The sequence below is a fragment of the Camellia sinensis genome, chromosome 12, assembly GCF_055761805.1.
Source record: "Camellia sinensis isolate YWXY chromosome 12, ASM5576180v1, whole genome shotgun sequence".
NCBI classification, from domain to species: Eukaryota; Viridiplantae; Streptophyta; class Magnoliopsida; order Ericales; family Theaceae; genus Camellia; species Camellia sinensis.
Window position 1 is genome coordinate 73592097 of NC_138972.1, and position 72089 is coordinate 73664185.

Sequence of the window (72089 nt, forward strand, 5' to 3'; positions counted from 1 at the left end):
TTTGTGTAAAAAACAAACCAAAAATGATGCAAGACAAGAGTTGGCGGGTCAAGGCACGCAACCGAAAACCTCGAAAACTAGTCTACGGGCACCAAAAGTGGTCTACGGGAGGGAAAAGTGGTCTACGGCCACAAAAAGTGGTCCACAAGACCTCTGTGTCCCTCTAGACCAAGGCAACAAGGCATGGTCCAAAAATCAAGCCAAGAGGAGAACGTTAAGCAGTCCTGAGACAAGGCGCGCGACCGAGACTTCGAAAATCGAAAACTAGTCTACAAGAGGGAAAAGTGGTCTACGACCACAAAAAGTGGTCTACAGACCCCTCCCTCCCTTCAGGCTAGGTCAACAATGCTTGGTCCATAAACCGAGCCAAAACACAAAGAGTTCAGAGGCCCGGAGGTAAGACACTCAGCCGAAAACTCCGGAAACCCGAAACGAGCACAATCATGCGCGATCATCGAGCGCTCAGTCGATGACGTCTGAGTCTTAAGGTCGGTCAAAAATGGGGTGTCTACAGTTCCAATCATGGAACTATCTGTTTAACCTATATGGTTATCTGTCTGATTATGTATAATCATCTATCTGATTTGAGCAGGTCTTTTAAGACCTTCTGCTCTGTTAGCTAATGGATGTATCATGCATGATTATTTATAAGTCTGAATATGATTCTAATTCTGATATAATCTGAATTTTGATTTCTAAATTTGTTTATGGGACATCATTCATTAAACCCTTTACGTTGTTGTTATTCACTGGGTTTCAGCTCACTGTTATATTTATGTATGTAGGTGATCAAGCGCGTGACCAGGCTTAAAGGCGTCTGCCTGGACTCTGTTTTTGTTAGCCAACCTATGTGTCTCACGTGGAGGTTCCAAAACAATGTTGTGATCAAGACTTTTGTGATCAAGGGTTAAAGTCTTCGTTTTTTTTTTTTTTTTTTTTTTGTTAAGTTTGAACAAGTTTTTATTTTGTAAATAGGGTTAAGTCCCCTTTTTGTTTTATCTGTAATATGTGATGATGTAATAATGATATTATAATATATATATATATATATATAAAGATGAAATTTTCTCTGTTTCATATAAGTTTGCACAGCTTAATGGACGATATATGTTTGTATATTTGCTTCTGCCAGCCCCTAATATTATGATTATGTTTAAGAGGCCTTCGGTAATCTTAGGATAACTGGCCAATCACCTCGCTAATCCCTTGGGGCAGGGGTTGGGCCATGAAAGGTTCAATTCTCTCTTTCTCTTTCTTTTGTTCGAGTAGCCCGAGGTATTCAAAGTCAACCAAGCGATGCTTTTTCTATTCCTTCTTCTTGATACACTTCACCCTAGACGATGGATTAAGAATGTCTTTCATTGGTGTAAGAGGATACTTTTTCAGGTTGTCATGGAGCTTTTGGGCTTCAGCTTGTGTTACAATGTGGACGGATTGATCATCGTAAAGGTCTTGAAGAACCGTCTTCTCACATTCTAGGTCTATCACCAGTTTTGTTAACCGTTGAATTTTTGTATTCTTCCGCTCCATGCAATTCTTTATCTCCATGTCCACATTGGATAGGCCTGATTGGTCGAATAATTTGGCTTCAAGTGCATCGATTACCCTTACCCTCAACTCCCATGATTCTTCCAAGTGCTTGTATTTTTCTTTCCATTGTCGTATGCGGCCCCAAGTTTTTTGGTTTTTTCTCACGAGCATATCTATGACGTATGCTTCGCTGTTTTTGCTACGATGATACCTCTCTCACCAATGGGGCTATTAAAACTAATGTTGATGTTATCGTTAACGTCATTTAGATCAATTGCATCCTCAGAAAATCCATCGCTACTGCCACCTTCTTATCATCTTTGCTTTCATCTTCTTTGGATGGAGCAGTGGCTGAATCCTCATGTTTGGGCTCCACTCTTAATTTGGTATGGTGGTAGGTCTTTGCTTCTGTTGGTGATACCATCAGTTCGCCACCATTTACCTAGAAATGCCAAAGTTATGTTAGTTACATAGATATTTTGGCATTATGTGAATGTTCACAATAATTTTTGGTGTTATCTTACCTCATTGAAACCAAGTTTTGATAGAGAGATGGACTTCATGTTGTTGTGTAAAGCGGTAAGGTTCCACTTCACACACCTAAGAATAGCATTGGGATGGTGGAGTTGTAGAATGGTTGTGTGCCCACACAACCAGTATGTAACAAATAACAAACATCAATGTTAATTGTCACAAAAATAATTTTTGATGTGAATGTTCACATCTGCAAACACTGATGTGAATGTTCACATCAACATACAATGATATGAACATTCACATCAACATACAATAATATGATCATTCACATCTATGCATATAGATGTGGATGTTCACATCTGTTTTGCATACTTGAGGAGACAGAACATGTGAATGTTAATATTACAAATAAAATAAGATGTACGGTATGTACCATTTAACAACATAACGCATCCGGTGACTCGTCCTGATTTTTTCCTAATTTTGGCCCATTGACCCCATGAGGTTTGCCCGGATGCTTTTAGACAGTCAACTCGATCATGTTGTGTAATGGGTTCATGTGTGAACAGAATCCCCATCTAATTGTTTCTCTAGACATGGAGAAGAACAGTTTTACGCATGCATACATGCAAACAAATCTTGCAACCTCTTCATTGTCTTTATTCTTTGTCCCCTTCAATGCTTCATTAAGAGTTTCTTGTATCTTTGTTGCACTTAACCGAGTGACATCCTTGTACATTTGGTGTATAATGCCGGTGGTTGGCTTGGCACCATTAGAGAGACCCATTGGCTTGGTACCGCAGTTCACCCCAAAAATGAATGACACATCACTTCTATAAATTTGGATGTTCTTTTCCACGATGTAAAACTTTCCAGTCGATGGCTTGAATGTTTGTACTATCTGTACAATGACATCATCATATTTCATGCAATAGTTGAGGTCAACTTCAGTGTTGATCAAACATTCAAATAGGGGCCAAAACGGAATTTTCCTTAAGCATTACAGTTGACCCTTTGTGAATTTTGTACCCTCAATAGTTTCACCAACCCAGTGATATTTGATTGGTAGTTGACCTTTTTCATGTTCACTTTTTGGGGCTAGTTATTTGTTTGACTTTGCCTTTGACGTGGAATTCTTCTCTCTTTCATTTGCCAAGACTTTTACGGGCAACATCTGTTGGTTCAATTGCAAACACATTTACTGTCAATGTTCACAAATGATAAATAATAATAAGTGCAAACTATATGTCAAGTGAACAGTTGAATGATTATAGTAAATATGGATGTGAATAGTCAATGTACATGTTCACATAAACAGGTTATAGCACATGGCAAACCATCATTGACATAAGGGGGAGATACAAAATAGTAGCACATGACAACAAAAAAACCAACAACAACAGATGATGTAAATGTTTACAATGGTTAGAGTCATGTGGTGTAAATGTTGTCATCGGTTTTCAATTATTAACAATATTAACAATCTGACGTAAATATTGACATTATCTCTGTTGGAATTCACATTGAACCAAAAAAAGGTTGACAAACATCCAAAATTAGGAGTTGTAATTATTTTATCATCATCAACAAGCAACAACACCAACAAGTCCAACATTGACATAAGGGGAGAGATAGGGAGTTTACTACAAAACAATAGCACCTGATAACAAAAAACTAACAACAACAACAACAACAAATGATGTAAATGTTTACAATGGTTAGGGTCATATGGTGTAAATGTTGCCATCGGTTTTCAGTCATTAACAATATTAACAATATGATGTAAACATTTACATCATGCCTGTAGTATTCACATTGAACCAAAAGAGGGTTAACAAACATAAAAAATTTGGTACTGTAATTATTTTATCACCAGCAACAAGTAAAGCACTAACAAGTCTAACATTGACATAAGATAGAAGATAGGGAGGTTACTACACACATTAGAACATAACAACAAAAAATCATTAACAAACAACACATGATATAAATTTTTAAAATGGTTAGGTTTATGATGTGAATGTTGACATCGGGATCCTACATGGGATCGTTGGAAGGGGCTCGTGGATTGGATCGTAAAATCGGATCGAAAATCGTAAGATTCTATTTTCAATATAATACAAAATAAAAAAATTATTGATAATGATAATGATAATGATAATATATATTATTTAATTTTAAAAAAAATTAAAAAAAATGATAAATTAGATATAATGTATTTTTTTATATTAATATAAATTAAAAAAGACGGTTCAAAAAAGTATTTATAATAAAAATTTTTATATAAATATATACATATATATATATATATATATAACCAAACCAACTAACCAACTAAACTAAGGCTAAGTTTGAGAAATCCCAAATAATCTATCTTTTTATTTTTTTATCTTTTTTTCATCACATCACCTCTCTATTTTTTCTGCACATTTTTTCGTAAAAAGACAAAAAGTACACTTATTTAACTCATCCCAAACAACCCCTAAATCTTAAGTCTCATCAAATGAAATGGACTATATGAATTCTTATTCTCTACGTGACCCTATATATATAAAATAAATAATAACAAAATACATATATATATATAGAGAGAGAGAGAATTTGAATCCTAATAGAATTAGGTTCGTATACAATTTTTTACAATTTTATAAATAAGATCATAATCATTTTAAAATTTTACTACTAAATTTAAAATATTAAATTTTATTTGTCATAATCTAAAAAAGTTAAAAAGTCATTATCTTATTTAAGTCACATGATTTTATTTAAGTTATATCACCTTCCTATTACATTATTTCAAACTTAACTCATACTCAACTGATATTTTATAAAAAGACAAAAATACACTTATTTAAATCATCCTAAACAACGTAATGATACAGATCCAAAACGAAATTCTGATATACCAACAACACGAATAACACAAATATCATAACCAAGTTGAAATGGTACACGCCCAAACATTTCCCAAAATGGTAAGCCTAAATCACAGAGCAATCAATCAAATGGAAAAACGTTCCAGAAAGAAAGACCAAGTAGTCGAAGAAGAAAGACAGGAGGGAGATCTGTTCGAGTGTGCTCACATCCTCCTCCCATATCTGCACCCTACAGAACTAGCTTCCATCTCATCATCCTGCAAAACCCTAAACCACATCTCCAAATCCATCACCGCCTCAAGATCCTCCGACGCTTCCAGAGGCTTCGAGAACCTTCCCATCCCTTTCTTCAACCCCGTCGACCACCAGCCCTACTCCTACTTCATCTACACTCCCACTCAGACCCTATGCCCCGACCCGATTGACCCGTCTCGTTCTCTTCCTCGACCTTGGGGCTCCAACCCGATTATCAGACCCGACCCGTTTTCCTACTGGGTCTCTGATGCTTGTGGGTGCGCGTGCGAAAGGTGTGATGATGGGGACTCGGGATGCCCGTGCTCGGACCTGAACTCGTCCGAGTTGACTCGCGAGTGCGGGCCGAGTTGCCGTTGCGGAGTGGAGTGTGGGAATCGGTTGACTCAGAGAGGGGTCTGTGTTCGACTGAAGATTGTGAAAGATGGGAGGAAAGGATGGGGATTGCGTGCCGGTGAGATCATTGGGAGTGGCCAATTTGTTTGCGAATATGCAGGTATGAACTGTAATGTAACCAATTTGATTTCATGTTTATAATGTAAAAAGAAGCAAAAAGAAAGAAAATTTAAAAATTAAAGAATAATAAGGACCATCATCTGATACATAAGGGACTCTATTACAATCCTGTTTGGATTGGGTGATTTGGGAAGAAAAAAATGTAATTTTCTTGGTTAATGTCACCTGTTTGGATAAATACTGAGGAGAGAAATGGGTCAAAAGGAAAGAAATTGACAGGGATGTAACACTCATTTGGAATCTCTTCAAAAATGGAGAGATTGATAGAGAAATGAAACCAACTAGTTTCTATTTTTTATAACATCAAAATTGTCCCTTTAAATATGGAAGAAATAAAACAAAACAAAAAAAAAAATGGTACTTTTGTTATTTTAGCTATATAATAAGAAATAATTTAACCACACAATATAGGTAAAATCATTAGCACAATTTCTACCCTAAGGTATGTAATCATTTATTTTCCAACTTTCCAAAGAGAGCCAATGTGTGTGATAGGTAATGTTATTGAATCAAAGGTGGAGATATTTGAGGTGTGTGTTGACATGCCTTGGTTAAGAGAAAGGATGTTAGAATGGGTGAAATGCATTGACACCCTTTGGTTTGTAGGACTGAGTTTTTGGCTTCTAGTTGGGTTTACCTTTAGTATCTTTCTAAAGGCGGGTGAATCCAATTTGCTTACATACTTCCCGTTTCTTTTCATTATGACTATGACTATGGTTCGGAGGCTGAATAAACTGATGAGGGATTTCTTGTTGGGAGGGCTAGGAGTCAGTTTAAATATCATGTTGTAGACTGGAAGGAGGTGTGCATGCCAGTCAATTGTGGCCAGGTTGGGGATTATGATTAAGGAAGCTTAATATGTTTGACAAGACTTTCTTGGGTGAGTGAAAGTGAGACTCCTTGGAGCAGAGTGATTGTGGACAGATATAGTAGCATGATGGGTGGTTGGAGGATTGATGATATTAGAGGCTTCTATGGGATGGTTGGCGGATTGATTACAGTTAAGTCCATTAAATTGAAATTTTATTCTGAAGTCTATGTATTAGGAACTAATTTATAAATATAGGCAAAAGATCATTTTGCCCATGCCCATCTCTTCTCCACCATCACCACCACCTCTGCTACGTCCTCTACCATAGCCCCTCCCTCCTTCCGTGAATCCCTGCTACCATCATCGCTCCTCCCCCTCCCTCACCTGAAACAGTTGATGAGTAATGTGTAATGATCTCAGCAAAGGATCTGAATTTTTATGGGAAAGTCCTCCTTTGCCTTGACCAGTATCAAGTTAAAGCAATATTGAAATCTGCTTAAGGCCCATTTCAGATTGATTATGTGGTGTTAGTTTATCATATGCAGAAGATAAGCATATGATAAATTCCTTAGCTCAAAGAGGCCGCCTTCATTGACGAACCGGGCTCCATGGGTCCTTGCTTTGACCCTTTCGTTTTTCATACTCAGCAATTCAATGCCATTGAGAATAACGAGACCACTGGCCTTTTCAAATTCTGTTCGTAATTTTGTTCTTGGAGGCTGCTTTTTCGTCCAACTCTCAGGCACCAAGTATCGACTACTTGCAAACTTGTTTTTTGTTGTTAAAGTGCAATTGTGATTTTTGAGAGTCTACGTATATATATCTGGGGGCTTTGGTGGGGGAGGGAGGAAGCGGTGGCATTTGTGATATACGAGGAATCAGCAGCAGCTGGGCAAGGGATTGGCATGGCAAAAATGACTTTTTGCCTGTGTTATTGACTGATCTATCAATTAGTTTTTATACATAGATTTTAGAAGAACTTCTTCATGTACGGTTCCATGAGAAAGGAGTGGCTACCTACTCGAGCTTCAACCAACCACCAAGGGCAAATTCCACTTTGGGGCCACCGCTTACTTTACCATTTTTATAACGGTATGATATGGCGTTCGAGATGAAAAAAAGCTCAAATAATCCCAAAGTAAAATAATGCGTATTTTATTGTTCTTTACTTGTAATTCATTTTTCTCAAAAAACATTTTTGGTGCACTGTATTCTTGACATCTGAATGGAGACTAGGTGGTCTCTATATTTTGTTCTTAACAATCTTTTTTCTGATAAGCATTTTGTTCTTTACATTCTTGAGCTTCTTTCTTCACACATTATATCTTTTTCTACCCCTATGATTGCTTTTTTAAAGAGTGTCAAATCAAAATTTACAAAGTTAAACTTTGCTTGAGAACTTTATATGGTTCAGAAATATTTGATTCACCCTTTATGAATTATGTTATTAACTTTGTTTGAATCAAATTTATGCGAGTAGGTGAACTTTTGACAACCAAAGAAGCAAGAAGACGGCAACAAAGATATGATGAGCTTTCATTGGGCGGCCAATTTTCTTCTGCTCTTTTGGTTGTGAAGGAGCATCTTCCATCTGGAAAAGCTTGTATGCGGATCAATATTGATGCCACAGTGATTGGAAACGTTGCACGTTTCATTAACCATTCTTGTGATGGTGGGAACCTATCGACAGTATTGGTGAGAAGCACAGGAGCTTTGTTTCCTCGGGTATGCTTCTTTGCTTCCAGAGATATACAGGAAGGTGAAGAGCTTACTTTTAGTTATGGGGAGATTAGGGTTAGGTCGAAAGGCTTGCAGTGTTTCTGCGGCAGTTCTTCTTGTTTTGGAATACTGCCTTCAGAGAGTACTTGATTTTTGCAAGGTAGTGAAGCATTTCTTTTATAATGGAGATTGCCTTCTTATTCTCTCTCCACTGTTTTTAAGCACTCCATTACTGAGATTGTACAACAAAGATATAATCAGAATGACATGAATTTCGCTTGGTTTTTGAATGTCGAATGAATTTATTTTATTTTATTTTACATATATATAACTTGATATCAAATTTGAGTAAAAAATTTAATTTGATACGGATTATTATAGTCTTTTGATCAATTTTTTATCGTAATATTTATAAAAAATATGTATATCTCAAATTTTTTTTTCATGAATTTTTTTTTTAATTTTCAATGTCTCATGTTTTTAAATTTTCATTAAATTCAAATTTGATGAATATTTTGATGAGTTCTCAATTTAATAAATAAATAAATAAATAATTACTCTCTTGATTATTTGATGAAATAATTGGTGATGATTTTTTTTTTTTTTTTTTTTATCAAATTTGAATTTGAAGATTGTAAAAAAGATGCGCTAACTATAGCATCATACTAAAAATAATTTGTTGTTTTAAAAATGCAGCTAAATCGAACCGAATCGAACCAAGCTAAGCCTTAAGTTCCATCAAGTAGGGTAGGTTACATGAATCCTTCATCTCCACGCGGCCTTATCAAAAATCATTTCGTTAGTCAAACTAATTAAGGCCAAGTTTGGCAACTCTAAAATAATCCATCTTTTTATCTTTTTATCTTTTTTCCATCACATCATCTTTCTACTTTTCTGTACATCTTTTCGTAAAAAAGGCAAAAAGTGCACTTATTTAGGTCATCCCAAACAACCCCTAAGTAGATTCATATCTCTACTTACAACGCTAGCCAACGTTAATCTAGGCCTACCCCGGTCTCCTAATCCTTCCACCTACCGTTACTGCATCACATCTCTTCACTGCTGCCTTTGTTGGTTTCCGTTAAATATGACTAAACCATCTTAATCGATTCTCTCTCAACTTATCTTCTATCGGTGCTACTGTTACCCATTCTCGAATACACTCATTCCTAATTATGTCTTGTCTAGTCTTGCCACACATCCACTTTAGTATCCTCATCTCAGCCCCATTCATCTCATCTACATGTTGTTTCTTGGTTGCCCAACACTTCGTCTCATACAACATCGCTGGTCTAATAGCTGTTCTATAGAACTTACCTTTAGTCTAATGGGTATTCGTTTATCGCATAGTACCCTAGACGAACTTCTCCATTTACACCATCCTGCCTTAATCCTATGGGCCACATCCACATTAATCTCCCCCGCTCTTGTGATAATCGACTCTAAATAACGAAAATGTTCATTCTTAGGCAGTTCTTGGTTCTCAATCCTCACTTCTCATCTGCTTTCATTGTTACTGTTACTAAATTTACATTCCATGTACTCTGTCTTAGTTCTGCTTATCCGAAAATCTTTAAATTCAAGAGCTTTTTTCCAAATCTCCAACTTTGTATTAGCTCATTCTCTAGTCTCATCCACTAGCACGATATCATCTGCAAAAAAAACATAAATCATGGCACGTCATCCTGAATATTTCTCGTCAACTCATCCATAACTAAAGCAAAAAGATAAGGATTTAAGGTAGATCCTTGGTGTAACCCTACAGTGGTAGGAAATTCATTTGTCTCTCTAGCAGACGATCTAATAGTGGTCACCACCCCTTCATACATGTCTCTAATCACATCAATGTAACCTTTTATCACCCTCTTCTTCTCTAACACCCACCATATAATATCCCGGGACACTCTATCATATGCTTTCTCAAGGTCGATAAACACCATATGAATGTCTCTTTTCTTTTCTCTATACTTTTCTATTACTCTCCTCAAAAGATAAATCGCTTCCATTGTTGACCTACCAGGCATAAACCCAAATTGATTCTCTGACACCTCTATCATATCTCGCAATCGGCGTTCCATCACACTCTCCCACACTTTCATTATATGACACATTAGCTTGATTCCCCTATTGTTATTGCAATTCTGGACATCTCCTTTATTCTTATAAATTGGCACTAAAATACTCTTCCTCCACACATTTGGCATATTCCTAGTCAATAAAATTTTGCCAGACAACCTAGTCAACCAAGCAACCCCTTTTTTACCCAAACACTTCCAAGCTTTAATAGGGATATCATCAAGTCCTAAAGTCTTATTTGATTTCATCTTCTTAAGTGCAATCTCCACTTCAAAGTTCCTAATCCTGCGATATAACCTATAGTCTTGGTTTATCGTATTACTGACTATTTCTTCCCCTATCGCCGTACCTCCATGTTCCTTATTTAATAGTTTTTCAAAATAATTCTTTCATCTTTCCTTAATCTCTTCATCCTTCACCAATACCTTAGAATCCTCACTCTTGATGCACTTAACTTGATTAAAATCTTTTGTTTTCCTCTCCCATATCCTAGCAAGTTTGCATACTATCTTCTCTCCCTCCTTACTATCTAGTCTAGTGTATAAGTCATCATAAGCTTTCAACTTAGTCTTTGTCACTACTTTCTTGACCTCCTTATTAGCCAATCTATAGCTCTTAAGATTTTCCTCAGTTCTATCTTTTTGCCACTTTTTAAAGCACTCTTTTTTTGCCTTAACTACCATTTGAACCTCTTCTCTCCACCACCAAGTTTCCCTAGAGCTTGGTCCCGTTCCTTTCGACTCTCAAAGCACTTCCCTTGAGATTCTCCTCATATAATTAGCCATAGAGTTCCACATAGTGTTAGCATCATCTTCCAAGTCCCAAGTACCTTCCTTAACCATTCTATTATTAAATATTTCTAGTTTATCCCCTTTTAGGTCCCACCATCTCGTCCTACGATGCCCACCATCTTTCCTAGCTTAGTATTGCCCTCTAAAACATAAATCTAATACCAAAATCCTATGTTGAGAGGCCAAACTCTCTCTAGGAATCACCTTACAATCATTGCATTTTAGGCGGTCCACTTTTCTCACTATGAAGTAATCTATTTGGCTCTTAACTAACCCACTCTTAAAGGTTATCAAATGCTCCTCCCTTTTCTTATACATAGTATTGGCCACTACCCGGTCAGAAGCCAATGCAAAATCTAAGATACTCTCTCCAGCCTCATTTCTGTCACCAAAATCGTATCCACCATGCATCCTTTCATAGCCTAATTTATCTATACCTACATGGCCATTAAAATCTCCACCTATAACCAGGTTCTCTCCTATGAGTATCTCCTGTAAGATCTCATATATTTGCTCCCAAAAATCCCTTTTAGTCTGATCATCTAATCCTACCTGAGGGGCGTATGCACTAATAATGTTTACTATATTCCTTCCAATAACTAGTTCACTAACATAATCCTATCTCCTTTCCTAATGACCGCCACTATATTTTTCACAAGACCCTTGGCAATTATGATTCCTATCCTATTCCTGCGTCTATCCTTATCACTATAATACAATTTAAAACCGGTATCCTCAATTTCCCTAGCTTTCTCACCCGTCCACTTGGTTTCTTGTACGCAAGCTATACTAACTCTCCTCCTAATCATAACATCTACCAATTCCATCGTTTTACCAATTAAGGTTCCTATGTTCCTGTCACGACCCAAACCCGCCCTTATGGGTTTAGCACCGTAACCGGCTAGTAATCCGTGATTATCGAAGGCCTGCTTAACAGTAAAGACAGTAATACAGAGTACAGGGGCTGGCGGAAGCCAAAACAGTAATAAAAGATGTCCAATGAGCTGTGACAGTCTGTATGCAAAAAGACTTTTTCGAACATTTTCACATTCATAAGCAAAACATATATACACCATATGTACAAACATTTAGAGTACAGTACAAGCCTTAAACAGTATTACAAAACAGAGACGGAAGGGTGAAACTGTGACACCCTAAAACAGCCTTAGCTTGAGACGACTTGGAACCTCGCAGTGAGGCACAATGGTTGGCTTGACAAAACGGGAGTTAACCCGATGCTCCTAGCATCGATCCGGTGCCTGAACACCTACATATAAATATAAACAGTGAGCTAAAGCCCAACGAATAACAGATGCGTAAAGGGGTTAAGAATGAATGTCCTTTCAGTCTTTAAGCAGTTATATCAGTTATTTAGAAATCATAGCAGTTATATGTGGTACATCCAATAACAAACAATACAGTAGGTCTTAACAGACCGAACAGTCAGTTAATGGCCATCATATCAGTAAACAGTAGTGGTTCCAACATGGGAACCGACAGAGATTTCTGTGACAGTAGCAGTAACAGTACAGTAACAGTAAATTGCTATGGATGCCACGAATACAGTTTACAAATAGGACAATCATTCATTCATTAAACAATAACGTTTCAGTAAACAGAACAGTTGATCATTCAGAAAATATTCATAATTGAACATAGCTTTACAACATTGTTACTCACAGAACACTGGGCTATAAGCGGCTAATGAGCATCCTCGGATGCCAACCCTACACAGTTATAGAATGAACACACACTAAGTTACACACTTGGGAATCAATGACTTAGTCCCTATCTTGACTCGATGTGGTTCTACATCAATATCCTCATTAAGATGCCTTAAACTAGGCCTAGGAATGCCTAGGATGAAATGAGGATGCAAAGATGCACTTTAAAGCACTTTTCAAAATTTTCAGAAAACAGGGGTCTCGCTCGAGCGTGGCTTTCTACGCTCGAGCGGACATGCAGACAAAGGATCTCTGCTCGAGCGTGACTTCCTTCGCTCGAGTGGACTATAAACTCAAGCAAAAGTACTTGATGCATGCAATTCACGCTCGATGGGCGCTCGACCTCCGCTCGAGCGTGAGACACAAGTCGTCGCTCGAGCGTGCATTCTCTCGCTCGAGCGGACTGTAAACATGTGAAAAGTACTGGATACACGCATTTCACGCTTGAGCGTTACTTTCCCAGCTCGAGCGGACTGCATGAACTCAGAGTGTACGCTCGAGCGTGGAGTTCCTCGCTCGAGCGTGGATCCAAAATCTGGAATTTCCAGATTTGTCTCCAAGCACAAAACTCAATCTTTAAAGCTTCAAATTCGATCCTTTTGGGCCCATTTTCTGGAAAACATATTAAAACCCATAATATGACATGTTTCAAAGATTAATTTGCAAAATCAAAGCCCAAAGGTAGTTCAATTAAACACAAATCCAAACAAAACTTCATGAACATAATGGATATGTAACATGCAATTGTTCAATTGAAATCAAAGCTTCAAATACTTGATCAAATGAGTCAATTCACTCAAAAACATGATGAATTCATGGACCATAGCTAGAATATAGACATGCATGTGAGGATTTCCATGAAATCAATCTCAAAACTCAACAATGTGTACATGCATGCATGCATGATTCAAGTTTCAATTCAACAATTTTAAACAAATTCTAGACTTAGATCACTAATGGCTCATGGACCATGCAAGATACAACTAGAATTCAAGTTCAAGAAGATGATTCTCCTACCTTAGGTCTTCAATTCTAGGTATGGAAGCTCAAATATGTAAATTTCCTTTAATTTCTTCTAAGTCTCCAAGCCAAGTTCTTGATGAGCTAAGTTTTCTCCCACTCTCTCACTCTCTCTCCCACGGCTATGGCCAAGAAGATGGAGAATGATGCAACAAAATGATACAAATTCAGGTCTCAAGAGGTCTTATGAAGTGGCCCAATAATGTGGCAAAAAGGTAAATAATGCAACTAATGTAATTTAACAATATTTAATCTAATTTAATGACTCCAAATCACATTTCAATTAAACATACCATAAAATCACATAAATTCCAATTAGCATAAAATACTAATCAGTTTCGGATTCGGCCGCCGATAAGGCCTTAAATTTACAGTTTAAAACATAAAACATGAACATATTATTTAGCAGTCAAACAGATAGACCTGCATTTAAACTAATACACTCAATCGATCAGTTCAGAATTTCAGTCAGATCAGTTACTTAACATACTCAGTCACAGTTTAGCAGTAAACAGTGGCGGGGGTTGTCACAGTTCCAAGTAGCTACCCTAAACCTATAGTCTTAGACTAGCTGTTTTACCCGCGCTCGTGCAGAGAAACGCGAGGAACCTTTGCCCATTTTTTACCGCACCCAAGCGTTGATACGACGCCCCTTGCTCACTTTTCGAAACAGCCGGAGGCAGGTGCAACACGTCACTTGAGGGGAACAACCTAGCATTTAAACGATTGAAAGTATGATTCATTGTCATAAGGGATCCGAACGACTTTTTTACGTGTTAGCTGTTGGCTACCTAACACATAACCCTCCTTCTTAACCCGGGTTTAGAACCGGCGGAGTTGTTAACAACCCTGGCAGAATTAAAATGCAGTTGTTTGAGTAAAATTTTACTCTTACATAATATATATATATATATATATTTATTATAATGATGTGATATAAATATTTTATAAATAGGGGGAATAACAACAAAGTGTTGGCAGAAAAAAAAATTTATAAATTAGTGATAAAATTTATATGGTTTAATAATTAAAATTGAATGTTTTTCATGATTTTTTAATTTTTTTTACTGCATCGTTGTACAGTTATATCCCTATAAATAATATATATCTTGATGCCACACCTTTATTTTAAAAAGATCACAATTTAATTACATTATTTTTACCCTTTTTTTTTTTTTTTTTTTTTTTAAGATTTAGCTTCTCTCATGCTTACATCTCAACATGAGAGAACTTGCAAGACCCGTGGACTCAACACAGGTGCCGTTTTCGATTATCTGAACTGTCATTTTATAGGACCCTCAATGTAAATTATTAATAAATAAAATTAGGTCAATTCGCTAGTCATAACATTCTCATTTTAGGGGATTTTTTTAGGATCCTTGATATTAAGATTTTATAGCATAAAGGATATCTAATATTTTCATAATGTCTAAAGTCCCTCAACATCAATCGAGAAAATTTCTCTGGACTTCCCAGAGAATTTCTCTCCAAAGAAATTCTGGGAAGGCTAGAGAATTTCTCTGGACTCCAGTCTAGAGATTTTCTCTGGATTTTCAAAGAATTTCTTTGGTTTTCACACGAATTTCTCTGAGTTCAAACAAACAGGGAGTGTGATAATGATTCAAAATCAAAACTTTAAAGGGCTTCTAAAAAAAAGTAGAGTATTTGGAACTTTACTTTCAAGACAGGTATGAAGATGAATTTGGGGCAAGCAGCTAAGTTGGGGGAGACCAAAAAATGTTCGCAAATGTAATGACCCCCGACTTCTAATTAATGTTAATTCGCACTTAATTATGCCTTGTAGAAGATTAGGATGGATTTGAGATTTATTTGCATGTGTATTGCATCATTTACGTGTTTCTATCTGTTTGCCATAAAATAATTTGTTCATGTCTTTGACTTTAAACTGCAAATTGAAAGCTTTATCGGTGTTCGAATCAGAAATTGACTTGTGTTATGTGCTAATTAGGATTTATAGAGTTTTATGGTAGGTTTAATTAAAAATTGATTTGGTATGATTAAATTGGATTAAACAACATTAAATTACACTAGTTTGAATTATTACACTTATGCCACTTAGTGATTTGAATTGAGACCACTCCCCATTACACCTTATTACATTTAGAGGCATCTCTCATCAGCCTTCTCTGGGAGACCAAACCGTAGGAGAGGGAGAGCATAAGAGAACAAAATTGAATCATCTAGAATTTTGCTTGAATTTGGAGGGAGTGAAGGCAACTTGGAAGATTAGGCTACTAAGCTTGGAATTCAAACCTAAGGTAGTGAATTCATCTCCTTAATTATGATATTGAGTTGTAGCTTGCTTGATTCGTGGAAACATTGTAGATTAGAGTCTAGTTTGGCTTAAAATGTGGAATTGAGGCTTAAATCATGCATGCATGTGCATTTCTTCACATTTTGAACATGATTTCAAGAGTTTCTTCCATGCATGTGTTAATTTCACTCACATTGTGGTCATTCAACTTGTTTTCCATCAAATTTTTAAGTTTGGTTATGTTTTAGAAGGTTTGAATTCAAGGGGGGCCCTTGCATGTTGGATTCATAGCATATTCATGGAGTTCGTGTTGATTTTGCACACATTGGGTTGCTCTTGGGCCATGATTTCTTAAATTGAAGCTTTAAACATGTTGTTTTATGGGTTACTAAGTGTTTTCCAAAGATTTGGCCCAGAAAAATGAGTTTTGGGTGGTTAGAGGTCGAGTTTCATGCTTGGAGGTCAATCTGGATTTTCCAAAAATTTGACCCACGCTCGAGCGGCTACTTTCACGCTCGAGCGTGAAGCCTGAGTACATGCACTTCTGCTCGAGCGGCGAGAGTCATGCTCAAGCGTAAAATGCATATACCCAGAAGTTCTTGTGTTTTGTAGTCTGCTCGAGCGAGGGTTTGAGTCTCATGCTCGAGCGGAGATTGAGCGTCCGTCGAGCGTGAAAATCGCATATCCAGCATTTTTGTCATGGTTTACAGTCCGCTCGAGCGAGGAAGTCCACGCTCGAGCAGAGATTCCTTATCTGCATGTCCGCTCGAGTGTGGACCTTATTTTCAGCAAATTTTGAGAAATGTTTTCCAATGCATTTTTGCATTCTCATTCCATCATAGGCATTCCTAGGCCATGTTAGAGACCCCATAATGAGGACAAGAGATTAGAAACACACTAAGAGCCAACGAAATAAGTTTTGTACAATTAGAACGTGCGTTTCAAGTGTGTATCTGTTATGTGTCGTGTAGGTCACGTACCACGTCCTGTCTGATCGATCTGCTCTGTCTGTCTGTCTGTCTCCAAGCCCACTGTGAGTAATAACTCTGTAAAGTTAAGTATTTTCTGATTGGTATTGTATGATCTGTTTTCTGAAATACTATCTTACGAATTATGAATGAATGTCTAATTTTTTGAAAAGTAATTGTGGCACCCTTAGTTCACGTGGCCCTCGCCCGGGGGTAACAATACCGTGGCCAATCTGCATGTGGCCCTCGCCTGTGGGTAACAATACCGTGGCTAATCTGCACGTGGCCCTTGCCTGGGGGTAACAAGACCATGGCTACTTGAGCGCAAGATATGGACCTTTGTGGTCGTTGGTACCAACTATGTATGTGGGTCTCTGGACCAATCTGATCTGATAGCTAATGGGTGTACCACGTATGATCTTATGCAAAATCTGAATATGAAAATGTATATGAATCTGTTTCTGTTTGAAGTCTGATTATGCTCTGATTTAAATGCTGGATTCTAACTTGTGCTGGACATCATTCATATAACCCCTTTACTCTGTTCTTATTCACTGGGCTTTTGCTCACAGTTTATATTATGTATGTAGGTGAGCCGACACATGACCAGGGCTAGAGTTGACGGCCTTCTGTACTGTTTTGTCAGCCAACCTTTGTGCCTCCCAAGGAGGTTCCGATCGAAGTTTAATGCCATGGTTGTTTTTGTATTTCATGCTAGTCTTAGTGTTTGCACTGTATAGTCAGATCTTGGGAAGTTCACTTCTGTAATTATTTTGTAAATATTGGTGTCCTTGACTGGCATGTTTATGTTTGTATAAATAAGTTTTAAAATCTTCTGTCCCATGTATGTTGTCACAGCTCTTTGGACCTTATCTATTTTTGTATTATTGCTTCTGCAGCCCCTTATTACTTGATAATCTGTTCAGAGGCCTTTGGTAATCCACGGACTACTGGCCGGTTACGGTACTAAACCTATAGGGGCAGGTTTGGATCGTGACAGCAAAGCCAGGGTAAAAGACTAATGGCTCAACACTCCCATCTTCCAAGCTGAAAACCCCAGTTTCCCATTGACCATATGCCTTAAGTTTATCATATTGATCATGAAAGTTTTCATCATACAAACTGCAACATTCATCCAAGAAGAAAACACAATTCTTCCCTTTGCATCCATCGAAATCTGTAACAAAAATAGAGTAGGAGCAATATGTACCCACCAACAATACTCTGTCACCCAAATCTATCACTTCAGCTCATCTGTGCTCTTCTTCATTCAGTTTATAAACCTTGAAATGAACAGAGAAATTCTGGGAAGGTCAGAGAATTTCTTTGGATTCCAGTCTAGAGCTTTTCTTTGGATTTCCAGATAATTTCTCTAGATTTTCTTTGAATTTTCTATGAATTTCTGAATTGTGAAATATAAGATATTAGGGGAACAAAAAATTTAAAAGATTTAAAGCATATCAAACGGTAATTGAAAAATCCAACTTTATCTTTCAAATCGATCAAATTTAAAGCAAATATCATCAAAACCAATATCCAATAAAACAATTCACAAAACAAAAATAGAAATTAAGAACATATGAGTGTATATTTGTGTCTGCTAGATGATTATATATATATGACCTTTCGAGAATTCCATGCATCATGACGACCAGATGATCGACTAAGAGAGAGAGATCGCTACAAAACAAATCACCATTATCATCGCAATCAAACCAAATTTGAGCCGCCGTTGCAATCCCTTTCCACCATTGCCCAACCCACCAATGCAAGCAAGAGAGAGAGATTGCTACAAAATGAGATTTGGAAACCAAATCTCTCTAATCTTGTTCAGTGACGAGAGATTCAACCAAGGGCTTGATGATCGAAGTAAATGGAGGTTTCGTGACGTGAGAGAAGAAAGAGGTGGTGGCGGTGATGTAGGCAAAGCGGACGGTGGTGTCGGGGTCACGGAGGCGATAGACTACGACAGATAGGAGTTTGAAGAGAGAGAGAGAGAGAGAGAGAGAGAAATGAGGTTTGATTTGAGAGAGTCAAATTTCTCTATGATATATTGGTGTGGAGTTGAGGGACCTTAGACATCAAAAAATAATATCGTGGATTTCTTCTATTACTAAAAATGGGAGAGAGACCTTAGACTTTTTGGGATGTTCTAAATAAGTGCACTTTTTGACTTTTTACGAAAAGATGTGTAAAAAAATAGAGAGGTGATGTAATCCAAAATAGATAAAAAGATAGATTATTTAGGAGATGCCAAACCACAATTTTCCCTTCATTTTATTATGTTTTTCTCTTAAAGAGATGGATGATCTATTTTAAAATATATTTTATGCCTATTTTTTGGAAGAGAAATATGGTAAAATAAAAAAGTTATAATTATTGGATATACATTAAGGACGCCAAAAAATGAATAGTTCAGATCATTGAAATGGAACCCATGATGAGGCTCCATTGGCCTCTCAAACTTTCTCATATTGAGATACTAGCATAATATCCATGTTATGCACGGTTTTAAATAAATAATATTTAATTAATATTTAATTTTGAAATTAAAATTAAACAGTAAAAAAATAAAATTAATTAAATTTTAATTAGTTTTATCACAATTTCACTTATGTTTTTTCCCCTTATCATTAATGCTATGTTTTAAGTTCTAAATAATAATAACATGAATCATAATGTAATTAGTAAAAATTAAACAAAAATCATGATAGATTATAAAATTGCACTTTTTAATTTTTATTTTTAGGGACAAAAACTATACCTATGATAAAACATAAATACATTATTATTTTCTAATGGTTTCGTAATTTTAGTTTGCCATATATTAGATGATATTGTAAATTATGTGAAACTCAATAATAATAATAATAATTATTTTTTACTAATTAAATTTTTTTAGTTTGCCATATAATAGTAATAATAATAATAATTTTTTTGTCAAACTCAATCTAGCAAAATTTGTTTAAATCAAAAAATTAAATAACAAAATGAAAATGACAAATAATGAATTATCAATGACCTTTATTTCTTATATTTTTTGAAATCAGTATTTACCTACCAAGTACAACTTTAAAATTTTCTCACAATTGCAAGTTTTGGCATCTCATATTGGGCCATTTTCTTATTTTCTCTCTCACTCACCTTTGCTTAACGGATCTTCATAGCAGGGGTGTAATTTTTTAAAATTATTTTATAAACCATAATACCCATGCTATGCATAGGTTTAAATAAATAATTAAAAATTAATTTCAAAATTAAATAATAACATAAAATTTATTTATAAAAAATAAATAAACTATGATATAATGTATTTTTAAAAAAGTGCAATAAAATTATAAAAACTATATTTACAATAAAACATAAATGCATTTTGTCTTATAAGTTTTGTAATTTAATTTATTTTATGTCAGAGATAACCCAATCATATAATAAATTTAATTTGTCAATTTATTAACTACTCATTGTCTATCTTGCAAAAGTTTAAAAATATGTCTGCTTAGGCATAAAATTGTAGTTTCTCCTATGGTATAATTCATGAATACAAAAGAATAAGAGTTGGCTAGAGGATTTATAATTGTGCTAGACTCTAAAAGTGGCATAATCTAATTAACTCAAAATTTATCTCAATTTGACCATGACCTAATTGTCTTAATCTATGCGTAAGCGTGAACCACTTAACTCATTTATTTATTAAATTCATGAATACGAATAGTTAAATATATATATATATATATATATATATATATATATATATATATATGTGTGTGTGTGTGAAAAACTATTCAATGTCAACTTAAAATATGGGTATTGTTGTAAGAATACATTGGACATAATTTAAAATTTTGATTGGTCAATTCATAGAAATAGTTGGTAATAATCAATTTCAATTTTATGTTTAAATTATATTATAATTTCTCGTCTAATAATCTTGAGGTTATGAGTTCAAATCTCGGGGCAATCACTTTGTGTATTATGCAAAAAATTAGGTGTGTATCCAATCTTTTCCCTCCCAAACAATATTAATGTGTACTATTTGAACATTGTTTTTTATTATATTATAATTTCTCAAGTTTTGAATAGTATGAATTAATTTGAAGGATAATACTTGCATTAAACATTAAAAGTGATTTAGAAGTTAGATTAAGATCAATTTTTATGTCAACAATTATATTTTTAGAGAATTATCTTCATTTATACCCAAATCATCATTTGACCTACTTATTTTTTTATTTTTAAAATTGGTAAATATATCATGATTATTTTTTTATGACCAAAATAAGAAAATGTATGTATATTCTTGACATATTTATTTATTGTAAAAAATTTATATGTTTATATTAAAAATTCTTATACAAAATGATTAAGTATATTTATGTATGAAAAACTTATATAATATTAGGTCGACTTAAAATATGGAGCTTGTTCTAATTATACCTTGGGCTTGATTTACAAATTAATCAATCAATTAGTGAAAACAATTAATAAGTAATGTAGAAATGGGGGTTGATTTTTATGCTATATATCAATACAATTTTTAGATAATCGTTTTGGTTCATGCCCAATTATCACATTGCCCACTTATTTATTTTTTAAAATGGTAAAAATATTGTAAAATTTTTTATAACCAAAATAAAAAAATATGAATATATATTAGGCATATTTATTAATATTCTAAATCTTCAATTAAGAAATTATATACTTATTCTTAAAATATGTCTAATATTAAATTATATTTACATTTGAAAAAATTATTTGAGATCAGATGCTAGTTCATATTTTTAGCGTAGAACTTGATCAAAGAAGTGAAATCTCAAAACAAATCATAATTTTCAATTTAAATTTTATTAAATTTTTATTTAATACAAATTTTCAAGTAAAATGTTTTAATATTTTAAAAATAATTAATTATTTGTGAAATGAAGTTACCATTATAAAAAATATTTTTTTTTTAATAGTGTGAAAAATCATTAACTAAAGAATTAAATTGATAAGATATAGAATTTTTATTTTTATTTTTATTTTTTTTAAACAAAATCAATGAGTGAGGCTAATAGGGAGGGTGCTTATAATCATACACACTTAATTTCTTTTCACACCCATCACATGTATTAAAAAAATTAGGGGGATTTGGTGATAGCCTCCTCACTATCTAATTTGTCTTTCAAAAGGACGATAATTATATAAGTACTTTCAAAACCCCCTAATATTTTAAAACTTGTTTCTTTTACTATATTACCCTCATATCTATCAGCTCTCCTATTAAGCCATCTTCATTGTGTATTTCAGAGTAAAATTTTACTCTGAATAAAAGTAAAATTTTTCTCTGAATAAGAGTAAAATGTTACACTCTGAAACTAAAAGTAAAGTGTAAACTAAAAGTAAAATTTTACTCTGTATAAAAGCAAAATTTTACTCTGAAAAACTAGTAAAATATTAGACTCTACACAAAAGTAAAATTTTACTCTGTATAAAAGTAAAATTTTACTCTGAAAAACGAGTAAACTGTGAGACTCTGAAGCTAAAGTAAAATTTTACTCTAAAAAACTAGTAAAATGTTAGACTCTACACAGAAGTAAAATTTTACTCTGTATAAAAGTAAAATTTTACTCTGAAAAATGAGTAAACTGTGAGACTCTTAAGCTAAAATTAAAATGTTACTCTGCACAAAAGTAAAAAAGCGAAGGCAGTGTTTGTGGCGGCTGAAGTGTTTGGCAATGACCACCTCTTGATAGTAAAATTTTACTGTCATTCTAACAACAGAGTAAAATTTTACGTTAATTCTCTCAAACAAAAAACAGAGCAATAGAATAAGAGTAAAATTTTACTCTCATTATCTGAAACAAAAAACAGAGCAATAGAACCAGAGTAAAATTTTACTCTGGTTCTGTCAAATGAAATTAGATCAAAAACAACAAAAATAAATAAAAAAAAAACAAACAAACAAACAAACAAACAAACAAAAACAAAACAAATTAATCAACAAATCAACATATCTAATTGAGAAGAAAAACTTCTAAAACTCGATCAACAATTACAAATCTCAATGAAAAGAATACATGTGTTCAACAACACTCATACACAAATATATATATATATATATATATTCAAAACTAAGCGATCAATTCATTGCTCTTCGGAGTAACAGCGATCAATTCAGAGACGATCTGTTTCTCCTCGTAGACGATCTTCTTCGATTCCGGCGTCGGAGGACAATTTTCCAACCCGTGGTTAATTTCGTTCTCGATGTTCTTGATGAGTTCATCGTAGAGATCGGTTCGGTATTGTTGATCGCCAGAGTTTCGCCTGCTAACTGACCGGACTTGGCTAGGAGAGTGATGACAATGATGCCGGTGGCGTTGGCGAGGTCTGAAGCTTCTAGATCTGAAGCTTGAAGGAGTTAGAGAAGGGAGAGAGGGAAGAGAAAGACAAAGAAGGTGGGGAGAGAGTGGGTGGAGAATGTGGAAAAATTTAGTTGAGGGTATAATAGTCTAATAAAATATTTAAATAATAAATTTTGTCCTTTATGTAAGATTTTATAATTATGAGGGGGTTTAGAAAGTATAATTTTTTTATTAATCCTTTTAACAATGAAAGGAAGGCAAAGGGGGTTTATAGCCAAATTTTTCAAAAATTTATAATTTAGGCGTAAATATATGAGTGTACAAAACAAATCAAAAAGGGGGGAAAAAAAGTGTACAAAAGAAACTAAATGTGTGTAATTAAATCAAAATATTTTGAAAGTTCCTAATTTTTATCATGATTTTTAAAGATGTGAGTGTAGTTATATATGGTATGAATAATAGAATAATATAGTAAGAAACAAGTTTTAATTTTTTTTAAAGAAAATAAAAATTAGTGGGAGTGGACTGTTAGAAAGATATGAAATATTTTTAGTGCTGCTATTAGCACCCATCAATTATTTTGGACCCCCACTTATAAATTGTAAAACCCTTAAAATTTCTTTTCTCTCCTCAAATAATACCAAAATTATCCTTGTAAAAACATTTCACAAATTCAAATGCACACCTCCACACTCCTTACACCCTAAAAAGCCTCTTTCCCAAAACTCTAACAAAACTCACGACAGTGGAACCTCCCAAAATTAGTCGAAAATTTTTGTGATAATTAAGAAATTTTTTTCTCCGATTCATTACAAGGTTCGTCAACTATATGATTTTTTTTTTTTCTATTACATTTTTTCATACACACAACACAATTCACTTTCATGTTTCTCTAGTTGGTTTTCTGTCATTCATTTATGACCTTATTGTACTTGTATGCTCTCTGTATGAGTAAAACTGGGCAGGATTTCACCCGCCGGTCGACTCCTTGGTCAACCGGCCGGATGACCACCTAATGGTGGTCCGACTTCCTTTGTTTGCCTGCTTCTACTACTGCTTCGGTTACCTGTTACAAATAAACAACATTCGGGTTTGTATTCCTGAATTTCGATCATATGTTCGAGGAGTTCAGTCCTGAAAAAATGACGAACAATTTTTATTATTTTTGCCATTTTGTTCAAGAAACTTACCCTTACAAGGTCAATCTCCTTTGAGTTAAGAATACCATCAAAGCTATAAACTTTTTCAGAGCTTTTATTATGGTACTCATATCGTCTCATGGAGTTGTGGTTGCAGAAAAAACTTTCACTCATTGTCATTGTTGGAGAAGTGTATATAATCAAATGGTTGCCACCATTGCCGCCGAAATATTGCCGCCAAAGGGTTTTGAAGGTAGGATTTAGGGAAGATAGATGGGTGGTAATAGAGGTGGTTACTCTCATAAACCCTAACTCATGATGTAGTGGGTGTGTGGCTTGTTTTGGGAACATTAGCTTTTTGGCTTTTTTTTAACTTTTTAACTTTTTTAAGTCACATCATCTCTCTATTTTTTTACACAAAAAGATAAAATTTTAGTTTTTTACCATCTTCCCAAAACACCAATTAATTGCAAGATAGGATGTCCGAAAATTATTAATATCTTTTTTAGTAATTTCATTTGAGATTATTATTGTAATAGAAAAAAGCTAAAAAATGGGAGTCTAAAATAATTAATGAGATATTAATAGCATCACTCATATTTTTTTATCTTTCTTTTTGGAAATTATAAATTATGGAATTATTAACATTTTAAAAATTATTATTTTAATAGATTAGCCAATGTTATTTTTTAATTAATAAGTTCATAAATTTATTATGAAATTTTGGAACTTGTAAAATGCTCCTTATGAGACTCCACATTACTTAAATAATATAAATAAATAGATAAATGAGTATGAAATAAGCCTACATTTTTTGTTTCTCATGTTTCATGCTCCTTATGTAGTTCGGTTATAAAAAAAAAACAAAAAGTGTAATTATATTAAAATTAGGAGATTTGTTATATTTTCTTTAAATATAAAAGAGAATAGTGTAATTTATCATAAAAATAAATAAATAAAAATGTTAGTAGTGTAACCCCTCTCCATTTCTCTCCTCTCTCTCTTTCTCTCTCTCCCCTCTTGCTTTCCCAATCTCTCTTTTCCCATTTAGAGGTATGAGTTCACAACCGCCGGCCAAAGTCACCACCGAGTGGGTCGCCACCGCCGCCACTTCTAGAAGCCATATCATTCAGGTCTCTTTTTCTCTCTCCTGTCGTTTTTATTTTATTGTACACGATTGTTTTTGGTTTATAGAGTTTAGAAAAATTGTGAATCTGTTGATCTATTCTGGTTTGATTGTTGGGGACAAGCATTGGTAGTTCCCTTGCGCAGTTTTGCTGAGTTTTTGGAAACAGTCTCTCATTTTGGGGACAGTTTTGCTGAGATTTTGGGGATCGTTTCAACTGAAAAGCAGACACATTTTTTGAGACTCTTTGTTTTTTCTGTTTGAATTATGTAAGCGAAAACTTGTAACTGAAAGTGTCCTAGAAACCTAAACAATTGTACAACATTGAAATTGAAATACACATTATGTATTCATACTATTCCATGAGTTTCAATCAAAATAATTTGATTCATGCTGTTCAATTTTAAATTGAGTGAATTATGTGATTCAAGTGTGGTTCATTGCAAGCACTACTAGAAAAATCACTTTTTACATCAGACTTTGGTGGATGAAAATAATTACAAGGCGGTCACCAATATTCTTTTGCAAGCAGCATGTGTCGGCAAAGGGGGGGGGGGGGGGGGGGGTCACTAGTCGGTGCAACTTGGGGCTTGGGTTGGGGGTGTGCTCCCTCTGGGTCTCAGGTTCAATACTCACTAGTTGCATAAGCTTGTTAGGGTCAGTCCATACAGGGCAGTTGTTTTGGTTTTAAATGGGGCCCCGCAAGTGAGCAGTGAGATTGGTCTCCTAGGATTAGTCGAGGTGTGCGTAAGTTAGTCTAGACACCCAGTTATCAAAAAAAAGAAAAGAAAAGAAGCTTATGTTTAGAGGGGCTATGCCTCAAGATAATGTTTACTAAGAGTTCCGTACCCTGAGCCCAATTCTTTCCATTCCAGCAACTTGATAAGCTTAACCAAAAACATGGGAATTGAGAATGGGAAATCCATGTTGGCAACCAAATAACAGAATGGGAATGGGTATGGCTATGGGTATATTATTCCATTACAACTTGCACGTCATTCCCTTGTACCAAACATGCAGATCCATCTAAATTCAAAATTCAAAATTCAAAATTTTCAATATATATAATTATATATTTACATTTTGTTTTAAATTCTCTTTTTATTCCATTAATGGTGTTTCCTCCGTGTTTAGTGTTACTCCTTATTTCTTTTGGTACTTATTCGACTTGTTCTATCATATATAATCATATTCATATATTACTCAATTTGGTTATCATAATTTTGCAGCTCAAATTTGCTAAAACTGATTGAATCAGTCAACAGTAGCATCCAAATCTGAACATGGTTCATGGCCATTCTGCTCTACAAATTCGTATCATCTCCACATACTGTTAGTTTCTGAAACTTTCAGTTGCACCTTTAGAGTTATGCTAAAAAGATTGAAACTCTCAGATCTTGGGCTCCAAGATTTACAGTTACTGTGCAAAAACTGTTACGCATTTTGCTCTTCTGGGGTTAAGGCAAGTCATTGTGAGACAGTCCTTAATAACCATGAGCCTGAGTCTGAAACAGAGTGGGAGAGCTTACTCAAACCTTTTGATCTTGAAAAGCTCCGAAAATCGCTCAATTGGATTTCCCCGAATCAACTTCGTAAATTGCTGGAGCTCCCTCTGGATGTGTCGACATCAGTTAAGCTATTCCAATGGGCAGGTACCCAGAAGGGCTATTGCCATTCCTTTGATGTGTGTTGTGCTTTAATCGATAAACTTGGGGCAGCCGGGGAATTTAAGGTCATAGATAGTTTGCTATTGCAGATGAAAGAAGAACAAATAGTTTTTAAAGAATCCCTTTTCATTTTGATCATGAAATATTATGGTAGAGCTGGTTTGCCTGGGCAAGCAACTAGGTTGCTTTTAGATATGAGGAGTCTTTTTTCTTGTGTACCCACTTTTAGGTCATATAATGTTGTCCTGGATATACTGGTAGCTGGAAATTGTCCGAAAGTTGCCCCAAATGTTTTTTATGAAATGTTGAATAAGGGTATTTCTCCTACTGTTTACACTTTTGCTGTGGTAATGAAAGCACTCTGTTCCATAAATGAGGAGGACACTGCATGTTCACTACTTAGGGACATGACCAAACATGGATGTGTACCCAATTCTGTGGTTTACCAGACTCTTATACATGCTCTTTCCAAAGTTAATAGAGTAAATGAAGCATTGAAACTTTTGGAGGAAATGTTTCTGATGGGCTGCACACCAGATGTGAATACCTTCAATGATGTTATCCACTGCCTTTGCAAGGTCAATCGGATACATGAGGCTGCAAAATTGGTTGACCGGATGCTTCTCCGTGGCTTCACTCCCAACTCTATAACTTATGGTGTTTTGATGCATGGGTTGTGCAGAATGAGGCAAGTTGATGAAGCAAAGGCATTGTTGAATAGAGTGCCGGAGCCAAATGTTGTCTTATTTAATACCTTAATTGATGGATATGTTAAAAATGGACAGCTTGATGCAGCAAAAGATATTTTGAATGAAAGCATGTTGAGTATTGGCTGTTACCCAGATGTTTATACATACAACATACTTGTCAATGGACTGTGTAAAACATGGTCTTTGGTTTCAGCACTTGAATTGGTGAAAGAGATGGAATCTAAGGGCTGTGAGCCTAATGTGATCACTTACACGATTTTGATTGATGGATTCTGCAAGGCTGGCCAGCTGAAGGAAGCTCATCATATTTTGGATGAAATGTCAATTAAGGGGATCAGTCTGAATACAGTGGGCTACAATTGCCTAATATGTGCACTATGTAAGGATGGGAGTGTCCATGAGGCTCTACACATGTTCAGTGATATGTTGAGTGAAGGATGTAAACCTGACATATTCACGTATAATTCATTGATATATGGGCTTTGCAAGGTCGATCAGATGGAAGAGGCCTTGGAAAGGTATCATGATATGTTACTGGATGGTGTTATTGCGAATACCGTAACTTACAACACATTGATTCATGCTTTTTTAAGGAAAGGTGCAACCCAAGATGCACTTAAGCTTGTAAATGATATGTTATTTAGAGGCTGCCCCCTTGATGAGATAACTTCTAATGGCATAATTACGGCATTTTGCAATGAAGGGGCTGTTGACAAAGCATTAGGATTCTTTGAGGAAATGATGAGGGAGGGGCTTGATCCCCATATTAAATCCTGTAATATTTTGATAAATCGCCTTTGTAGGACTGGGAAAGTACAGAATGCGCTTGATTTTTTAAGGGATATGATTCATCGAGGATTGACACCAGATATAGTTACCTATAACAGCCTAATTAATGGTCTATGCAAAATGGGTCATGTTCGAGAAGCTCTTGACCTCTTTGACAAGTTACAAGATGAAGGAATTTCTCCTGATGCTATAACTTACAACACTTTGATCAGTTCGCAGTGTAAACAGGGCATGTTAGATGATGCCTGTGTACTTCTAAGCAGAGGTGTGGGAAATGGTTTCATACCTAATGATGTTACGTGGTATATATTGGTCAGAAATTTTGTTAAAGAGGGTGATGAGGAGTGGTAGTTCTTTCCCTAAGCTCAGTTTAGCAGCTGCAAGAAAGCTTTGGGTTTTGAATGGCCCTCCTATGATCTTTCAGTTTCGTGTTATGAAGTTTCTCTCCCAATCAGTCTTATTTATTTCCCAGTTCTATGTTAATTTACATATAAACTGGCATCAATTACCCTTTCATTGTTTTAGATTTTAGCATTCAAAGTTTGCATCAATGGCTGCATTAAGCTTGCCATTTTGATTGTTCATTGGTTGCTGGGAAGGGATCAGATGGGAATTTATGTTCTCTGAAAGAAGCTGTATGATTGGTGATTAAGAAATGGTGTAATCAGGATAATTTGAGCTGAATCCATCAAAAGCGAGCAGTTTAAAGTGTTCATGTTGTAGAGTGCATTTGTTTAAAATTATTATCAGATGCGAACTGGGTTGGAATTGCGGGGAAAACGCTGGCTTGGTAGTTTTTACTGGGCCTATGTATGGTTTGTAGTGGTTGAAAGTGAGGTGAACACTTGTATATTATCATCTATGTGAGAGCAAGAAATGATCATGCCCTTAACTTCAGGTAATATCATCATGTACTCGTCTTACAATCATCTCACTAATTCATTTATTTTTTTAGAGTAGAACTGGCAGCGTATCCGTCATTATTGGAGTTCATCATCTATTTATGTACAATACAGTAATTTTTCTTCATATGAATAATGATTTTTCCAGAGTCTACAACCTGTAAATGGATATGTATATTTGTTTAAATTTCAGATGTTTTTGACTGTACTTCTTAATTAAATAGATTTACTTACCGGTGTGTCTTGCAATGTTAAATACTTCATTGTTGTTCTTCTATAAAACCATGGTTTCTTATCGCACATTATATCTGTGTTTTTTTGCTTTTACTTATTTTTTTGTTGTTTGTTTTTTTCACAAGTTTTTGAATACTCTGCCATTGGACCTAGTATTGCAAAGTTGGTCAGCTTCTAGCAGAATTTCTGCCGTGATGTATATGATTTCTGACCAATTTTTGAAGACTCGGTAGTTGCTAATTTCTTGAAAGGAGTCTCTCTAAATATTTTGTTTTAGGGGCACCATATTTGTAGTAGGATGGTCTTTCATGTTATAGTTGATTGCAGGATATGCAGTGTTGTTGGTTAGTGGATACAGATGCCTTTTTTTTTTTTGGGGAGTTTTTGGGTGGTATTGAGGAATTGAAATGAATTCTGGAGTATCCGTGTAGGAGTGTAAGCGGTTCGGTTCAGTTTGGTTTAGTCATGATCGAGAGAAAATGTAAGAGTGTAAGTGGTTCGGTTTGGTTTAGTTAGGATTTAGAAAAAATTTAGCATCGAACTGAATTTTTCAATTTTGTTAGTTGAGAAATCGAAACCGATCGCTTGTTACAGTTTGATTTTGTGGGTTTAGTGTAGATGAGAAATTGACATGAGTTCAAAGATTTTTATAAAAACTTGTAAAATCTTGCATTGAAAATAAATGAAGAATAATAGTGAAAGTTGTTCTCTTTAACTCATATTACAAAACATGTATTATTAGTCATTTCATAATGCTCACAGAATTTAAAATATGAAAGTACATAGATATATCATTTTGATCGGTTTGATTTGTATTAATGTAATTTTTGTTTTTCAAAATTACAACCAACCTATTTAAACCACACATTCTTTTTCTTTAATATTTTTCTGTGGTTGATTTTTTAAATCTCTAGTATTATTCTGTGATTGATCCTTATATTTAGGAGAATAATTGGAGTAGATGTTGACAGTCGTTGCCTACCATGGAGAATGCTTTTGATGTGATTCAATTTGGAATGCAATGGAGGTGTTGGGTTTTTTGCAGTTCCCTATCCATCTTTGGATGTGTGTGCACATTCATTGTCTCAGCCACATTCTCATTCTTTTTTATCAAATTTTTGTTGTGGGTACTTTTTTTTTTTTTTTTTTTTTTTTGTGTGGGTACTTATTTATTTATTTATTTTAGTTTTTAGGTTTTATGACTATAAAATTCGAAAAATAAAAAAATTGACCAAATTTCTTTATAAAAATTCCAAAAAAGCAATTTCTTTTTTACTCTTTTTCTTTCAGTGGTTTTTTTAGAAGGTTGGACCCTTTAATTTTTTAAGAATTTTCTACTCTAGAATAACTTAAAGTATAATTTTTTTTAGGTACCAAAAACAAAAGAGCTCAGAAAAATATAACATATTTGTATTTGTTCATTTTATACCAAAAGATTTATTAAATTGACTTATTCATTATTATTTTTGAAACAATCTTTCGCATCATTTTGATAAAATTTGTTAAGGTAAAATTATACTTACATTCTTTAAAAATTTTAAAAATACAATAAGTCCATAAATTTTATCTAATTATATTGAGTGTCTATGAGATTTTAATTTACGTAACACTTTTCGTAATACAAATATTTATTTATTTTTATAATACAAATATGATTTAAATATATAATTATCGATTTTCGAGCATCTTATTTTTTTTGCATGAATATTTTACTCAATAAGTACTAAAAAGTGAACGGTTCAAATCACCGAGGTCGGACTCAAAATGGGCCCATCAAGTCCAAATGCTCTCTCAAGTTGAAATGGTTAACTTGAGAGAATCCAAACCCCAAAACAGTTTGGATTCACACTTGTCATTTTTCTTGAAAACAAACACGATAAAATAAAAATATAAATCGACTTAATTTTTTTCATGAATAATATACAAGAATTACTTTACAAAATTAATAATTCGAATATTAAAATGGGATGTAGAACTCAAACATAATGATCATTTGAATTTGACAAAAGCTAAACCCTATAAAATTTATTTATTTTTGTAAATCATCTGTCATGTATGCTTATGCTAGGGTATTGCACAAGGGAGATGGGAGTTGTTCTTATTAATCTTGAATTCATATATATGTTTTGCAATAGCACACACATATATAACGATCGCCAGAGTTATTGATGGAAAAGAGACAAAAAAAGAAATCTGAGGAAGGGGAGAGAAATTAACTGGAACGAAGAATGTGATGAGCAAATGAGACAGCAGGATTATTACGACTATCTTCCTCATCTTCCTCCTGGTCTTGATCTTCATCTTCTTGGGAAGAAGGTGGTCTCGGTGGACATTGCGAAGAAAGTTGAAGAGGCTCGAAGCTGTGGGAAGACGGTGCTGTTGTTTCGCAAGTAAGGGCGTCGAAACTAGAGTTGATGATCAAGTTGTTGTTGTTGTTAAGGAGGTGGTGGTGGTGGTGGTGGTGGTGATTGTTGGAAGTTGAGGATGAGTTGTTGGAGTATGCTGGTCCTGGTCCTGGTTGCAGCAATGCTATGTGTTGTTGTTGTTGTTGTTGATGTGGTTGGAGTTGGTGGGTGTTGTGGAAGGCATTTGCTACTGCAAGCCTACTGTTTATCAGCTGTGTTTGCACCATTGCTAGCTCTGCTTGGAGTGATGCCACCTTCATCAACACATTATATTGCAAGTTAAGTAGTAAACAAGATAAATTATCATTTTATCTACTAATGTAGTCATCTCATTAGCACTCCCTTCGGATGGAGGGTTTTGGTGAAAAAATAAAAGCAATTGAGGAAATCAGATTTCTTATCATTTACTTGGATAATTAATGAGGTGAGTAATTGTAAAAAAGAAGAAAAATTGCGAGAAAGACAAATCACTCAAAACTTGAGTTTTGTTTCTTATCAAAAGTTATGAGATTTGGTGAGAAATTAAAATTACATTTTACAAAAAATTTATATTACCTAAACTACCTCTTTAAATACAAACAAAACAAAATAAAAAGATACATGTATCCTCATTATCGATCCAAATAAAAAAGTGAGAAATCACAATTATTTTTATTCTTTTCTCACCTAGGTAAGAAACTCAAATAATAATTTATTTATTTATTTAGTTTTTTTTTTTCATCTCACGATCTAAAGAGGGTGTAGATGTTTAGGTAACATATTCACAATCACATACTAGAAAAAAAAAAAAAGAAAAAAAAGAAAGGGAATTACAACACAATGGAAATAGGAAAAAAATTTACAAAAACATGTGAAGTGCAAGTGAAATATTGTGGGGATGCAAATGTGACTTGCACCTCTCCATGTTTGTGTTAAAAAAAAAAAAAAAACACTCTGTCCCATTGGGATGTAATTCCCCCCCAAAAAAATTAAGGCAAGTTGCACCCTAGTCCTTATATTTTATTCTATGTCATTGTAGTCTCTGTAATTTTAATTAACTCAATTTTGACACAGGTTTTATGGTTTTGTCTTAATTTGATCTAATTTATTACCATTATTAACATTTTTTTTAATAAAAAAATACACACATAAACGACATGTGTCATACTTTTAAGGGTAGAATTATAAATTTAATAAATTTTATGAGTTAATCTTAACCAACTCAATAATTATTTTTCATGAAAAATCCTAACGACGTTATCAATTGGATAAAATTGACTCAAAATCTAAAATTAAAGGTTAAAAATGAATCAATTGAAAGTGTAAAGATCAAAATTATACAAGAGCTAAAATGTAAAGACTACTGGCGTAATTTATCCAAAAATTTATTTTTGTATGACGATTGTCATTTTTAAATATGATGAGCTGATATACATACAAGGGTGCACACCCAGTGCATGTGCAAATGTATATAACTTAAGAATGAAAAAGATGAATAAAAACAGTTCCTGAAATTTTAATATATGAATAAAAATGCTAGATTGTAAATTTTTTTTATCAAACACTCATGTGAATATGAGATCCACACCCATGTGGGACTCACATCTATATTAGTGTTTAGTAAAAAATTTAATAATTTTTTTTTGTATCCCTAACATTTCTCTATATGAATAAGTTTTCATATGACAATTTCCTCATATTGATATATAGTTTTTTGAATTATTGTGAGCATTTTTTGGAAAAAACAAAAAAAACTGTGACGGAAATTGTTCACACGAATTTGGATATTCTCATTATAATTGTGTGTGAATCCAAATCAATATCAATATCAGGACATATCATTTTCCTTCTAATAAACACCCCATAGTCACCCCATATCATTTTCCTCAGACACCCAGTGACGTGGCACCGCTCCATTCGCTGAAGAAAAAAAAAATTATTTTTTGGGCCAATCACCTTCCTACACACACACGACCCCCAGTAACCCCCACTGGGAGTCTTAGGCATTTTTCGTCACCTAAATGTCCAATTTACAATAGATGAGTTGTTTCATAAAATTTAATCACCATCTAGTATGCCAATACGGTGCATCCTATTATACAAATAGGATATACAAATATGAAATATGGATATAATAGAATTTTGCAAGAAAATATATCTTCTAATTTTTAGTATTGTATTATATATAAGTTCAAAGAGTCATAAGAAACTATTTTTTAAAAATTAAATATTAATTAATTTAAGAGACAGTACTCAATTTGCTTTTAAATTTTCAATAAGTCCTATAATAATACCATTTTAATAACAAGATTATCCTTGTACTTTTTTTCTTTTCTTTTACACTAATGCTAATATTCAAAAGTGTTGTAAGCAATTTTATTTGCATATTTAATTGTTAAAATCTGACTTTAATATTGTGATAATTTCTTGTTAATTGGGAGATAAGTCAATTTAATAAATTTTGAAAAAGCAAGATACTATATTAATTTAACTATTTTATTTTTTTTTATAAAATATAAGCAAAGTATTAAAAATTATGCCTATATTTATTTTAACAATGACATTCTAAAAATTAATGAACTAATTTAATTGACAAAAACTCTTGTATGTCATTAGGATGTGGATGGTAAGCGGATCTTCTATAGCTTCACTCTTCCAGTAGCTTCACTCTTCCAGTTCACTTTTCTTTTCTTACTTTCTGTGCTTTTCCTTTTACCCTAATGTTGTGTTTGATTGGGAGATTTGAAAAAGAAAAAGAAAAAAATGTGTAAAATTAAGTGAAATTTAGGTATATTTTATTCACATTTTACTTAACTTTTCTCTTTCTCTCTCCAAATCCTTCTTCAAATCCCCCAACCAAACACAACGTAAAAGCACAGCAGTGACTGTAGTGCCTCTCTATTTGAGATATATTGTGGTCTTATTTTTATAATTCAAACCGCATTTTGTAAGTTTTGTTGAGTACTTCATGCCTATCAAAAATCATATTAGTCGGATATCAATAACTATATGATCGAATTGTATATTGTTTTTGTTATTTCTAAAAAGAAAAACTTATTATTTATTGTTTTGGTTATCGATCATATAGTTGTTGATATTCGATTAATATGATTTTTTGTAGGAATAAATTACTCAATAAATCCTACAAAATAAACAGTTTAAATCATAAAAATAAAGATACAATACACCTCAAATAGAGGCATCACATTCGCTGCTGTACTACCCCTTTTCCTTTACTGACTGTTTTGGAACAATAATGCTACATACTCACAAAAAAAAAAAAAAAAACACAATTCCCACAACCCTACTTACTTATAATTGGCCCAAGAAGGAAAGAAAAAAAAATTAAAATACATGATTGGTCCACGTCATATTTGAAGGTCATGCGAGCCTCTAATTTTGGGAGTCTTAAACATTTTTAATTTTGGAATTGATTTTTTTTTTTTTTTAACGAAAATAACATCCAAAAAATAGAAAGACTTTTTAATAATGATGTTTTGACTGTTTAACTAAAATAAGTTGTTTCTAAACTTAACCATAATGAGTGTAAAAAGGAAAAAAAAACAAAACAAAACAAAACAAACTGTGAAGGTATTTGTTTGAATCGATTGAATAAGAACCGGCTACAATTCTATGGACTATTAGTCTTAAATAAATAATTCCCAAACTATTTAACTAGAATTTATGTGTATTTGACTATTAATCGGACCTTCACTAAACTAAATCTCACACCTCAATCCCATAAAACAAACCTGTTGCTGCAAAGCAAGTATGGTTGACACACAACCATAAACTGGATCCGACAATCTAGCCTGAGCTTCATAAGATATCGTCACCACAGCATCATGTCTCCGGTTCATCGGAATGTGCAAGAGCAACTTAGACACGTTACTCGCCCCGAACACCTTGTGCACGGCCGCGAACCGCGCCGCTCCCTGGTCGGACCCGAAATGCGGAGCGAATATGCACCCGCTGATGCACTTCCTCCTCAAGAACTTGCACGCCCCGCACGGCGCCGTAGGCAGTGGCACTGCTGCAGCAACACCAGCATCGATGGCAGTTGTAGACCGCTTTCCGCTGGACTTCCGGCGGCCCTCGGAGGTGCCGTCGGATTGTGGCTCGGCCATGGAGGAGGAGGTGTATAGAGAGAGGAATTAAGAGGAGTGTGTATGTATGAGAGAAAAGAAAAAAGAGTTGGAGGGATGGTCTTTATAGTGGTGCGGACTAGGAATTCGGATCTTCTGTAGTGTATTCTCTTCATTTTATAATACTGCCAAATGAAATCAAAGAGAAAAAGGTTTTTATTTTAAATTTTTTTAAAATAATTTCGTCTCAAAATGATGTTGTTTTATACTGTGTTTGGTTGAGGGATTTGGAAAGAGAAATGGAAAAGGTAGGTGAAATGTGAAAAAAATATGCCTACATTTCACATAGTTTTACACACCTTTTCATTTTCCCTTTTCAAATATCTCCTCAAATCTCTCAATCAAATACAAAGTTAGAGTATTACGGATAATGCACTTACAGAATATCCAAATTTATTATTAGGGAGAGTGAGGGAATTCGAATCCTCCATACTGTATTACTTGCATCATATAGTATCGCCAAATAATGTCACAGAGAAAAGGGACAGTTTTTTATTTTTTTTTCTTCATAATTTTGTCATAAAATGATGTTGTTTTGAAGGTAGTACCAGCAACGAGGAGCCAAATTATTGAATAATTTTTTAATATTATATAACATTATTTACGTGATATTTTAAATTATTAAAAATTAAAACATATATTAAATCAATTTTTCTTTGTCTCCTAATTAAATAATAAGATGAATTAATATTATTTATTATAAAATATTTTATTACATTATTAATAAGAATATCGTATAAACAATGACACGAAGTGTGGAAAGAGGCACGTAAGTCTCGTGAAGGGGGGTGGGGGCTGGGAAGGGGAATGTGGCAAGGTTTGGAGAGAGGGGGAGAGAAAGAGACGTTATGGTTGGTTGGTGAGAGAGGGAGCGAATGGGAGGAGCAGTTTTGGTGTGAAGTGTGCACGTGCAAAGGGAGTGTTTATATCTGTTTCTATTCCAGTGTGTCCACAACAACATTTGTGTTAATCTAATATAATACCAGCTAGAATGAGTTGTTACAATTTTTTTTTAGGTTTAGGTTTGTGTCCAGTTCACTGTTTGGATGGACGATGTTATTGGGTTTTGTTATGGGGTTTATTATGACACTTATTTTGATGATTTAAATTATTTATTTTATTAAATTTAGAAAAATCAAATTTATCTGATAATTATATTTATATAATTTTATTATATTTGTCTTAAAAAAAGATTAATGACCTATTTTGAAAACTATAATTATTGTTTAATTTTTTTTTGAAGAAAAATATATAGTTATGATTATCGAATTAATCTTTTTTTTTTTATAAATAATCTACACATAAAACTTGATAAAATGAACAATTTAGATCATTGAAATGGACTCCATAAAGAAACCCCACGACACCCTTCAATGAAGACAAGCCTCACCCTTTTATATCATTTTAGTTTATTATTTTGTGTCAATTAAAATTGACTTTTTTTTAATAATTTTTTAATTTTTATAAAAAGACGTATAAAATAATAAATTATTGATTTGTAATAACTTTTTGGCGAAAAACTAACCTTCCCAAACAAGACTATAATGTGTTATCATTGTATTAGTTTAATTGATTCTATCATTTATATCCATTATTAATATAATCATAATATATGAGATGATAAACTAAATATAATATAAAAATATGATAAATGTATCCGATAAGTCTAGGAACGCATATTTCAAACAAGAAGCTAAACATAGAAAAAGAAAAAGAAAAAAAGGGAGATTGACCAATAAGTTCCATATTTTGGATTTAATCTCATATTTTTTCTTGTAATTAATTTAGTCATTTTGGATGTGTAATGACTCATTTGTCCACTATATTGGAGTGTCATATTTGAAAATAGCACACTATGGAGTTTTTGTTGGAACAATATTCTGTGTAAATAATAAAAATTGAAACAAATGAAATAATTCACTTATAGAAAGTTTTTGTTTCGGAAAATAAATCAGCAAGACTATGATCAAGTCGAGTGCGTGACACTCTGTCCTTAAGATAGATTCGCCACTACACAGGTGCTCACGGACTAATGGCGTCTATCTCTCAAGATACAATGATCGAAAACCACAGGTTGTAATAGCACTACAAACAATCTGTCAGGTGAACCAAACCTGAGTTCTACAACTCTCTAAAAAATCAATGAACTAATATGAAGAACAATGTAGCATAAAATGAAGGAAAATGGAAAGAAAATTTTGGAATAAATGAATTTGCTGGAGGAATTTATAGGCCATGAGGTTTTTTTAGAAAGGCAGACAACCTTTCGAACAGGTGTGATCGAAATGTGGAGAGAGGTGACCGGAGAGGCACTGTTCCGGGAAGCAAAATTCGAATTTGAATTTTGGCACAAATGTTTTGAATAAATTGTCCATAACTCTCCTCCTTACAAAACTTGGGGTGCCCCTTGGAGCCCAACCCAAGTATGTCAACCTAAAACTTATATATATATACTTATATAAGTTCTCTTAAAATTTCTATGTGGGACACCCAAAACAAGGTAACCCACATTTGACTCTTCAACTTTCTATTTCACGAACCCGAAAACGATGTCAACTTCTCATTCACTCATAAATGATTTTGACGATCCGTCTTCACCGTGTGACTTATCATGCACTAAGGAACATATCACCACTTGGACCCACCTCAAAAGACATGTGGGCCTCACTTAAATTTGTGCTCAAAGATGGCTCAAAATAAGTCTATAAAATCAAAAATTCCAACAATTTTTAATTTTTTTAGAGTAGCACATCATACTCGCTACATTATCACATTTGAGAAAAGTATGCTAATGAGTATTTAGTTTTTTTGGAGTATCACATCATATTTTTTACAATAATTTTTTTTAGACTGTCATATCATACCCACTATGTTAGAGTGTCGCATGTTACATTTGGAAAAAGTACACTAAAGAGTTTTTAATTTCTTTGGTGTGTCACACCATACTTGCCACGTCATCACATTTGGAAAAAGTACACTAAGAAATTTTTAATTTTTTTAGAGTGTCACATCATACCCGCCACGTTAGAGTGTCATATTAATACCTGCCACATTGGAGTGCTACATCATACCAGCTATATTAATAAAAGGGTATAGTTGTCCACCAAAATACTACCAAAATCGGAAATAGGACCACACGGAAAGAAACTTTCTACTAATAGGATTTAATAGATCAATACAAAAAGTTGAAACTAATTGGAATACTTATTTGTGAGATGAAATTTATTGATAAATATTCTAAAAAATAAATGGATATAATTTGAACGAAGTGAGCTCCACAAATAAATCTTGTAAAATTTTATATATTCATATGTTTTTTGCGTCTAATTTTAGGTTTGTTTATATGTTTCTAAAGCATCCATTGAGCTAAATTATAACCAAAAAATTACTTTCTATTTTATCTAGCATTTTTTTATATACATCTCCATCAAACTCTCTATTCTAAAATTTAATTTTATAAAATATTCATTTTTATGATTTGCTAGATTATGTAAACAATCCTGTCTAAAGCAGCTTCTAGAAGGTTCTAGGAAAAGTTGCTATATTCCTCAAATAATAATAATAATAATGGTGCATAACTGCTCATTCGACGGGAAGTCTGGTCGAATGACCGGTCATATGTTCAGTAATAAATGATAAAATATTGTATTTCTTATTAATTGTTATGAGAGTAGAGAGAGAAGAGAAAAGAGAAACTCTTATATTGAATTAAAAATAAATAATGAATAGTACAATCTCCTTTATATAGGAAAGAATATAAGGCATATACATAGAATATACTATATACATAGACAAAATATATACAGAGAATATTCTATATTTAACACCCCCCTCTCAAGCTCAAGGTGGTAATGCAGATATCAAGTTGAGCTTGGAAAGTAAATTAGAAAATCGTTCTGGATGATGAGCCTTGGTGAAGATATCAACTGTCTGACCAATAGAGGTAACAAAGATAAGACAAATAGTGCCACTAGTAACATGCTGTCATATGAAGTAACAATCAATCTCAATATGCTTGGTGCAATCATGGAACACATCATTATGTGCAATATGAATAGCACTTTGATTGTTACAATAGAGGTTAGTGATAGCAAGATAAGGAATTCTCATATCAGAAAGAAGCCAACGAAGCCACATAAGCTCTGCTCAACCTCAGTACTAGAACGAACAACAAGAGTTTGCTTCTTGCTACGCTAGACAATGAGAGAATCACCTAAGAAGAAGCAAAACCCTGTAGTAGAACGACAGTCAGTAGGATCCCCCACCCAATCTGCATCAGAAAATGCATGTAATTGTAGAGAAGAGTGTGTTGAGTAGTGAAGACCATGAAACATAGTGTCTTTGAGATAACTCAAAATGCAAACTAGAGCATCATAGTGTGGAGAGCGAGGAGCAGTCATGAACTGACTGACAATGTGAACAATATAGGCAATGTCTGGACGAGTAACCGTGAGATAGACAAGACTGATACCCAGAGTGTAAAGACCCTTTCCTAGATGAAGAAGCAGGGGTAGCTCGAGGACAATTACTTTGGAAATAACTAAGAGCAGTCATGTGGCAAGTCAAGCATTCATGAACTTGGCACTGAAGTAAAGAATGATTGGCAGGTAGGCCACAGTTGCGACAGTAAATGCATGAGCTAGAAGACTGTAAAGATAAAGAACCCCGTGATGATGGTGTAGCAAGAACAGAATCCAAGTTTTGAGTTTTGAGTATCCCAAAATGAGTTTCTTCTGATAATAGTTCTGTAATAGCTTGCTCAAAAGTCAGTAAGGGCAAACGATGGAGCAAGGAAGCACGCACAAGCTCAAAGGTGCTATGAAAAGCCATAAGAAACTACAATAGCTGCTGATGATTCTTATGAACAATAAATAATTGTGCATTCTCAGAATGTGCCCAAGTAGGTTCAAAGAGAGCCAATTGGTCCCAAACAAACGACATCTGGGATAAAAAATCATTGATGGGTTGACCAGGCTCTTGGCGCATATGATGAAGAGTTTGTAAGAGTTGATATTGGTGAGCATGTCTAGTAGTCTAATAGCGTTCCTTCAAGAAATCCCAAATTGCCTTGGCAGGAGAGGCAATTGAATCATCATCCTAAAAGCGTCCAAACTAAAGGTTAATTGAACGAACATAAGTAGCCTAGAACCATGTGATAATCTAGTAATTCTTCCATTCTTATTTATTAAGACGCTCATCGAAAACAGATGCAGTCTCTTTTTCTTCCTGGATGGGTTTAGAAAGAGCACTAGTGATAATATGCCAAAGCCGCTTTCCTTTGATGAATCCAGAGAGAACTTGGGCCAGAGAACATAGTTGGACCCATCAAGTGTAACAGAGACTAAATAGATGTTGTCAGAACGATTCACGATACTCAAAGAATGCAAAAAAAAGAGAAAAATGTGCTTTGTAGAGACTGATTTTGCCAAAATAGAACATGCCAGCAGATTCAGGAGGCTGAAAACAGTCAGGATATGGTCTGAATGAGCCAAAAAAAACAACCAGAAAGGCAGTGAATCGGCTAGTCAAAGTTGTTGGATTGAGCTGGTCAACTAGAACTAGGGCTGACGTCTCAGCAAGGGTGGTGACGTCACAAAATGAGCGGCGCATGTTAGCAGAGGTGCGCGCGACGCACGTTAGCAAGCAGGGCAGTAGGGCACTAGAAGCCAAGGCTAACGTCAATGATGATGTCAGAAACACACGACTCACGTTAGTAGATAAGGCTGCGATGAAAGATAGCTCAAGGTAGGAGCAGGAGGCGCATGGGGAGCATAGGAAGCGTCACAACGCGTGGCCTATCTTTGGGCGGCATGTGGGGGTGTGTGCGTCGTCGGATGGAGGTGATTTTGGTGGCATTGGATTCGTCTTAAAGAGACAAAGAAGTTAGTATAGTCCAATTGTTGAAACATGGATGGGCTAGATACGCAGAAACCAGTAAAAACCAACGTAAGATAGAATCAATCTACCAGACTGAAAAAAAAAATATGATGAAGAAGAAGAGGAGACTAGGAGAAAACCCTAAGCTCTGATACCATGTTATGAGAGTAGAGAGAGAAGAGAAAGGAGAAACTCTTATATTGAATTAAAAATGAATAATGAATAGGACAATCTCCTTTATATAGTAGAGAAAATAAGGTGTATACAGAGAATATACTATATTCAACATTAAAAAAAAAAGAAAAGGTGTAGCAACCGGTCGTCTGACAGTATGTCTGGCCGGATAACCGGCAGGATGTTCGGTCACTCTTAAGAATAAATGATAAAATATTGTATAACTTGTAAACATTGCATTATTACATATAGCGATTTACTGTAGCAATGCCAAATTTAATTTTAGTATAGCAAGATTGATGGATGAATTATTTTACACCTTGCTAAACAAATTTTGTTCTAAAACCATAATAACCAACCTGATATGGATACTCTAACATTCTTAAAGTATATTAATATTGTTCCATGAAATGGTTTTGTTCTATAAAAGTGTGTCAATAAAACATAACTTGCAATTAGTTGAAAACTCCTATCTAAGAAGTATATTTTCATCCAAAATTGTGAATCCTATTATTTTAAAGAAGGGTAAACTATAAAAACATCATTTGAGATTTGTTTAAAATACAAATTATTTCATATAATTTTAGAAATTATAAGTACCCATTACTACAAAAACAGATAAAGATCACACTTTTTGTGTGTGATGTATACTATTTAATCACACATTTTAAGTTTTATTAAAGTGTGATCTTTGGGAGTGTGATTAAAATGGGTCATTTTTAATCACACCTTTTAAGTGTGATTAATAACATTTAGATCAAACATTTTAGTCGCCAAAAGCTCATTCGTGAAAAAAAAAAAAATTACACTCACTAACTTGTCATTTGCTCTTGTGCATATGATTATATATGCAACATATATTGTTTATATAGTACATAGATTCGTATTTATATAAAAGTATATATATAAAGATAATTATTTTTTATTGAACATAATTTATGTAAAAATAAATTATTTACTAAAAAAAAAGAGACTACTTTTGGCGACTAAACATAATTTTAGTCGTCAATTCTATACTTTTGGCTACTAATTATTTTTTAGTCGTTAAAAATTTTAATTCCCGGGCAAAAATTACTACTTTTGGCGATTAAACTTCTTTTTAGTCGCCAAAAAGTCTCACTTTTGGCTACTAAACATCTTTTTAGTAGCCCAATGCCTCAGTTTTGGTTACTAAATTTTTTTTAGTCACCAAAAAATCTCACTTTTGGCTACTAAAATTTTTTTAGTCGATAAAAACCTCACTTTTGGAGACCAAACATCTTTTTGGTCACCCAATACCTCACTTTTGGCTACTAATTTTTTTTAGTCGCCAAATAGCCTTACTTTTGGCTACTAAAATTTTTTTAGTCGGTAAACGCCATATATGGGCAACCAAACAGATTTTTAGTCGCCAAAACCTATACTTTTGGCTACTAAATTTTTTTAGTCGCAAAAAATCTTTACTTTTGGCTACTAATACTTTTTTAGTCGCCAAAACCTATACTTTCAGCGACCAAATGTGCTTTTTTAGTCGCCTAAGATGTTTTTTCTTGTAGTGGAGTGTGATTAAATATATATATATATATATAATTACACTTATTTAAAAAGTGTGATTAAAAAATATATAAATAATCACACTTTAATTAGAATGTGTGATTAATATATATATATATATATATATATAAGCACACTTATTTAAAAAGTGTGATTAAAAAGTAATAGTGTATATATAATCATACTTTAATTAGAAGGTGTGATTAAAAAATATATAAATAATCACACTTTAATTAGAATGTGTGATTAAAAAATGTATATCTAATCACACTTATTTAAAAAGTGTGATTAAAAAGTAGTAGTGTATATATAATCACACTTTAATTAGAATGTGTGATTAAAAAAAATATATATATATATATATAATCACATTTAATTAAAAAGTGACATAAAAAATGAATATTATCACACTCAATCAAATTAAGTGTGATTAAAATATCAATCTAATTTTTTTTATCACACTTCCAATAAAAGTGAGATATTTTTTTCTTGTCAAAGTGTGATCTTTAACTATTTTTGTAGTAGTGACCTCATAGTCAAAATAATTTATTTAACAAAATTAATAGAAAAAATAAAATTTCTAACTACTTTTCCATATAATACTAAAATAATATTAATAAAAAAGATCATTTCTTATGAGATTTAGAAACATGAAAAGGTAGAATGTAATTTTTAAAATCACAATAAATAATTCATATTTTAAGCAACAACAATACTATATCCACCAAATTTTGGCTTGCTAGAATCGCCCAAATTTGTGCATACTGATCGTCCAATTGGTCATTCGGCAACAAGGGTGACAACTTTGGTAGACAAAGGTCGAGTGGTCGTTCGGGCGGTCGTTCGGGCAGTTGTCCGAACGGTCAATCGGCATGCACAAATTCAGACGATTTAGACAAACTCAAATTTGGTGAATGAATCATTTTTATTTAAGCAAATCTCAAATGATGTATTTATAATTCACTTTTTAATGAAAATTAAATCCTTGACAACTTAATTTTTATTGATTTAAATAATAGCACGCACTCTGTTTATTATATCACTTTTAGAATAATTATTCATTCCTCTAATTTTGTTTCCCCAATTTCACCCTCAATAATGTGGAATTAGGGAGGCTAAGGATGAGAGAGAAGACTGTGAGGCATGAAGTGGGCCACAACATAAGAAATGGAATTGGGAGGACAAAATTATGGGGATAACAGTACTCATCATTTTTTAAGAAATCACAAGTTAAATGGTATAGAGGATTACTTAAAAATTATCGAATAACATCTTCTAATTTAAACAAGGGTTTGACTTCTTTTAAATTGGTCATCTCAACTTCAGAAAGTATTTGGATTTTGTAGGCTTATTTTGTGACAGATTTTGGCAATCAAAACTGTTCACTTTTATGACTTGTTGGATAGAATATTAATGCAAAAAATCAAGATAATCGGACATTGGTAGTTATATGTTTGAATCAAATTTATATTATAAAAATAGATCGCTATTTTTGTAATTATATTTGTCATCTATTTTTTTTTTAAAAAAAACATGATTCAAACATATATCTATCAATATCCAATCATCTTGATTTTTCAAATAAATATTTTACTCAACGCGTCTTAAAAAGTGAACGATTCAGATTACCAAAATCAATTCCAAAATAAACCTATCTATCCAAACACTCTCATTGAGATATAATTTGAAAAGCCAAACCCCTTAAACAAATTTGCCGGATCTACCGTCTCCTTAGCTTACTGGGAATCAGATATGCTCCTCCATTTTTCACCGACTCACACTGAAGCTGACACCACCTCTCCACCACCAGATCTACCATGGATCTTGGGTTTGAGGTCCTAACTCTTTGCTTTTCTATTTTTTGGTTTTTGGCTATGGATTTTGGGTCCATCGGTGCTTTGTTTGTGGCTTACCCACTCTGTGGTTGAAACATATGATTTATCTTAGACATACACTATTGCTAGACTTTTATGATTGGCTCTACTTTGTAATACGAGCACAAGTACAAAATGTACGTCTGAATATTTTCATATTTTTTCTCCAGTATCCTTCTTGTAATTTCTCTACTTTGTTTAGTGTAATCTTTGCTGTTAGATGGTCTCTGTAAGTGCCGTTTTCGCTTCCATTAATTGATTTTTTGCTGATAAAAAAAAAAACCCCCTTAAACAAACATCGCAAGTTTTTTGTGTTGGTATTTTTCCATAATAATATAAGAAAAATATATAAAATAAAATAAATAGAAATGATAAAACATTTTTTTTATTAAAGAATAAAATAAAGAATAAACTACACAGCTAAAAATACATAAATAAACTAGATTACATCATGGAACATATTGCAAGATGGATTCCCACGAACATATAAAATAATATGCAAGAAATAGTTCAAATCTAAAAGTTTAAAGAACAAAAGATAAGAGATGCAAACCAAAACCTGTATGATATCACAATTTTCTTAAAACAGATTCACCACCTACCAATTGGTGCTGGAGGTACGCCAACGTCTGTCTCCTAAGATACGACGGTCAAAACCAACTAATGCAGAATCACCTTCTGAATAGTTTCGGCGAACTTGAAAGTGATTGCACTCTCTCTAATAAGAACCAAAGAAGGGGGTAGCAAAATTGGGACTATTCAAAAATCCGTTCAAATCGGTAATCCGGACCGAACCAGACTAAACTGTACGATTTGATTCGGTTATATTAAGAACCCATTTGGTTTCAATTCAAGAAATATTGAGAATCGTAAAAACGGTTTGGTTAATGGATTTTATGGAAAAACCATAGTTCAAACCGAATCGAACTGAATTTTAAAAGATATATATATATATATATATAATATTTAATAAATAACAGTAGTCCTTGAACCATGCTTAAGTGTTATTTAATAATATATACATATATATATATATATATATAATATTTAATATTATCATATCAAGTTTTATTTTTATTAATTAGTTTTTTATAATTTTAATGATATTAGGATGATATAGATATGTAATGTTGAGTAATGCCTTAATATTATTAGTTTTTATCATGAGTTAAATAATCAGTTTGAGTAATTATTTTGCTAATATTAACAATTTATTCTTGTAAATAGAACTTTTTGGAACCGTAAACTAAACCGCAACTGAACCGTTTTTTCGGTTTGGTTCTGGGCCAGTTTTACAAGTGTAATGGTTTGTTCTGATTCTCAAAATCATAGAACCGGTAGGATCGGTTTGATTTTTGGGTTTTTTGAGAACCAAACCAATCCGAACCGTGTACACCCCTAAGCAAAATAAGATAGAAAAAATTTTCTTTGATGGGAAAAAAACATCTCTAACTTTTTATCTCAAAACACCATCTTTATTTTCTATCAAAAATCTCTCCAAAAATTATTCTCTCAAGTTGGAGGAAAAATGCCTCTATTTATACAAGTAGGGGAATCCTTAGCCATGAAAGCTATATATTAATTGGGCCATCAAATGTCATCAACCAACGTCATCAACTCTAACCATTAGGGCTAGAGTTACAAAGGTTGAAACCTATGGTCATCAATTCCATCATCAAAAGATAAGAGTTACAAAATCTTACATTTCTCGTGTGCTTAATATCTACAAATAAATATGTATATAATAATGTTTAAATAAACTAACAAATGGGTCACAAAATGGATACTAATGTTGGGTCACAATTCGATCTAAAGCCCAATTCTTAAACACGTGTACAAGCTAAGTACAACACAACATAACTTAACCTAAGCTCAAAATTAAGTCTAAGTCCAAAACCAAACCTAACACATGCACAAAAATAAGCCTAGGTCTAGTCCAAATCAAGATTAAGTCTAAATCTAAACCCAATTTTATTGATGTCCACTTTATGAGATAATTCTCATTCACAATTCAAAGATTTCGACTATTATTTTTGTATTAAAATTTTTTCACTTAAAAGAATACAAAATCACTCAAACCTACCTCAATCAATGATTAAGTTCCACTTTAATTTCAAATTAAAATTGTCAAAAATCCATTATCTCCAACAGTTTGGACTTGGGTATGCTTTGGAGTGTTGGGAAAGCACAAGATTTGTGCTGGCCGTGGCGTGTGGGACGGTGGAAACAGGATATGTATTTTGGTGTCACTTCATCAGGCCTAAAGCAAGTCACGCTCTGTCCTTTATCTATGTCATAAGTAGTAAAATGACATTTATTTAAAAAAATTTAAAAAAATATAAAAAAAATGACATTTAAGGACATTGCTGCAAGTGTTTGTTACAGTACAAAGTAAATTACTAGTTATTTTATTAATTATTCATGTGTGTAAAATTTATATATATATGTGAGTTATTAGTAGAATAATTGATAATGTATTTGTATATCACTAATTGACAAAATGAGGGGAAATTACAATTAAGAGATAATTTCAAAAAATAATTACAATTTAATAAAAAAAAATTAAGACTTTAATTATTAATATTTATAAAATTTGTCACTAATTTGTACTTATTTTTTAAAATATCACTAATTTGATATTTTCTCAAAAAATTATGAAGAATTTTCAATTTACACAAATTTTTTTCTCATGGGGTCACTTTGAATGAATTTTGGTCATAAATGTTAGATTTTGAATATTTTTCTAGTCTGTTTTGCTTTTATTTTTATTATTTAGTTTCTCTGAATTTGAAGTATTCCTGGCAAACAAATATAGGTAGGTAAGTGTTACTATTCAATACAATTTGAGATTTTTTTGATTAATGGATGATTTTGTCATCCCATAATTGCCACCTCGTTAACAAAATTTGTATTATGCACTATTTCTTTTGTACAACTACAGTTGTTAAGTGAATCAAGTTACTTAAGTCTGAATCATTAAAGTTTGAATAAAATTTTAAATTTGTTAAGTTTTCAAGACAAATTTGAATAGCTTATTACTCGACTTGATAAACTTATATGTATTATAAAAATTAAATTATTTGAACTCGACTCGTTAAAAACTCGTTCAAAATTAACTCTTTATATAAACAAATTAAATTTGAATACAATTTTAAATTTGCCAAGTTTAAATAACCTATTATTCAGCTCGACTCGGTTCATTTACCGTCATACATTCCTTTGATTGGTTATGATATGACATATTTGAAATTACAAAATAATATATTTGAATTATAAATCAATCACGTTATATTATTGGAAAATCCAAACTCATAAAAATGGGTGGGTAATGGTTTGTGCCCACAGTTTTCTTTTCTTTTCTTTACTTTAATGCTCTTGTTCTTTCTCACGAGTTGTCGCTGTAAATTTGTACTATACGAATACACTATGGAAATAAATGTAATCTTATAATGGCTATATATATTTTTTTTTAATGATCTGAGTGTCAGAATCAGTTTATGCATGTCTTGACTAATGTTTCACGTGAATTGAGTAAATCTCAGACATAATACATAGTGAGAGTTGAACCTGAAATATGGAGGGACCATACCCTCAAATCCCAAACTGCAACCATAGATCAATTCCTTGAGGTTAACTATTTAGTAAGCATGTATAATATAAATTAGATTGTGACTTATAAATATAATATTTTTAATTCTATTTTTCTATTTTGGACCAGTTGTATAAAAGATAAAACACTAAACATTATTAAAAAAAAGACTTTTATCGAGACAATGTGGGGTTGCAAATATAGAAAAATCATCACAAATAACTTATGGGAGGACGTAATTAGAGGGGTCACAAACATACAAGACAATCCCATCATAAATAGTTAGCAATCACATTCAATACAAGAAGTCATGTGTTATGAACTATGCTGATTATTTATTTTTATTTTTTTTAAAAAATGTTCATTGGTATGAATGGCAAGAGAGTTTTTCTTCAAAATCAACTTTGTGAATAATTGTTGAGAAAATAAAATTTTTTAAAATTGTGTTTGGTTCATGGATTTAGAAAGAGAAAGAAAAAAAAATGTGTGAAATTAAGTGAAATGTAAGTATGTTTTATTCACATTTCATCTACCTTTTCTTTTTCTTTTTTCAAATCCATTCCTAAATCCTTGAACCAAATACAACCTAAGAAAAATGGTGAAGGGAAAAATAGTTTTGAAACTGGCACAACTTGTTTTCAGTCCAGTTTATAGATAGTGGACTGGATCAGACCGTGTTGTTTGGGTTTGTGGGGTTTGTCACAGGTTTCATCTCGATAATTCGAATAATTTATTCTTTAGACCACAACTTGTAGATCATTCTTGAAAAAAATTGAGTTAATCCAATAACCGTAGTTACGTTAATTTATTATATTTGTTTCCCAAAAAATTGATGACCTAGTTTTCAAATAATATTTGTCATTTATTTTTTTGCAAATAAATGTCATGAACTAACGTAGGTGTGACTATCAAATTGACTTATTTTTTTCAATAATGATTTACATGTTGTAATCTATAAAAATAAAAAATAAAAAAAGTTCACTTCATGAAAACGAGATCCGGAATTAACTCCACAAACCCAAACCGGTGCAACGTAAGTTGATTTTGTGGACTGAACACCAGCTGAGTGCATTTGAAACTATTAATCTTGATCAATTTTAAGTCAAAATAGGTGAAAACTTGCACATCTTTAGAAGTTAGCCTTTTAGGTGGTTGTTAAGGGGAAGCTATAAAATTACTTGTTTTGTGTTTCATTTTTTTTTTTCGGTTTTTTTTTCTTTCATTTTTAGCAAATTTCATATAAAAAAAAATTGCAAAAACCTCCGTTTGGTTTAATTTTAAAATCATGATTTGAATATAGAATTGTGATTTAAGTGTAAATTGTGAGTTGAGTTTTGCAAAGAAAAAATTTGTTTAGTTATGAATTTTCAAAAAACTTTTGAGTTTTTGAATTTTAAATTTTGAAAAGAGTTTTGAATTGTATTTTGAGTTTTGAGTTTTGAGTTTTTGAATTTTGAGTTATATTTTGAAAATTTTTGGATTTTTTTTAAATATTTAAAAATATTTAAGAAAATTTTATTTTTTCATTTTAAATATATAATTTTTATTTTAAATACTTTAGATATTTTTAATTTTGTTTTTAAATATTTTATTTTTGAATATTTTAAACTCAAAACACAACTCAACACAAATCCACACTCAAATCATAACCAAACACATAGCTCAAAACTTAATTAAAAAACTCTTTTATTTAAAATATTTGAAACTCAATTCAAATTTTTATTTTTATTTTTTTAAAAAATAATTTTTGTAAGTATTGGCCAAGAGTATTTTTAAAAAAGTAAAAATATTTAAATATTTAAACGAATTAAATATTTTAAAAAAGTAAAAAAACTATTAAAATATTTATAAAATAAAATAAAATATTTAAAATAAAAAATAATTTTTTTAATTTTTTAAATATTTAAGAAAAATACAACTCAAATATTTTAAAAAAAATACAACGCACAATTGTATGAAATACAGTGCACATTAAAAAAATACAACTCAATACTTTTTTCAAGATTCATAACCAAACAATTTTTTTTCCCTTTTCAAAACTCAAAATATAACTCCACTTCAAATCATGATTCTAAAAATAATTTTAAAAACCAAAACAAAAAAATATTTTTTAAATTTTTTTTAAAAATAGAGTTTTGAAAAGAGTTTTGAGTTGTGGGTGATTATTCAATATTTTCAGAATATGGACACGTGGTATTCCATAAGGTTTTGATTGGTAGAGAGAAGTAGGGGCCCACGATTCATGTTAGAGATGAGGGAATAACATGAGACTAAGTAATTGGTGATTGGCTTAGAGTATGGCCATGTGGTATTCCGGGATTATTGAATAATTTCCCTAGTTGTGTATTTAGTTATAAGTTTTAAAAATAGTTTTTGAATTGAGTTTTGAGTTGTGTGTTTGGTCATAAATTTTGAAAAAAGTTTTGAATTTTTTTTATTAGAATTACAATTCCAAAATAGAACCAAACGGGATTTGACAAGACAAATCAAAAAATTATAATTTTTATTAAAAAATTCCAAAAAAATGGAAAAGCCAAAAATAAGTAAATTTTTTTTTTATACTTATTTTGGCTTTTTCATTTTTTTAAAAAAAATTCAAAGAAGAAAGTACTTTTTACATTCATCTTAACAAGACGGACTAGAAAAGTAAAAAACTTGACATAATTTAAAAAAAAGTCACTAAAGACAAAATAATTCAAAAAAAGATATGGCTTTTTAGGTGTTGCCAAAAGAGGTAGTTTGGTGCAATTTACTATAAGTAAAAGTTTTTTTTTTTTTTTTTGTGTGAATATTATAAGTTAAAAGGTGGTAATTTGAAAATGTAAATTAAAAGCACTCCTCTCCAAATTTTTAGATAATTAGTCTTTTCAGCTTATCAAGATATTTATGTTTAATAAATTGTCAGCAGAAATTATACCAAATAATCTTATACATACACTCAAATTAAAATTAGCTATTAGCTATTAATTTGCTCATTTGAACTGTAACAAATATGTCACGATCCAAACCCGGCCCTATGGGTTTAGCACCGTAACCGGCCAGTAATCCGAGATTACCGAAGGCCTGCAGAACAGTAGTACAGTAAAACAGAGTACAGGGCCTGGCGGAAGCCAATACAGTAAATGAATAATGTCCATTGAGCTGTGTCAGTCTGTATGCCAAAACGATTTTTCATGCATTCACATATACCAACAGTACAGTCTATACAAAATTTACAATCACACAGTACAGGGACCTAATCCCTTGATAACAGTACGGTTAGCAGTTAACAGTCTATACAGTAATCCAAACAGTATGGAGACAGACGGGGGGGAAAACAAGACACCCCAAAGCCATAGCATGGCAATTCGGAACCTCGCAGTGAGGCACAAAGGCTGGCTTGACAAAACTGGAGTCTAACCCACGCTCCTAGCTCCGATCTGGCGGCTGAGCACCTACATATGTATATAAACGGTGAGCTAAAGCCCAGTGAATAACATAATGCGTAAAAGGGTTATGAATGAAATGTCCTTACGGTAATGAAATCAGTTCATTAAACAATACTTCAGTCTTTCAGTCAGAACAGTTATTCAGTCATATGTGGTACATCCATTAGCATAGCAGTAAACAGTAGGTCTTAAAGACCGAACAGTAATGATGGCCATCAGTCAGTAAACAGTAGTGGTTCCACGAGGGAACCGACAGAGATCTCTGTAACAGTAACAGTAAACAGTAGGTGCTAAGGATGCCACAATACAGTTCAGAAGATAGGACATACATTCATTCAGTAAACAATATCAGTTCAGTAAACAGTTCAGTTCAGTATTCAGAAGATAATCATTTGAACATATCTTTACACAATTGTTACTCACAGAGTTTGGGCTACAGTATGCTAGAGCGTGTCTCCCCAGTCGCCAACCCTACACAGTTCACAGGTTGAACACACACTAAGCTACACAGTTGGGAAAGATAACAACTTAATCCCTAATGCCTCGGTGTGTTCTACATCTATATCCTCAACAAGATGTCTTAAACTAGGCCTAAGAATGCCTAGAATGGGATGAGGATGCAAAGATGCACATTTAAAAGCATTTTCAGAAAAACAGAGTCCCGCTCGAGCGTAAGTTTCCCCGCTCGAGCGGTCATGCAACAAAGGTACACGCTCGAGCGTAAACTTTCCCGCTCGAGCGTACTGTAAAAGTACTGGATGGGTGAAATCTCCGCTCGACGCCCGCTCGAGCTTGAGACATGACTCCGCTCGAGCGCCCAATCCTCCGCTCGAGCGGACTGTAAAACAGTGCAGAGAGATGCTGGATGCTCGGATTTCACGCTCGAGCGTTACTTTCCCCGCTCGAGCGGAAGTGCAAAATCTGGAAAACCCAGATTGCACCTCCAAGCCAAAACCAAGTTTAAATGCATCAAAACCAATCCTCCTGGGCCCATTTTCTGGAAAACATTTATAAACACATAGAATAACATGGTTCAAAGCTCAATTTGAGAAATCAAAGCCCAAGGGTGTTTAATTCACACTCAATTTCAAACCAATAACATAAACATGGAGGACATGCAATCATGCATGAATTTAAATCATTTTGAAGCTCCAATTTGATGCTCTAAGGAGCCAATTCTTTTCAAAACATGGTGAAATCATGGACTTAAACATAATTATGAACATGCATGTAACCTTTTGCCATGAAAACAACTCAAACATCTACAATTCAAACATGCATGCATGAATTATGCTCTATATCAACATGTATGAACTAAAACATGACTTAGCTCTACAATTTAACATGGACCATGCAAGAATTAGTTCAAACACAAGAATGAGAAGATGAAATCCTTACCTAGGTTCCTTGAATGCAAATCTAGAGGTCCAATTTAGCAATCTACACTTCAATTACCAAGCAATTCTTCAAGTTTCCGAGCAATTCAAGGTGAAAAAACCAATTTCTCTCCCTCTCTACTCTCTAGGTCGGCAAGGCTCAAGAAAGGGCTGAGGAAATGTTTGTTTCAAGTGTATACAAGGCTCACATGTTATATTGAGTGGGCCACTAAGGGTGGCAATTTGGTAATTACGGCAAACTTTGCAATTAACTCGTTTTAATCTAATTTAATCATACCTAATCAGCTTTTAGATAAATACACTATAAAATCACATTAATTATGAGGATCATAAAACACCAATCAATTCCCGATTCGGCCGCCGATAAGGCCTTCAATTAGCAGTTTAAACACAAAACACAAACAGATCAAATAATCAATCAACAGATAAAAATGCAATTCAAACAGATGTACTCATTCAATCCAGTTCCAGTTTTCAGTCAGTCAGTTCAGTACTTTAATTAGTTCAATTATCAGTCACTATCAGTTCAGTTTAACGGTAATCAATGTTTAACGGTAAGCAGTGGTGAGGGTTATTACAAAATAGCCCCATCTTATGCAATTAAGCCACTTTATTTAAATTTTGTCTATACTTTAGTAGATGTAAGCATAGTTCCGATTGATTTGATTTAGTAAAGATTAAACCATTATTTATGATTTTATAAAAATTAGAATTAAAGCAAATCATGAAAATTTTGAAATCAAAGACTGAATCAATAAAATGCGGTTCGATTAGATTTAGAATCACGTTTTTTAGTAATTTTGTCATTCACAAAATGATTATAAAATATTATATATAACTTAAGAATTATTTAAACAACAATGATTCATCCCCCTTTTCCTCCCACTCCCTTTGATCCCCTCTCTCTCTCATTGGTTACTTTTTCTTTTTCTTTTTCTTTTTTTTCCTGCTCCTCCAATCACCACCCGCCACGTGGCAAAGGGGGGGGGGTGAGGGGGTGACACCCAAAAGGGGGTCCCAAGCATTATTCTTATTTAAATGATCATTACAAGAACACTCTTGCCAGAGTAAATATTACAACTTACGTATATATATTTGATATTAATATAATATTTGAGTATTAACGGCAAATAACAAATTGCATATGTATATATCTAAATAGGCTGATTCAATTCTAAATCAGATAAAAAATTATAAAATTACAAATTGAACTGTAAAATACAATTCACTTATTTTAAGAATCAAGATTGAACGGTGCAATAAGAAAACCAAATCAAATCATGCAATTTGCTTTGAATTTGATTAATTTGCGATTGTTTTAAAAAAAAAATTCTCAACCCTATTCTTTGTGGAAAAATTAACAGGTACTAAGATGCGTATCCTCAACAACTCATAAACACACATGCCCTCAATGTTGTCTCCCTTCGCCCATAAGAAATGTATGAACCCCGCTCTCTAAACTAATGAAAAAAGAGCAAAGTACAAAAGTGTACATCCATATGAAGTCTTCTTTCTTGTGGCCTTTATCTAATTGCAATAATTAACTCCTTATATTTGTAGTTAAACTGTAATTTGGTCATTCTGTTAGTTTGGTGTTAATAAGATCAAAAAATTTATCATGTGAGTAATATGTGGTATTTTTTTTTAGCATCCTTATATTTTTATGAAAATTTTACTTTAGTTTTTTTACATCATCAAAATTTTACTTTTGGCCATGCATTTTTAAATTTTGACAATCTCATTACCGATAGGTGGATGAAAAGCTCACTTTGTTACTTGACTGAAAGGGTAATGAATTGACTGTTATAATTGACGGTGAAATGATCAAAACAAAATTTTGATGAAAATATAAAATTGCTAAGTATAATTTATCCTATCGTTAAATTATAGGACTCCAACTTTATTAATTTTAAAACCGCATTTGGAATGATAATTGTAATAACAAAATTCAATTACATTTTTTAGAAGTACTTACATTCCGGTGTAAGTTTAAAAAAATAATTATATATTAATGAAAAAAATTATAATTATAATTATTAATATTTATAATATTTATCATTGATTTGTAATTATTTTTAATAAAATCACCGATGTGATATTTTTCTTTTTTTAAATTACCTTCGAATATTTTGCAAGTTTTTTGGTCAGATTAATTTACAAATTAATGGAAAATATTGATCACGACAGGAAAATTTCATTTCACCAAATTGATGTGATAACCTCTCTGATAAACACTAAGGAAGAGATTATTCAATGTATTGAGACATGGTTAGGTAATACGTTAGAGAAGTTGTGATTGGTAAAAAGAGTGGAGTTTACGATTTTATGTGACAGACAAAAAATAATGACAAACATGATGCTTAATAACTAAGAAATTATAGTTCCTTAACTTTTCTTTAATTAGTTCAATTAATATTACCATAATTTGTTTTGGTACATGGTTCATTGAAAGTTCTATAATAATTATTCACTAGTTTTAGAATATTAGATTAATAAGAGTAATTTTTATATGCAAATAGGGTATATATATCATGTAGTACCTTCTATTATTACAATTGGATTTGACCCCAAAATATTGGCACATGATATGTCTAGATTAACTCATATACATGGTCTAAATCTCATTACTTTTAATTATTAATATATAGGAATATTGAGTATTATAGACATTTTAATAATTTAAAATTCATACTAAATTCTCATTTCCCTTAATAATATTCAACGTGAGATTTAACAAAGAATAACAACATGCATTAATAGTTTCATCATCCTAAAGATATAAATTTATAGCATGTGATAGCAATAAATTAAAACAATCTAAATATGAATTTATGCCTCAATGGCTACAAGTTCTGAGGCTTGGCTTGGTTGCAACAAAGTGGTTTTCAAACCTATACACAGATAGCCATTGGCTTGCAAAATAAAACAAAACAAATAAATAATTGAGTTTTGTGCTCTAAAAAGATCCTCCATGCCTTCACTTCGGCGGAGGCGCATCACAAATCACCTGAAAAATTGTTTTCACTAAGGGATGAGCATAAAACTCAGCAGAGATAATCTAAATAAAATGCACGCAGTTTAACAATGTCATGAGGTGCAATACATATGAGATGCCAATGCCAAAAATCATAAATTTTCTTATTTTGAAATTTTCATGTCATGCACTTGTTCGAAAACATAACCAATTCAATCATCCATTTGATAAAACAAGGGGCGGTAAATATGACACTAGTAATCCCTAAGTTGATATTTACAAGTAGGCACAACTAGCACTACCAATCTCCACTTTATTGGCTCTTAACCAGAAGGTACGTGGTACCTACTCCATGTGTGTTTTCGGTATTTCACCTTGGATACTCAGGCCAACTTAAACAATACCAATCTACACCCCCTATATGGACTTATCAAACGTATTTACCATATAACTCAACACATTTCAAATATTCTCAATGAATCAATTTGAAAATCAATTTCTCAAATCCAATGCGAGGGTTAAATCATGAGATTATGCAATACTCAATGCCATGCATGAATTTGCAAATATTTTAATTTACTTAATTCAAATACAATTTCTATAACAATTAATACAACCCTCCACTGGTTGCCCAAAAATTATCTCTATACAAAATATAAATTTTAAGAGACAAACATAACTCATAATCTTATATCTTTAATAATTTCAACCTAGGAGTAACAATTGCATGTTCAATCTCCTATTTCTCAACTTAATCATGAATCATAATATTCTTCCAAAATTTTTATCAATTTTTCATTTTTATTCAAACTCATGAATTCACTAAGAATATTCGGAATGCTAAAAATAATGTATGATTTTTTCAACATTTTTCAATCCCTCAACATGATAAATATTTTTTTATTTTTCTCAAGAGTTCAATTGTAACAACCTTGACCTATGATTAGCTGTTAAACCATGATTAAGGATGCCTAATAAGTAATTAAGAACAAATTCTACATTATTTGTATGTGTGTTGCATTATTTGTGTTTCTATTTGTCTATCGTAGAAATATATGTTTGTGTTTTTGTTATGTTTTGCGAATTAACGACCTTATCGGCATCCAATCATGAAATTGACTTGGTATATATATTATTTGGAATTTTTAAATTTTATGGTAGGTTTAATTGAAATTCGCTTCAGAACCGAATAATTAGAATAAATAATGTCAAGTGATTAACCATTAATTAAGCTTGCGTAATTGAGCCTATATAAGGCATAAGTGGGCTCTATAATTCATTTTACACACTCATTTCATCACTCTTGAGACCCTAAACGTGAGAGAGAAGGAAGAGGAAGGAAATTGAGCTAAAGCTAAGGGAATTACTAGGAAATTGAAGGATTGAATCTAGAGACTTAAGAACCTAGCCTTTTGGTCCTAAATTGGGAAACATAGATAAGAATCCAACGTTTTAAGTTATATGATTGTGGCATTAAGAACGTGAATTCAAGAGAATTGAGTTGAGCAATGTGTAATTTGAGCCTAGCTAGTTGAAGATATGCATATGCATTTCATGGAGTTTGATGTTGTTTTCAAAAGAATTCTCTCATGCATGTGTCCATCTTATCTTTATTTTGAGAATTCATCTTGTTAAATACCATTTCATATTAAGTGATCATGGTTTTGGAAGCTTTGAAGTCAAGATAAAGCGTGCATGTTATGTTTTCAAAGAATTAAGTTTTGTTTTGCACAATTGGCAAATTTTTGGGCCTTGATTTTGAAAAATGATTTTAATTTCCCAATGTTTTCCAAGTTCACACATGTTCCCTTAAGTTTTTGGCCCAAAAGGATGAGTTTTGATGTGTTGAATTCGAGTTTTGAACATGGTAGGGCAATCTGGAAATTCCAGATTATGTCTCTTTGCTCGAGCGACAGAACCTGTGCTCGAGCGACCACTCTGTGTTTTGCACTCCCGCTCGAGTGACCAAAATTTGGCTCGAGCATAAAATACATGCTCCTAGAAGTTTACAATTTTTGCAAACCGCTCGAGCGACAAGAATTGCGCTCGAGCGAAGACCCCAGTCTCACGCTCAAACGACCGTCGAGCGGTCGTCAAGTGGAGAATTCAAACAACCAGTACTTTTGCAAAAGTTTACAGACCGCTTGAGTGACCGAAGTTGCGCTCGAGCGACCACTCACATCTTTGAGCCTCTGCTCGAGCGAAGGAAGTTGCATTCAAGCGAATGTCCTGTTTTCAACAAATTTTATTAAGTGTTTCAAAGGGCATTTTGGCATCCTCATTGCATCCTAGGTATTCCCAGGCCATAGTTAAGGCATAATAATGAGGATAAAAAGTAGAAACACACCAAAATAAGAAAGAGTTGAGTTAATGATTTCGGGTGTGTAATTCAGGGTATTCGTTCTGTATCTGTGTAGGTCATGCGCCGCAAGTTATCTGATACGTCTGTTTTGTCAGTCTGCCTTTGGAGCTATCTATGAGTAATAACTTTGTAAAGCTATGTTCACGTTTAAGTAATTTCTTATATGATATGGCATGACGAGAAATGCTTTGTTTTCTGATATGTTATGTTTTGAATCAATGAATGATTGTCCATTTATTGAAAAGTATTCGTGGCATTCTTAGCACAAGATCCTAGCCCCGGGGTAATAATACCGTGGTTTATGAGCACAAGACCCTTGCCCGGGGGTAATAATACCGTGGTCTCAAGGCCCTTGCTCGGAGGCAATAATGTCGTGGTTCAAGTATGTTATAAGTTCCCGGTACCGGAGGTTCCTTTATGGAACTGACAAGTATGACCCTTAATGCTCTGTATTTGATCTGTTTAGCGCTATTGGATGCACCACATATGAACAAACATGAACTCTGATCTCTGTATATGATTCGAACAAGAATATGAATATGAAACTGTTTCTATTTTCTGAATCTGTTATGGGGTATCATTCATTTAACCCTTTACTTTGTTATTATTCACTGAGCTCCTACTCACTGTTTATATTATGTATGTAGGTGACTAGGCGCGTGACTTGGCTCAGAGTTGAGGACCTGGAGCTTGGGTTTTGTCAGCCAACCTTTGTGCCTCTTGAGGAGGTTTCCATTGGAAGAAGTCAAGTTTTGTGACTCATGTTAAAAATGTTCTTGTTTTATTTTGGCTATTTGTACACTAGGCTAAGCCCTTTTTGTCATTATCCGTGTGGTGATACATACTTTATGAAACTTTTGATGTCATTTGTATATATTTAAGTTTTTAATTTTTATCCCATGTATGTCAGCACAGCTCAATGGACTACGTATATTTTATATTTGCTTTCGCAGCCCCTTATTATGTCATAATCTATTCAGAGGTCTTTAGTAATCTAAGAATTACTGACCTGTTATGACGCTACACTTAAAAGGACAAGTTTGGGTCGTGACATCAATATTTTCAAATTAAACAATTTCTAAAAGAAATCTCAATAGTTTCCAATATTCTCAACAACATTCTCATTAATCTCATCCCTTTGAACATCCCACCTTCACATTCTCATTTGTTTAATAAACACATGCTTTCAACATTTATAAATTTCTTATAAGTTTAGCCAAACATCTCAATTTCAACATTTCAAGTTCCTAGGGTTTTATCAAACTTTGGGGATTTCTCATTTTAAAGATAAATTTCTCAAATTCTTGGTCCTACAGCAACCATATTTAACAAGTTGAAAACTTTAAGAAAAAAATATTTGAGAATCTTCCCATTTTCATACATTAAATATATTTTTAATAAAAATCATAATATCTCCAAGTGTTATATTATCAAAATAATACATAATAAAGCTAAAATATAAACACAAGATTTAGAAAATCCCTACCTCAAGTTTTAGTGGAAGGAAGAGAGAAAAATCTCAAAAACCAACGTCGTCGAAAAACGATCTCTACCTGTCAAAATGATCCCTTTGAGATGCTCATCAAAATAGTCTCAAGAACTATGGTCTAAATATTAATGGATTTTGATGGATCAAAAAATAATATAAGAGTTTGTGGGTTTGATAGAAAGAAGGAAGAGAAAAGAAAAAAAATAAGGAAAGGGGGTCTTATTGTGTCTTTGGGCACAATAGGTTTCTGTGATTTTTTATGAAATGTAGTTCTAAGCCTCTTTTGATAATTTGAACCGTCCATATTGTAGGGTTCGTCGAGTAGATTATCCATGAAAAAAATCAAATTGATTGGATATCTGCAGCCCCATAACTAAAGCACATTTGTTTTTATAAAAATTAACCATTAACTTAACTTTCATAAATTTTTAAAAACAATTAAGACCTAATCATGGGATTATGAATATCCGATTAATTTAATTTTTTATATGAATAATACTCTTGACGAACTCTACAACATGAACGATTCAGATTATTGAAAAATATTTGGGACAAACTCCCATAAAACAGCACAACAAGCCATTGTACTTTGAAAGCACAACAACACCCCAAATCCGATAAAAAGAACCCCCCATGTGGCTGCTGCCCCTTTTTTTTTTTTTTCTTTTTTTTATTTCACATAAGTATCTATATATATAATTGAGACTACATCAATGCCACCATAAGTATGAATATAATTTTTTTCACTACAAAATATATTTTATGTAATGGTACCCATCATAAATATTCGTAACTCTTTTATAGTAATAAAATAAATAATAATAATAATAACTATAACAATAACAACAACAATAATAAATGGTTACAAATGAGTCATGATTCAATCAATTGAGTCTAAAATGAATGAAATTTAATAATTTAAAATAAATCTCCAATTGAAATTAAAGTATAAAATAATTTAAACCGCCTCAAGATGGTCTCCACCATTAACATGATTAAATATGAACTGAAATAATATAATTTGGGCTAATTAAATGAAATCTCAAAAATTAAATTTATATCCACATTCAATATTCAAGACCCAAAAATAATTAAAACTCAAGAAAATTTGCCAAGTGGGCTTTATGAGGTCGAAATCAAGAAGTAATATAATTTGTTTTCACCAATTTAAACAGAATAGTTCACAATACCACAACTATAATAATAATAATAATAATAATAATAATAATAATAATAATAATAATAAGGGCAAAATTCAATTTGATTCAACTCGTTATACACTATATTTATGTTGGGTATTTGGGGAACCATAGGCGGTATATTTTTATATGCAAATAGGGTATATGCCATTTACATTTATATAATGGGTCCTACTGTAAAATCCAATCACAATAGTAGAAGGTACCATATGACATATACTCTATCCACATATAAAAATTACTCCTATTGAAAAGGTTTTGTATGCTAATAGGCGGCATATATATTTGTGATTGATAAAAGATAATGTCACGTGGTACCTTATTAATATACAAAAAGAATTTCAATAATATTTTGATGTTTCAAACTAAATACATAGTAATTTTTCTTAGGAATAATATATGCAAACTCATCTTTATGAAATAATTAAGACAAAAATAATAATTCATTTAATGAGTAATATCTAATAACTTTTCATAATTAGGATCCAAATAAGTGTTCTCTTGTTACTGTCTAAAATTTAGAAGCGGACATGATTCAGATTAGTTCGATCTAAAGGTCAATCAAGAACTATTAAATCATTACTAATGATTCTATGAAAATTTTAATGTAATTATATTTCTACACATCAATTGCTCTAAGTGCACACACTTAATGAACACTTTATCAGTACATACATAAAAAATAAAAACAAAAATCTCGGTAAACATCTCTATTTTTATAATACCTCATCTTCAATTTCAAAATTCTAATTTTTCTTCCATCCATCCACTCATCATTTGCTATCATTGCCGCCACTCTCAGCCCTCTATTGCCACTACTACCACTCCTAGCTCATCTATTTCCATCCTAGATCTCTACAATCAACCTCCAAAGTGGGTGGTTTGCATCAGGGGCATACAGGAATGTATGGTTCATGACAAAAGGTGGTCGTAAACGGATGATAAAATAGGCGACGTGAGGAGATGACGGAGAAGAGAGGTGGCGCTGGCGATAAATGATGGTTATGGTGTTTTAGAATTGTTAGAAATGGTTTTGGAAATTCTGGAAAAACAGAATTTTTCCTAAACTTTGGTCTAATTTTTAAGTGAGACCCATGAGCCGAATTTCGTGGGTCAAAGTGGTAACGCGTTCTATGTCGCGTTGTGATTCACGTGATATATTTGGTTGCTGTAGACACCCCATTTTTGACCGACCTTAAGACTCAGACGTCACTGATTGAGCGCTTGGTGATGTTGCATGTTGTGCTTGTTCAGAAGTCTCAGAGTCGCGGCTGCGAGCCCTGCCTCCGGACTTCCGAACCCTCTTCTGTGCCTTGCCTCGGTTTGCAAACCAGACTCGGTTTTCTCTGTTTCTTTCCCCGAGGGGAGGGAGAGGTCCCGTAGACCATCTCTCAGTGGTCGTAGGCTACATTTGGTGGCCGTAGGCCATTTTGCCCATTTCGGAGTCCGGTTTCCGGTTTTCGGAGCCGTCAGGCCGTGTGCCTCGGTTCGGGACCGCCTAACCATCTCCGTTTGCTCTGATTTTTGGCATACATCTTATTTCATCCCTTTTGAGGGACACTGGGGTCTGAGAAACCCACTTCGTGGCCGAACGCCACTTTCGGTGCTTAACAGCCCATTTTCGGGACCTCGAACTGCGTGTTTTGGTCCCCGAGCATTCGTTTTGCAACGGTTTTCGTTCATTTTTGGCAGGTACCTCTGTTTTATCACCGGGGAGGTCACTGAAGGGTGGGAGGCCAGCAATTGTTGCAGCAACCAGTTATACATCCTCCGACGCCCTCCGGCGCCCGTTTTTCGCACTTCCGGGCTAATGTTGAACCCCTTGGACCCTTTTTCTTGAACTTTGAACCACATATTTGTGATGTACACACATGAGAGGACCCTAAAAGTTCATGGCCGGCCATTAATTCAACTTGACCCTTTTGACCCCCTCCTTCCGGGCTAATGTTGAACCCCTTGGACCCTTTTTCTTGAACTTTGAACCACAGGGTTGTGTTGTACACAGATAGGAGGACCCCACTAGTTGGTGGCCGGCCAGAAAATCTGATTGACCTTTTTGACCCCTAGCCGGCCGGCTAGGGGGTGTGGCCGGCCGGCCACCTGCAGCAAAAGTACCAGGCCGGCCGGGCTCCTTGCACTGTTCCCTTTACAGCTGTGAGGCTTTATCCCCCAGAAAAGATCTTTATCCGGGGGATATTTTGTGGGGGAAAGTTACTCTCCTTTTCCCCCACCTTTACACCCCCTTTTTGGCCTATATAGCAAGCAAGATATATCCCCAGCGGGGTTAGAAAAACTTCATCTTCAAGCTTCCATACACAACTCCATTTCTATACCTCTCATTTCCTTGAAAAACCTTAAGTCCTTAAGCACCATTTCTTCTACACCACCAAGCTCTACCACCACCACCTCATTTCCAGCAACAAGGAAGGTTTCTCGAAGGCCAAAGAAGCTGCAAATTGATCCAAGAAGCAACAAAAGTCTTAGTCTTCAAGGGTGAGTAACCTTTCTCTTCTTTGACCCCTTTTCTTGATCCAATTGTAAGCCCCACTTGCTTTTTGTTTCAAGCTCCGGCCCCAACTGAAAAGGGCCCTATTTTGAGCTCATCTTCACTTTTCATTAAGGGCTCAACCCTGTTTGAGCCCTCCATGACACACTTGCTTCATTGATCCTCTTATATGTCATAATCTTGCATGCTATTTTCGACCCATGAGTAATCTGTTTTTGAGCATGTTGTAAACTGATATTAGGCTTATTTTAAGCCCCTCTTCAACATTGAAGAAGGGCTCAACACCATTTGGGACTTCCATGTTATACCTACCTTTATACTCCTCTTTTCTTCCCCATTCTTGCATGCAATGGCAGCCTACCATGCTTTTGTTTTTGGCCATTTTACAGTTCTGAAAAGGTGATTATTTTGGTCCATTCTTCATGTTTCATTTAGGTCCTTTCATGGTTTGGGACCTCCATAGGTCACTTCATGTTATATCCCTCTTTTATTCCCCATTCTTGCATGTTTAGTTAGCCTATCATGCTTTTGTTTTTGGCCATTTTACAGTTCTGGAAAAGTGCTTATTTTGGTCCATTCTACATGTTTTATTAAGGGTCTTTGGCTGTTTGGTGATTATTTTGTATACCTCATGTTATAGCCACTTTTGAGCCTTATTTTGCATCACATTTCTATCATGTTTGTATACTGATTTTAAGGCTGCCATAGACTGTAAATATTCATATTTTTGGTCCCTCTTCAATGTTGTAGAAGGAAATTTTTCAGTTTGGATTTTGCTTATATCACTTGCTTCATTACCCCTCTTTTGGCCCCTATTCTTGCATGCCATTTTTGCCATACCTATGCTTGCTGTTTGGCCATGTTTATAACTGTGAAAGTGCATTTTTTGGGACTGTCTAGCTTCTGTCTTTGCATTGCATGTCCATATTGTGCATGTTTGGCATAGCTATAGGTCATTTCGGGTGCCTAAATTCACATTTCGGGACAATTCCATGCATTTCATGTCATTTCGCCTCATTTCGGGACTGTTTTCCCCCATATTTTAGTGCTGAAATTCCATTAGAATGATTGCATCATGTTTTCATGTCATTTCATCGCATTCCGTCATTGCCTCGGTTTGCGTGCCCGTGTGCACGCATTTCGAGGCACCTCATTTTTATCCGCCGGCATCCTATGTGAGTGTGGCTGAGGCTCTCTCATGTTGGTATAAGCCCATATTACATTTTCATGTCATTTACATAGCATTTCGCCATTGCCTCGGTTTGCGTGCCCTTGTGCACGCATTTCGAGGCATCTCGTTTTCATTGCATTGTGTATGCCATCGCCTCGGTTTGCGTGCCCGTGTGCACGCATTTCAAGGCATCTCATTTTCATTGCATTCATGTATTTTCTCGGTTTGCGCGCCCGTGTGCACGCATTTCGAGGCACCTCATTTTCATAGCATTGTGCATGCTAGGCTGTATCTTAGTTGCATATCATGCATATTGCATCGTGTTCGGGATAGGAGTTAGCCCGGGCACGGGAAACGAGGTATGTTCCGTACTCCGAGTGACGGAACGTGTCTCAATTCCCTAGTCACCGACACACCGGATCATCCATGATGGAGTTAGGTTCTTATTGTGTTTATACGTGCATTCATTCTATATTGAGTTGTGCAATTCGACTCCTCGGCCATCATGCCTCGGTATGCGTGATTGGTGGCACGAGGATCGAGGCATGCATATATTTGTGAAAATACATTGCTATGCCCCTTTCCTGCTCTCTGTTGCAGCAAAATGAAGAATCAGTAACTTTTCGGAACTCGGCACGCTTTCCAAGAATAACTGCTAAACAGAGGCTAATTGGGGCATCCCGGTGGATTTCCGCGCAAGACAACCCGGACATGCATCATCCATCAGAAGCAAGGCAGTCCCGGGCTTGCACGCCAGTTTTATTTGCTTTCTTAGTTAATTCATTAATTAATTAGGAATTTGTATAATATTTGGACTGTAATATTCTTTCATTTGGGACTGTATTATTTATTCGGACCCTCTGTGTGAGGGCATAACTGTAATAAGTGTGCGTGCGTGTGTTGTATGTCTTCCAACCCCACGTCTTTCTCCCTTTTATTTATCCGCTTTTGATGGTTAGATTAAGGCATGTTTAAATTAGCATACAGTATGATAGCATGTTTGCATTCATTCATCTGTTTTGCATGCACCGGGCTCGGCGCACCATACTAACTGCATCCTACTTTCAATTCCAAATTGAATACATGTTAGTTGTAGCATTTCATATGCCATGTTTAGAATAGCCGAGCCTGCTATAGTTGCATTTTTGCATGTGTTGCATTAGGCATTTTTGTATACTTAGGATCATGCATGATTTCTAATGTAGTTTCTATTTTGGCTTGGAGTACTCGGTAAGTTTTATGCTTCAGCATCCTTGCATGCGTGTGAGTGACTGCCATGAATAGCATGCTTACCATGAGGCTATATGCTTATCTGATATAACTGCCTGAATGCCTGTGGGTGAAGGGTGGGTTACTTAAATTGGAATAAATCATCAAATGTTTTAAAGCCTACCTGCGGGTAGCAAACCACTTTAAAAAACAAGCATGAAATGTTTCGTTCCAATTCAGGCGACTCGGTCTATATTTGTATGCTGTGCGCATCACATAGTAACCTAGGCTAATAAACCGGAATAAGAACTCACAATGTTTTCAAAACTAGATATCATGGTTAGTAGAGGCCGGTCTATGACCGGGCGAGCGGGGGTGCTCACGAAGTGACCTTCCCCAATCGTACCCAAGTTCCCGAGCCGAGGAAACTTTGGTGATGACGGACACGTGGCCTCTTGGCACCGAGTCAGGGTTTCCTAAATTTCCCAAAATAAAATATTTAGGTGGCGACTCTGTATCTGGCAAAGCAGTCCATATTTGGCACTACTTTTTCAAAAAATCAGTTTCTCAAAACGATTTGCCGGATTTGGACTCTTTGGTTCAGATTAGGAACCGTGACATTTAAGAGTCCGAGCTGTAGTGACCCCAAATGAACAGAACGGGACTAACCCTCCCGGGGCGTTCGGGGACATCTACAGTTTCTGGCGACTCCGCTGGGGATTTAGAGAACTTGACTCGAACTCATGATATCTGTTTTTGACTACACTTGTGTGTTTCTTTGCATTGCATTTGCATTGGTGCGCCTAGGACACCGTGTTTGCCATCTGCTATTCCTGAACGGTTTGCCGGAGGCTTGTCTTGTCAAGGCATGACCATAAGGCTGACCGGTTGTGGGCTCTGCCAGTATGGGAACACAAACCCCGGTTTTAACGGGGCACCCTCTTTGACCATTCGACCTAGTGCATATTCGGATCCATAGTGACCATTCCAAACTAGGACAGGTTGCTTACCCGTTTATAGGTTGTTTGAAACCGCTGTGTGCGTAGTGAAACCCTAGCTCCTGACAAAATAGGACAGGGAAACCCTACCCCAACATGGGGGTGTTTTGGCTCTCACTCATCTGTTATGTGCTTTAGAGTGCGTCTCTACAGGAATGCATGTATCAGTGTATGAGTTTGGGCATCAGGCCTGCGGGCATCAATCAGTATCTGGGAATCAGTTTTGCCTGAGGGTATCAATTCACCGGCAGAATTTTGGGCAGAATTCAATAGAGAGCACACTCATTCGACTATGCTCATATCTGTTCAGGTGAAATCAGGCTGAGATGCTGCACGTTTTCTCTTTTGCTAGGGTAATCCTGGAACTATAGCTTCAGAAGGCTCCGATATCCCCCGGGTACATTGGATCCGTGTTGATAGACTTTGTCAGGTCGGAAATTCAGTTCAAAGGCAAATCAGTGTTCCTTCGCTGAGGTAAGACAAAGGGCCAGATAGGGTTCATTTTGTTCATCTGATCCGACAGTCACCAGTCACATCATCAGCAGACCCGTGATGGCACAGGTTTCGGAAGAATTTGTGGCCATGATAGCAGCGTTAAATCAGGGAACTGCAATGCAGGACAAGACCAGTGCTGAAACGCAACGCCCATCTAGGGCATCTATTTCGTATCCGACTTTGGGACCCCAGCCGAACTTTGACCCACTTCTACTAGCTGAAGATTTGCAGGGTCCAGATCCCCGAGAAAGGTTGACTCAAGCTCGAGTTTCCACAACCCCGGTGCAGCCTACTGAGAGGCTTCCTTTTTCTGATGTTAATGAATTCAATCCGACTGCAGTGAAAATTGTGAACCTTGAGAGGCAATTCAAGAGGGCACAGGGCCTCAACTCCATTCACGACATTGAGGATTGGTCCACCGAGGTTGCCGTAAGGCTCCCAGCCGAGAGTACCAATGCTGGTGGTAGCACTATTTCCAAACCTGCTGAAGTCAGCACAGTCGCCATAGCCGACCCTTTTGCCAAGGCCAGCCTACAAATAGCCAGCTCAGCCCGAGCTCAGGGTAGATTTTTCACCCCCCTCCATATGAGCCTAACCAGGGCATTCAAAGTTCTGATGGAAAGAGGGCACCTCAAACCCCTTAATCCTCAACCTTCGCCAAATCCACTCCCTGCCAGACATAACCCCAGCAAATACTGTGTATATCATCAACAGCGCGGCCATGGCACCGATGGTTGCTACCGCCTTCGTCATGAGATCCAGAATCTCATGGACAACCGGACAATAGTTCCACCTCAAAACCCCAAGGACCAAGTGCCTCCTCCACATCTCAACCTCAGCCAAACACTGCCACCCACCTACAACCCCAGTATATACACCCCGACCCATATACTCAAACCCGAGATGTTTATCCCGGAAAGCATGGACTTAAGCACGATGGATGCACTTGGACCCCAATCATCTCAAACCCGTGAGCCCACGACTTCTGAGCTGAAGAGAATGATCGAAGATCTTTAGAGAACTGTGATAGGTTTGGCCTCCGGGACATCGGCTCCGTCATCAACCACATCACATGCCAGGGAGTTCATGTCAAGAGGCTCCCCAATTTCGGAACGGGCTATATTTGAGGAATGCCAATCCCTTGGTAAAGTGGAGGCGAGTGGAAAGAACGAGGTAGAGGTGGACATGGATCCTCATGAATATCTTCTGTTAGCTGTTGAGGCTTTGAAAGCCAAGGGACTGAACAAAGAGCAAGTGTTCGCGATCGTTGCAAAAACTGTGGACGACATTTTCGCCACTCAAGTTGGGGGCAGTTTGAATCAAGGGGCAAGCCAGGAGAAGGGTTGTTGTATCAGAAACGTTCCTTTCGGCTATAATCCTGCACTCGGAAAAGATCAGCAAACCAGGCCAGCACCTGCTAATCCCCCTGCTGGTGCGTCCAGCAAAAATCCACAAACCTTGAAATACCAACCCCAAGGTCGGAGGGTCTTCCATGCCCTCTATATGCCTTTGTCAAAGGCTCTAGAGGTTTTGATCAAGAAAGGGCATTTGAAGCCCCTTGAGCCGCAGCCATTACCAAAGAACCTCCCTCTCTCGTACAGCTCAGCCGACTACTATGCCTTCCATCAGCGAGCTGGTCATGACACCGACAGTTGCTTTCGTCTGTGCCATGATATACAAGATTTGTTTGACAACGGGGTCATCCCCGCACCAAGTCCTGCAAAGCCTATCGGCACTTGATCAGTGAATTTGTGGGGAGATAATGTGATGTGATCGAGGGATGAACCAGCTGCGGGTGGCACTCGATTTACTCCAGATGTGGGAGGGACATGCGCTATTCTGAGCATTTGCGAATGCCAGTTTCTGACTTGAGTATTGGGTCAGTCTTGTTGCTTTGTTTTGAGTCTGTCTTTTTGTTTTGAGTCAGTCTCTTTTTGTTTTGGGTCTGTCTTGTTGTATCGAGTCAGTCCTGTTGTATAGGAGTCAGGTGATTCCAGGGGGTGTTGCCTCGGGCATCACCATTTTGTTTTGTGTTTGTCTTTTCGTTTTGTTTTGAGTCTGTTTCTGTCAGGGAGCCAGTTGTGCCAACAGATTCTGAATGAAACAGCAGTGGTTTTTCACGCTCTTGTATTTGCCTCGGCCGTGTGCCAATTATGCCAGAAAGTTTGAATGAAACGGCGGTACTTTTCGCCTACTCTTCTGCACCCCAAAATCATTGCATTGACCAAAGTTTTTTTTTTTTTTTTTTAAAAAAAAAAAAAAACTTTTTGAACACTGCGGTGAAAACGAAGAGGAAGTAATTCCTCGGGTTTTGCAAAATTTGATCATTTGAGAGAAAGAGAGGCGTGCTAAGCCTTTAACAAATGGAATCATGCTTGTTAGCATGAGTACTGAGAAGGATCCTGGCTTGATCCAGATTGGTTCTACACTACCTTCAGCGCGAGCGATTTGTCGCTTTCTTAAAAAATTTCAAAAACAAAATGTTTTGCGCGGCCTTGCGAAGACCTGTGTGGAATCACTCCTGAGATTGTGCAGCCTAAGATCGCTCTCAGCCTCGAGACTCAACCCCTTCACTTCCAAACCTTGAAACTTGAATTCAGAAGGTTCAACGGTCAATTATAATGTGAGGCCTGTGTGGCCAGATTTGAAGCAGCCCTCGAACAAGAGGCCAGGAAAGTCAGATCAAAAAGATCAGATCTCATCAGGAGAAGCTTACGAAGCTAGAACAGCAGCCATTCTCCTGGATTCAGATAATTTCAGGATCTCAAAACCATTTGGCATGGACAACATTACACTTTTACCCTTGAGAGGCTCGCTGGGCCGAAAACCCGGAAGGGCGACCCAGGCAAAAGTTAGAGCAAGAGAAAAATACAAAAATGCAAAAAGATAAAAAAGAAGAACAAAAAAGAAAGATGCAAAGAAAAAAATCAAAAAAGAAATGAAATGAAAAGAATTGAAAAGAAAAGAAGAACAAAGCTCGCAAGGTCGAAAACCCGCAACGGGCACCTTGGCAAAAGTTAGAGCCTAAAAAGGAGAGGTTAATACTCGAGTGTACCTTAACCCCGAACTACGTGAGGCTTGATTCCCATCTTTGGGATACGTAGGCAACTTCATTCTGAAGTCCAGCCGTAAAATACTTCAAATTGACTGTGCCCATGTAATGGTTTTGATCATCTTCGATTTCTCTGTATCTGAGAATTTGGTTGTATTCGTCGCTCTAAGGACTGCCTACAATGCGCTGCGGTGCCATCCAAACAAGGGGCAACTTTCCGTTGCCATTCAATGCGCTGCGGTGCCATTCACACAGGGGGCAACTTTCCGTTGCCATTCAATGCGCTG

The 72089-nt window shown here is 34.5% G+C and overlaps 3 protein-coding genes across 3 annotated transcripts; 2 read left to right on the top strand and 1 right to left on the bottom strand.

Moving 5' to 3' along the window:
* Window positions 1-4887: 4887 nt before the first annotated feature.
* On the top strand, window positions 4888-8471 carry SDG20 (SET domain protein 20). The gene is made up of 2 exons (XM_028209015.2): window positions 4888-5631; window positions 7943-8471. The coding sequence occupies exons 1-2, from the start codon at window positions 4953-4955 to the stop codon at window positions 8329-8331; spliced, it is 1068 nt and encodes a 355-aa protein (XP_028064816.2). The 5' UTR covers window positions 4888-4952; the 3' UTR covers window positions 8332-8471.
* A 16863-nt stretch (window positions 8472-25334) lies between these two features.
* On the top strand, window positions 25335-29985 carry LOC114267941 (Pentatricopeptide repeat (PPR) superfamily protein). The gene is made up of 2 exons (XM_082898954.1): window positions 25335-25651; window positions 26874-29985. Exon 2 carries the CDS (start codon window positions 27014-27016, stop codon window positions 29159-29161), a length of 2148 nt encoding a protein of 715 aa, XP_082755080.1. The 5' UTR covers window positions 25335-25651; window positions 26874-27013; the 3' UTR covers window positions 29162-29985.
* A 1931-nt stretch (window positions 29986-31916) lies between these two features.
* Window positions 31917-36490, bottom strand: LBD20 (LOB domain-containing protein 20). The gene is made up of 2 exons (XM_028209013.2): window positions 36083-36490; window positions 31917-32605 (listed from the first exon to the last, which is right to left on the bottom strand). The coding sequence occupies exons 1-2, from the start codon at window positions 36455-36457 to the stop codon at window positions 32159-32161; spliced, it is 822 nt and encodes a 273-aa protein (XP_028064814.1). The 5' UTR covers window positions 36458-36490; the 3' UTR covers window positions 31917-32158.
* Window positions 36491-72089: the final 35599 nt, after the last annotated feature.

Excerpts from the sequence above, each read along its gene's own strand:
- SDG20 (XM_028209015.2), top strand. The coding sequence starts at position 4,953 with ATGGTACACGCCCAAACATTTCCCAAAATGGTAAGCCTAAATCACAGA. Across the intron at positions 5,632-7,942 it reads ATTTGTTTGCGAATATGCAG|GTGAACTTTTGACAACCAAA; the intron begins GTATGAACTGTA and ends TTATGCGAGTAG.
- LBD20 (XM_028209013.2), bottom strand. The coding sequence starts at position 36,457 with ATGGCCGAGCCACAATCCGACGGCACCTCCGAGGGCCGCCGGAAGTCC. Across the intron at positions 32,606-36,082 it reads TACTTGCTTTGCAGCAACAG|GTGGCATCACTCCAAGCAGA; the intron begins GTTTGTTTTATG and ends GTGTTGATGAAG.
- LOC114267941 (XM_082898954.1), top strand. The coding sequence starts at position 27,014 with ATGCTAAAAAGATTGAAACTCTCAGATCTTGGGCTCCAAGATTTACAG.